The sequence below is a fragment of the Melanotaenia boesemani genome, chromosome 2, assembly GCF_017639745.1.
Source record: "Melanotaenia boesemani isolate fMelBoe1 chromosome 2, fMelBoe1.pri, whole genome shotgun sequence".
NCBI classification, from domain to species: Eukaryota; Metazoa; Chordata; class Actinopteri; order Atheriniformes; family Melanotaeniidae; genus Melanotaenia; species Melanotaenia boesemani.
Window position 1 is genome coordinate 11371084 of NC_055683.1, and position 71491 is coordinate 11442574.

Here is a 71491-nt window from a genome sequence, read left to right on the forward strand (position 1 = left end):
TCAGCAGCATCAACTCACCACACTTCTTCCACATCTGATCCAGTCTGCTGATTCATTTCCAGTTTGAAGTGCAGCCACATCACCAGCTTCTACTGACTCCAACATCTACACTGTTATTGAAGCTGATTGATCATCTGATGGATGATTGAATTAGTAATTACTGAATCAGCAGCATGGGATCATCAAAGCTCTAAAGTCCTGAGTGAAGAGGAGAGGTTAGACTGCCTCTGGTGGTCAGACATGGAGCTGCAGCTGCTGAAATACAGGATGTGACAGGATTCAGGAAAGTCTGTCTCATCTTTCCTCAACATCAGCTGTGAACATACTGAGTCCTTTCACGTTAACCAGGAAACCTGATGTAACATCATCATCTTCATCACAACACACACACACACACACACTGCCATCTCCATCACCTCCTCCAGCACCCGATCCAGCCGTTATCACATGACTGAAGCAGCATTATCAGTGGTTATCAGTCCATTCCAACGGGACAGTAGGGCTCTACTCCGCCTCCTAGTGGCTCCAGTAGGTCCTTATCATCTATTTACACCACTGATCAGCAGCACTGATACAGGAAGACTCCTGATCCAGTCCCACAGGAATCCAGTCCACCAACAGGTCTGAAATCTTTAGCATGATGCTACATTTTCTGGTAAAACAACCTACATTTAAGTCATGTGACTGCTGAGTGAATATTGAGTGTAAAGTGACAAAGTCTGGACAGAAATCCAGTGACTCTCTCAGTCATTTTCATTCATGTCCTCATTATGAGTCCAGATCATCAAACACTAAGCCAGACTTCAGGAGCATGAAGAAGTAAAGAACTTGTGTTTTCCTGTCTAACTCCTCTTTTCAGATCAGATCAGGGGGAGGGGCTCCACTGACTGTCTCCATCATTGTGATCAGCTGTGTGCAGCTAATTGAAGGAAACTGATAAAAACTACAACGACACTCATGTGTGACGTTGCACGGAGCACCGGCACCAACAGAAGACGACATGAATGAAAGAATCTAGAGGGAACGAGTCTTCAGGGACCAGAATACTTCCTGCTCTATATGTGTCTCATCTAAATTCATGTTGTGGGTCTGTTGCTGTGATTCAGCATCAGGAGCCTCCAGTAAGTGGGAGAATCACTGAGCATCATCATTCATGGGAAGCTTTTCATCCATCATGTGTTTAAATGTATCTATACAGAGGTAGGAATACAGGTCTGATCAACACGTGCACATTTCCACATGGACCGATTTCTAAAGAGAACTTTACAAGAACATGACTGTTCACACGCTTTTATAAATATCTGTGCTAAGCTAAGCTAAGCTAACATTTCCTGGAGCATCTCTGTGTCTGATCCAGGGTCAGAGGACAGAAAAGATGTTTCTATGACAGAATGTCCCTTTAACCTGCAGAGATGTTTCCAGACTGAAGAAACTCTGAGCAACAGACAGTTATCACTGTTGTTCCTGCAGATGTTCTCCTTGGAGACTCTCCTACTCACATATCTGCTGTGAGCAAAGAAAAAAGGCTCCTACATGTGTGATGGTTCATATAACACTCATATCCAGCATGAAGCAGGACTGAGTGAAGGACAGAGAAAATGTCTGCAGATCTTCCTCCTCTATCAGACATTGTGTGGCTGCAGCAGCCTCTCCATACCTGAGTCTGTGTGGATCCTTCAGTGCAGCCATCAGCAGCTTCACTCCTGAGTCTCCTGGATGGTTGTATCTCAGGTCCAGCTCTCTCAGATGGGAGGGGTTGGAGGTCAGAGCTGAGGCCAGAGAAGCACAGCCTTCCTCTGTGATCAGACATCCTGACAGGCTGCAGAAAACAACACGTATGACAGAAACTCTGAGAGAACTGCTGTGAAACTAAAGCTGAACGTCATCAGATGTTCAGAGAAACTGGACTTGTCTCACATTATTGGCTTTGTGTCTGCATTTGTTCCACGTTTATGACTTCATGACTCAGTTTGTTACAAATGTTACATTTCCAGGTTCCTACACCACCAATCATGTTTTCAAGGGTGTTACGGCCGCCTGCTTGCCGGCCTAATGACCAGACGAGACTGCAGCTTGTCTTGCCGATGACTGACCTGGAAACCTCATCTGGCGCTGCCCTACCCCCACCTGGATTGGTCCACCTGCTTCCGGGATGCCAGCTGCCGACCAATAACATTGTTGGTGCGCCTATTAAGCCCCGTCACCTGCTTCACTCGAGGCAGCTGTGGACCGAGGGACGCAGCTTGCCAGACTGGGAGTGTTGCGAATCTGTGGTTATGGAAGTTGCCCTGGGTGGGCTTGGCATTGTGAAGTTTTTTAATCTGTAAAGTCATTACATTGGAGTTTGAGTTACCTATACCTATAATTAGGTGAAGTCTTTTTGTTTGTTACTGAGCTAAATTCCGCCCATGTGCGTGTAACCCGTTTTGTTTGGGACATTTTCAGTTTGTTTATAGTAGCTATTGTAAACCCTTTTGGTGAGACTTTCTGTTTAGCATATTATAGTACTTGTTACCCTTCGTGGGACACTTCTAGTTGTTTATTGGTTTTGAGTTACCTGTTTATTGTTTGTTTTTAGTCGACACCGGACCTGTACCTGAACCCTTTGTTTTAGAATAAATTGTATTTTCATTTGAGATCCGGTTTCTGACTCACTTTGTGTTCCGTCCTCATCACCCCTAGCAAACGAAGGAGTTTGTATGTTTTTAAAGTCATCAATCCTCCTGGAGGCAGAGAGAGGCTGCATGCTGACCCTACTTATTCTGATTAAAACATCCATCCATCCATCCATCATGTATACCGTTTTGTCCCCTGATGGGTCTTGTGGAAGCTAGAGCCCAACCCAGCATTTAACATGTGAGAGGCAGGGTACACCCTGTGTGATCTAGCAGAAGTGGTGTGGTATTTACTTTTTATTTGTGTACTGTTTATTTTTTTTTCTGTTAATTGCTTATAGTTGCTGTGAATAATTTGTGACGCATGTAAACTGGCCACCCCTTGTGCTGTCATCTACCACCTGATTTGACACCTTTAGCATTTAATTTTAATTTGTAATAAATTTCTTGTTGCAAAATTGTGCTGCTTTTGTCCCCGTTGGCATTTCAAAATTTGCTCTCACCTGGTCATTTCACATCCCATCGCAAAAGTTTATCTGGTTCTCCTCAAACAGAACCCTAATGTACATCCATAGTCCCCACCATTACACCTAGACAGGTCACCAGTCCATCGCAGGGCCAACACAGAGACAATGATTAACACTCACTCCTTGGGAGAATTTGATCAAATAACCTAACATGAATGTCTTTGCACAGTGGGAGGAAGCAGGAGTACCTGGAAAGAACCCATACATACACGGGCAGAACATGCAAACTCTGCACAGAAAGGCCACCGTTAGAACATTGATTAAAACATATGGAACATAATATTAAAATTATAGTTTGACTGTGGATGAGAACAAAGTTGACCTGGAAGCTTGAGGCTCCAGTTCAGTATCTTAGCTGTTCCTAAGATTGATCTCTTCTGGATGGAGATGTCTGATGGTTTTCCAGGTATCTGTTGGAACCACTTTTCCAGTGTGAGGGGAAATAGCCCCTAGTGCTCAGATGTCTGCTGGTACTACTGTTGCCTTCACCTTCCAGGTTTTCTCTAGCTCTTCCTTGAGTCCTTGGTATGTGTCCAGTTTCTCGGGTTCCTTTTTCCTGATATTTCCATAGTTGGGGATGGCAATATCCATCACCACGGCTTTTCTTTGCTGCTTATCCATGATTACAATGTCCAGCTGGTTGGCCACCACCATTTTGTTGGATTGTATCTGGAACTCCCACAGGATCTTAGCCCTTTCATTCTCCACCATCTTGGAGGTGTTTCCCATTGTGATCTAGGAGTCTCCAGCCCACACTCTGCACAGATGTTTCTGTATACTACGCCGGCTATGTAGTTATGGCATTCCATGTATTCTTTTACTGCCAGTATCTGGCACCCTGCGGTCCTGCCTGGTGCAAATTTACTATCCTCATCCATGTATACGCTAGAAATCTGGAAAAGCTTTTAAATAGGCCCCACTGTAGTGAACTCTATGCATTGAACTGTTAACTATTAATTCAATTTAAATAAGGAAATGTTCATCATTTAGCTCTATTAAATTAAATTAGACTAGAAATGACTATGACTATTTCTTGTCAATGGCAGCATTTGAAAATGAGCAGAATTAATTTACTTAAACCTTCCAAAAATATTCAACCCACATTATTAAATAGAAAAAAAAAAACAGCCCTGGAATTAAACTGGGTTCATCCAATTATTTATTTGAGTGTATCTAAAAAGTTCTGTTTGTACAGCACCTTAAACAGAACCTGAACCAAGATTTTATATGTTCTGAGAGGTTTAGGATGTGGGACCGGTTACTGGTTCTGGTAAGATCATGTGGTGTAAAAGCCCTAAATCAGAGACAATCATACAAACACCTTCCACAGAATTTCTCTTAGTCATGAATAAAAACTCATTTTAAACTCTCAGTTTGATGAATGCTGACCTGAGAGTTTCCAGTTTGCAGTCTGGACTCTTCAGTCCACCACACAGCTTCTTCACTCCTGAGTCCTGCAGGTCGTTGTTACTCAGGTCCAGTTCTGTCAGACTGGAGGACTGGGAGCTGAGGACTGAGGACAGAGGTCCACAGCTTCTCTCTGAGAGACCACATGCACTCAGCCTGGAGATAAAGTTACAGAGAAAAACACGAATAATATATGTGACAAAATAATCAGCCCTCATGGTGGAATCAGACTGCAGGACCACCTGTAGAGAAAATCAGGTTTCTAACCTTGTTATCGTGTCCATGTGGTGGATTTTAATATTCAAAGACATCATGAGTGAACAATCATCAGGGTGATGGTGGGGCTGACTTCAGATCAGATCAGTGAGGAATAGAGTTTAGCATTTATCAGCACATCATGAGCTTTGTGATGTTGGAACTGTGTCACATCATCAATGAGTCTGTTTACATGCACACCAACAATCTGATCATGATCAGAGGTTCTGAACCTGGGGTCCAAGACCCCCCATGTGGGTCTCTCAAAGAGCACAGTGGGATCCCGAGGCCCCAAACATTCAGAGCCATTGTGATAATTGTCCACACATTGACCCTATTTTAAGAAAAAATAGCTGAATGCCATATGTTGTCAATTTAACTTTGGCTTTATGGAAGGACAGGACTCAACTAGAATACACGATTTACGGTGAGAATCTCATTTTTAAAAGCATAAAAACCAAGCATGGTGGGGCAAGAAGTCCATGACTTTTCAACATTGGCATGAAGCGGGTCCCCAATAAAAATAGGTTGGGAAGCACTGATGTAGACAGCATAATCTGAAATCATTTATCAGATAATCTGGTTATAAGAAATCACATTAACACACCTCCATTCATCCCTAATACTCTGATATCTTAGTGCATGTAGACACACACATATCTGATTTCTTTGTTTTTTACATCTTTGCATGTGCAACAAACTGTGTTTTATTAAAAGATGGAAGTCATGCAGTCACAACATGAGAGAAACACAAAAGAAAAATATGATGACATGCAGCAGTATGAAGCCAGAGTAGAAACAAAGTAAAGCATTCATGTAGTTTGTTTAGCAGGATTATTAGCTTTCACATTAGCATAATGCTAAGACTGTAGGTGCTGCCATGTTCAACAAAGACCAGATGTTCTAAAATATCTGGAAGTTTGAGTATTACATCATCAAGTACGTATGTAATCGGTTAGAAATCCAATAAAGGACAGGAAAATGTAGACCAGGGTTTTTCATAATATCACATATCAGAAGTGCATATAGATGTGTGAGATCTGATTATTACAACAGTCTGATTTCTCCCAGTTACTGAATTTTGATGGTCATGTATCTTGAAGCTGTTCTTGTCCACTGAAATGCTGAAAACCACAAACTGCAATCACTTCAATGTCCAGATTATCAGATGTAAATTCGAGAGATCTTGGAAGATCTAATTCAGAAGTCCTGCAGCTTTTTAAAATGTTCAAATCTCTATTTCATTATTTAGTAAAGGAACCCAACTTTGTGAAACCCAATCAGATCTCACAGTAGATAAAAATAAGTAACACCAGTTCAAAATGTTTAAATGTCTGCCGGAACAAACTTTAGAGTAATCAGTCTTCTTTTTAATCACTCAGGAAGATGAAGATCAGTGAAAATCAAACAACACAGTCTCTCTTTAAGAGAGTTGGAAAGAGACTCGCTCAACGTCTACAAACCCATATCTTTCTGACTTGTTCATATTTCTACGAGGCTGAGCTTTCACCTGTATTTATCACTGATCTCAGAACCAAACCTGCTCTGCAGTAAACTAGAGCAGCAAAAGTAAGACAAGTAGTTCTCTGTCACATTCTGTCCTATAAAACAGCAGCAGTATATTTCTCCACATCCTGCTATATATGTACTTACAGAGCTTTGCTGGAGGCTTTGACCACTGGCAGCAGCCTCAGAAGAACCTCCTCTGAAGGAGAGTATTTCTGCAGGTCAAACACCTCCAGATCTTCTTCTGATGACAGTAAGATGAAGGCCAGAGCTGACCACTGAGCAGGAGACAGTTTATCTGTGGAGAGACATCCTGATCTCAGGAACTGATGGATCTCCTTCTCTAGAGAACGATCATTCAGTTCATTCAGACAGTGGAACAGATTGATGCTTCTCTCTGCAGAAACATTCTCACTGATCTTCTTCTTGATGTACTGGACTGTTTCCTGATTGGTCTGTGAGCTACTTCCTGTCTGTGTCATCAAGCCTCGTAGGAGACTCTGATTGGTCTGCAGTGAAAGACCCAGGAGGAAGCGGAGGAACAAGTCCAGGTGTCCATTTGGACTCTGTAAGGCCTCGTCCACAGCTCTCTGATGGAGATGTTTTAAATAATTTTTTTCTTTGATTAATTTAAACCTTTTCTGTTTCATCAGGTTGATTCCAGACTTGATGAAGGTCAGACGGACATGAAGAGCAGCCAGAAACTCCTGAACACTCAGATGGACGAAGCTGAACACCTTCTCCTGGTACAGTCCTCTCTCCTCTTTAAAGATCTGTGTGAACACTCCTGAGTAAACTGAGGCTGCTGTGATATCGATGCCACACTCTGTCAGGTCTGATTCATAGAAGATCAGGTTTCCTTTCTGCAGCTGATCAAAAGCCAGTTTTCCCAGAGACTCAATCATCTTCCTGCTCTCTGGACTCCAGTGTGGATCTGTCTCAGCTCCTCCATCATACTTGACCTTCTTGACTTTGGTCTGGACCACCAGGAAGTGGATGTACATCTCAGTCAGGGTCTTGGGCAGCTCTCCTCCCTCTCTGGTTTCCAGCACATCCTCCAGAACTGTAGCAGTGATCCAGCAGAAGACTGGGATGTGGCACATGATGTGGAGGCTTCGTGATGTCTTCATGTGGGAGATGATCCTGCTGGCCTGCTCCTCATCTCTGAACCTCTTCCTGAAGTACTCCTCCTTCTGTGGGTCAGTGAACCCTCTGACCTCTGTCACCATGCCAACACAGTCAGGAGGGATCTGATTGGCTGCTGCAGGTCGTGTGGTTATCCAGAGGCGAGCAGAGGGAAGCAGTTTCCCCCTGATGAGGTTAGTCAGCAGCACATCCACTGAGGTGGACTCTGTAACATCAGTCAGGGTCTCATTGTTGTGGAAGTCCAGAGGAAGTCGACTCTCATCCAGACCGTCCAAGATGAAGACAACCTGGAACTCTTCAAAGCTGCAGATTCCTGCTTCTTTGGTTTCAGTAAAGAAGTGATGAACAAGTTCCACCAAGCTGAACTTTTTCTCTTTCAGCACATTCAGCTCTCTGAAAGTCAGTGGAAATGTCAACTGGATGTCCTGGTGGGCTTTGTCTTCAGCCCAGTCCAGAGTGAACTTCTGTGTTAAGACAGTTTTCCCAATGCCAGCCACTCCCTTTGTCATCACTGTTCTGATTGGTTCATCTCTTCCAGGTGGGAGTTTAAAGATGTCTTCTTGTCTGATGGTTGTTTCTGGTCTGTGTGGTTTCCTGGATGCTGTTTCAATCTGTCTGACCTCATGTTCATCATTGACCTCTGCAGTCCCTCCCTCTGTGATGTAGAGCTCTGTGTAGATCTGGTTCAGAAGGGTTGGGTTTCCTGCTTTAGCAATCCCCTCAAACACACACTGGAACTTCTTCTTCAGACCACATTTTAGTTTACGTTGACAAGCTGCAGCCAGAAGTTCTGAAAAAAAGAAGAAATAAGACGAGTCAGTAAAGATTTGAAGCCTCTGAGGAATGAGGATGTGAATATGTGATGTTCATGTGTTGAGACATCAGTAAATGTGTCATTTATCCAGCAGCTTCAATCTTCAGAGAAATCCTCTTACTGCTCTGCAGACGCTCAGCCAGCTCCTCCTGCTTCATCCTCCTCAGGAAGTCCACTGTGATCTTCACTAACGCCTCTCTGCTGCTCTTCCTCTGCTCCTCATCCTCACCCTCCAACACTGAGCATTCTGGGCAATCTGGACTCAGAAGCTTCTGGAACTTCTTCAGCTCCTTCTTCATGAAAGTGATCATGTTGTCCTCCAGCAGCTGGAAGAGAAACGATATGAAGGACACAATCAGACTGAAATCATGGAGCCAAACATCAGATCCATGTTGGACACACTGACAATCCACTGGTCTACAAAGGTCAGCATGGAGATGATGTGGACAGAAGAGATGGAAAAGTAGTTGTTGTACATGTACAGACCATAAATATGGAGTCCAGCTGTGTTTGATGCTGCTGGGCAGACTGACCACTGGGAAGCTCTGAGCTCTGCTGGTCCACTCTGTGGAGGAATCAGGAAGAATCACATCACATTCTGTCACATGGAGAAGCTGCTTTCAGCTTTTAGGAAGCTCTCACCAACACCTTCATGAAGCTCTGTGCTGAGGTGCCCTGGAGCAAGGCAGCCACAGCCAGTGTGTGCTTGGATGAGACTGACTGATGTCAGATGGAGAACCATGAGAGGAACTGTTAGAGTTTTAAAACCAGAAATAGTTTTGATTGTTTGTGAGTCAAAGGGAGTTTTAGGGAATATTCTTTCCATGTGGAACATGCAGGAATTCTGTTTACTGGAAGGTTTGAAAGTTTTCTAATATAAAATAAAAACTTAAATCTGCCTCTGAGTGTTCAAGTAAACCAACTCAACATCAAATTTAAACTATTATTTTCTCCATGTTCACAGAGCAGCTTTACTATGTTTAGGAAATGGAAACAAAGGTTTTATTGGAAGCAGCAACACATTCAACTAAAGTTGTTACAGAGACAAAGTCAGCCAGAAAAAGAAGCTCTACATGGAGCAGCATGTTATTTCCTAACAGTGTCAGGACTGGATATCATATGTAACACACAGCATGAACAGTAAGGAGGAGCTCGTTCACACTGGAAACATGAAGCTTTCTGAGTTCTTAGAGAAATCCAGCTGTCTGAGTTTGGAAAGAACTGGATCAGACTGGTCTGACTGGGTTTAGGATCAAACTGCAGCTGTTTGCTGGTTGAACCATCTGATCCAACTCGTCTTAACATTTGAGCCCATCTGAATGTCCTGATTCTCAGAAACTGTAGAAGCAAAAAGATTCACAACACAAAGTAAAACCTGATTCTGAGAGTTCAGCTTCGACTTTTCCATTTTAATACTGGCAAATACTTACTGTCTGTTAGATCCATGACTTTGATGGAAATTAATTACATGTCCCATCGATCGGTCGCTTTTCATGGACACACAGCTGGGTCCAGGTTCAGGTCCAGATCCATGTTCTAGCTTCTGAATGATCCTGATAGAAAAGCAGAGATGTTATTAATTCTCAGTGTTCAGTCTAAAACCCATCAGAGACCTGCTGAAGTCCAGAACAGATGTTTTCAGAGGGGCTCATGTCTGATGAAGAGGAGCTCAAGTTTGATGAAGAGGAGCTGTCAGAGAGACCAGATGGATGTTGATGACAGACTCAGAAGTTCTTCCAGCCTGATCAGAGATCCACATCCAGCTCAGCCTGCTGATGAAAAGCCTCTGAAAGGCCTCAGTTCAGTCTGGACCCATACTGACACACTCATTCTAATTCTCTGATAAAGTCTTTACTGGTTGGTTGATCAGATGAATTCTGCTCTTTAGGTGACAAACTACACTGGAAACAAGCAACACTGGAACATCTGATGTTTGCAGGTAAACAGTGGAATTGAAAAGAAAGAAAAGAACTTTAACAGGATGATGTGAACAGATCTATGTGGAGAGAATGAATCATTGGAAAGTGATTGAGCTCATTTTGATGGAAAGTTCTGCTGAACTAAAATAAATAGAAAACACAGATTTCTGACTTTGGACGTGAACTTTAATGCTGTTCAATGAAGCTGTTTTCACACATGAACTGCAGCCTTGAAATGTTCCAGAAATGTTCTGGATGCAGGTGAGAAGACAAATTCCTGCAACATTCCCTCCTGATTTCTTGCAGAGATTCTGCAGCCAGCTGTCTGATCAGAGATCCAGAAACCAGGTGCTGCAGCTGCTTATTGGAGGTGGAACCATGGAGGAGGAAAGTTAGGACTTCATCTAAGAAGCAGCTCACTCTGTTAGAAGTCATAGATGTTAGAAGCTCCAACAGAGTCAGACTGATGTCCCAGAATGTTCCAGAAAAGCAGCAGCAGCTCATTCAGACACCAACATGTTCTTCTTTCTTCATCCAGCCTGGTTTCATGTCCACATCTTCTCCTGAAAGCTGCAGCAGATCTCAGCTGATGAAGCTGATGTGTCTCCGCTTTGATCGTTGGCTTACGGACCAGGAGGAGACAAAACTGAAAGACTTTGGTGACACAGCTGATCTGAGGAAGCTGCTCAGCTGTTTTCAGGGAAGAGAGCCACCAGATGTGTGGCAGCTTCCACAGCTAATGATCTCTGAACTGACTGGACTTTCTCCAGCTGATGAAGACCTTGGATCTGAACTTTAATCTGCTGCATCACAGACAGCTGCAGCTGCAAAGACTGTGTGAAGAAAGTGTGTCAGCTCCACCTTCCATGTGATCAGTGGACTTCAGAGGAGACGGACTCGTATGTAACATCCAGTATGACCAGTAAGGAGGAGGCTCCCTCACACACTGGAAACACGAAGCTTTGAAACACAGCTGAGTTTGAAAGAACTGAACCAGATGAATTCAGACTGATGTGACTGGATTTAGGATCAAACTGCAGCTGTTTGTGCTTCTAGAGTTATTGGAGGATGCAGGATGTTCAGATGTGATGAATCAGATCAGATGATGCAGCAGCAAAGATTCACAGTAAAACCTGATCCTGAGAGTTCAGCTTCGACTTTTACATTTTAATACTGACAAATACTTACTGTCTGTTAGATCCACGACTTTGATGGAAATGAATTAAACGACCCATCGACCGGTCGCTCTTCATGGAGACACAGCTGGGTTCAGGTTCAGGTCTAACTTCATATCCAGGTCCAGATCCAGGTTTTAGCTTCTGAATTATCCTGATAGAAAAGCAGAAATGTTATTAAATCTCAGAATTCAGCCTAAAACCCATCAGAGATCTGCTGAAGTTCAGAACAGATGTTTTCAGAGGAGCTCATGTCTGATGAAGAGGAGGTCATGTCTGATGAAGAGGAGCTTATGTCTGATGAAGAGGAGATGTCAAAGAGACCAGATGGACGTTGATGACAGACTGAATGATGGAAATGTAAAGCTTTCTGAATTCTTAGAAAAATCCAACTGTCTGAGTTTGAAAGAACTGAACCAGATGAATTCAGACTGATGTGACTGGATTTAGGATCAAACTGCAGCTGTTTGTGCTTCTAGAGTTATTGGAGGATGCAGGATGTTCAGATGTGATGAAGCAGATCAGATGATGCAGCAGCAAAGATTCACAGTAAAACCTGATTCTGAGAGTTCAGCTTCCACTTTTACATTTTAATACTGACAACTACTTACTGTCTGTTAGATCCACGACTTTGATGCAAATCGATTAGACATCCTTTTGATAGGTCGCGGTTCATGGAGACACAACTGGGTTGAGGTCCAGGTGTAGGTCCAGATATGAGTCTAGGCTTAGGTTTAAGTGCGGGTCTTGGTCCAAGTCCAGATCCAGGTCCAGGTCCAGGTCTAACTTTATGTCCAGGTCCAGGCTGGTTCCTGTGAATCCAGATGTTTGGTGATGTGAGTTGTGATCTTTGACATGGAGAAGAGTCATGGACAGTTAGAGATGGACATCTCACCTCTGAGTGGTTTTAGAGGGAGGGACTCCCTCCTCTCTGACCTGATCCATGATGTTGGATTCACATCAGCTCACACACACTTTCTACCTTCACCTGCAGAGGAAACACACATCATTCATCTGAACAGCAACTGAAATCCTGCTTTCCATCAAAAGCAGCAGCAGCTCATTCAGACACCAACATGTTCTTCTTTCTTCATCCAGCCTGATTTCATGTCCATATCTTCTCCTGAAAGCTGCAGCAGATCCCAGCTGATGAAGCTGATGTGTCTCTGCTTTGATCGTTGGCTTACGGACCAGGAGGAGACAAAACTGAAAGACTTTGATGACACAGCTGATCTGAGGAAGCTGCTCAGCTGTTTTCAGGGAAGAGAGCCACCAGATGTGTGGCAGCTTCCACAGCTAATGATCTCTGAACTGACTGGACTTTCTCCAGCTGATGAAGACCTTGGAGCTGAACTTTAATCTGAACATTAACTGAAATCCTCCTTTCCATCATCTGCTGTACAAAGATCAGCTGCTATGTTCTTTCAGATAGAATTTATTAATAGTAGTTAAAATCAGTTCTTGTACTTTTCCAGCTGTGAGGGAATTTACCTCCAGAGATATTTGCAAGTTGTGTTTGTGTGTGAGTGTGTTCTTTAAGTTACTGTAGTATTTGTGGCTCATTGGCTAGCTTTAGTTATTAGTATAGACTGATAAGTATTGGACATTAAGACATTAGAAAGTGGTTAAACAATAACATGAAGAAAGGAACATGTATCAGCTGTCTCACTGCAAGAATAAACTGCTACCAGCAGCTCGGAAGATTCCAGCAATGAGACGACACCTAGACATTTACCCAGCAACCACCTAGCAACCGCTGCAGCAACCTTCCTCTCTCTGTCTCCGGAGGCATCATCTGCTGGATTAAACTCAGTCTGATAATTTTTGTAGAGAATCCTTTCATGCAAAAAGTGATTAAATATGAACTCTTTAACGCTCAAATTTATTTACAGTTATATAAAAACACCATAAATACAGGAAAATATAACACAAAGAAAAGGACTGGAATAAAATAAAATACTATGAAATATCACATGAATTGATAGCAATTCATAAAGGAAAATAATAAATGAATAAAAGCAAATAAAAAAATAAAGGCCAGAAGTGGTTTCTCATAAATTTACAACAACAGGCATCAAGGGGTTAATCTGTAATGATTTTAGTGCAGTTTTTAGTTCACACTACACATCTGGTTTTTACAAGTTTTTGTTCAGTTTGACATTATTAAAAAAGTAATAATGCAACTAAATGAATCTCCTCATGTATCTATCTGATGGGCCAGTTGGTGTTTCTGATACTGATGCAGGTCTAATTAGTTTTTACAATATTTAATTATAATGTGTTTTTCCATAAAGCTGCTAGTGGTGTTTGGTCAAAACTGGCATCTTAATTCTTTATGCTGATGCATTAATCATGATATAAATGAAAAGAAAATAAACTGAAAATATGATTCTTTCCTCATTTTATTGCAGCTTAAAGTTGAAACTAAAAGTTTAGTAGATAAGAGTCCCAACATAATTTATTCTAACAGAATATGAGGGTTACGTGTTGGTATGAAGGTTTTTTCTTTAGTAGAGGTGAAAACGTTTTATGGCATCTATATCTAATCTGCTTCATAAAAGCCACATAATGAATGATTAAACCGGGATTCATCCTCTTATAAACAAGTCAAAGTTCAATGATAGACAGGAGCCACGTATCCATGGCAACCACCAGCTGCTCGGCCTGTTAGCTTCTCCTGGTGCTGGGACTGGTTGCAGCCACTTCAGCTGATTACACATGAATTTAGATTAAAACTACATCCAAACTGCTTCATTATTCACCAGAATGTTGATCATCTTTCAGACATTTTACTGTTTTCTACAATGTGTGAATCATTTCTAGAGATGAAGGTGATGTTTTCCACCTTATTTAGCTGGAAATGCTTCAGATATTTAGTTTACTGTCATGTGTGAACTAGTGTAAAATATTCAGCTTTTTCTAGCTGAAAAAATGAGCTAAAGATGAATTTATTTCTACTGATCCACAGATAAATGGACGTGTTCTGGCAGCTCTAAGTAAAGTAGATGTAAAACATAGTGGAGGTGGAGGCCTTGCTGGCTGCTTGTGAGATGGAAGGAGATTTTTAAGAAGACATGAAACAGAAAAGACTAATGTTTCTGAAATAACATGAAGGTGAACGATGATGAAGGAAATGATGTTGCAACATGAAGCTTGTAAAACTTCTCTGACTCCTGTTACTGGAAACATAAAGAGAGGCTCAAAGTTCAAGTTGTTCTGCAGCAACATTTCTGCCTCATTATCTACTAAAGCAGTTTGATCCAAGGATCCATGTTTCACTGGAAGCAGCAGGAAGCTGATGGCTCCCACTTTAATATTCTGTTCTATTCTATTCTATTCTATTCTACAGTCATTTAACAGACACTTTTATCCAAAGCAACTTACATCTGAGAGTAAAAGCAACACAAGAAAGAATTCAACCAGGATGGGACGTCATAACTGCTGTGAGTCCAGTTGGACCCAGGTGCAAGAGGTGTAGGTGTAGTGCTAGAGGCAGTGTTATTTTTTTCTTCCTGGTTTTCCCTCCCTGCAACAGTCTATTGTTTAATTGCAATATCACAGTTCCATCAGACAATATCTGCTGCAGACCACAACTTTGATTCCAGGATCAATAATCAATAATCTGATCATCATGTAGATTTGTCTTCAAACAGCAGAGATCAAAGTTGGAGACTGAAATCAGAAGTGAAACACGTTCTCCAAAACAGTTCCCAGAAACAAAGAGGGAAAGTTCACACTTACAGTTTGTTCAGAGAAGAAGAAGAAGAAGAATCTCCACTGATACACAGGTGAGCTGCTTCCTGGAATGAGTCACATTTCTACCTGTGATGGAGGGAGGACAGGTAGGAGGAGGACAGGTAGGAGGGGTTACAGGTAGGAGGAGGACAGGTAGGAGGAGGATAGGTAGGAGGAGCACAAGTAGGAGGAGGACAGGTAGGAGGGGCAACATCAGACCTTCCTCCTCCTATAGATAGATAGATAGATAGATAGATAGATAGATAGATAGATAGATAGATAGATAGATAGATAGATAGATAGATAGATAGATAGATAGATAGATACTTTATTGATCCCGAGGGAAATTCAAGCATCCAGTAGCATATACATACATTAAAGGTTAATACTTAAGCATAACTAGACTAATTTAAAATTAAATAAAGGCAACGGTAGATAAAGGAGACAAAATGGTAAAAACTATTGTACACTTATTGTAATGTCTACTCAGCTGGAATGCGCTGTGACGCAAAAACACACTCCGAGTTTGGACCGAACAAGAGTCATTATTATGGTCTATGTACATATATACTGTACAGGTGATCAAGTATGTACATATATTGACAGTGGTAGTCAAACAAGGTGCATGAGTGAAAAAGTGCAGGATGTGCAAAAACTGCTGAAACAGTGTTTAGAAAAACAAATGTGCTTACAAATGAGAAAAAGGCACATGTCCATAAAAACTATTCAGACTATGGTTGTGGTTGTGACCCCTGGGCCCTCAGCGAGATGTTGTATAGCCGGATGGCCCGGGGTACGAAAGAGTTTCTGATGAAGGACTCATTAACAGACCTGCAAAGACCTGGACCAGGACTTCATTTCATCTGAATCTGAAGGGTCAGATTTTTCTCCATCAGTCTTGTTTTCATCTGGAAGCTGACCACACATCAGCTGTCTGTCCACGTCTACCTCACCTGTGTATGAGGGCCGTAGAGGCCAGGATTCATTCTCCTCTTACATATACACACATTTACCCTCTTACACAAATATATTGTCCTCACACACATATATATTCTCCTCTGACACACATACTGTGTATTTAACCCTTTTTGCAAGACTGTCCTCCCCAGAAGAACGCCCACACTGGTCGTTTTAACAGACACCTATAAACGGTCTATTGTTACATTTCAAAGTTAAGCGCCCCCTACTGGTCATGTAAAAAATGACTGTCAGCACGGCAGCAATGGTGCATTCCAGCTGTCTCGTAATTCCAACCACCTCAGAGTAGGTGACATCTTTACCAGGCATTTTACAATAGCTATATTGTATCTCCCCCAAATTTTAACTTTTTATTTTCTACCAGGGGGGGCACAGCATCGATCGCTCACAACTCAATTTTAACAAAGACAATCCTTTTATATAGTTACTCTTCTTTTGAGCATCATGCATTTGTTTTTAGCAACCCGTCCATTTTATGTGTTACAGTTTATCGACCACCAAAGCCTCCATCCTGTTTTATTCAAGAATTTTCTGACTTTTTTAACATTTATACACTCAAGTCATGACAAAATTTTAATAACTGGTGATTTTAATCTACATATTTTTAACAGCTCTGATCCTTATGGAAGAGAGTTTTTAAACCTTTTAGACAGCATGGATTTCAAACAACTCGTCACACAGCCAACTCATAACAGAGGACCGCACCCTGGACTTGGTCATTACGTATGGCCCTGTCCACGGGTGTGTCCTCTGTTGTTGACCTGGCTGTGTCTGACCACTACTGTGTGTTTTTTAACATCACCAGTTTTAGGCAGCGGGAGGCCCCAGTGAGAACTGTGAGGAAGCGATATATTACTTCTGAAGTGGCTGCAATTTTATTAACATTTTACATCATACCTCTGCTCAGTTTTTTACCTGCATCCAGTGATCTTATTGTTGATCATTTTAACTGCAAACTTAAATCCGCTATTGATGCTGCTGCTCCACTAAAAAACAAAATCTATAAAAGGTAAACCCAAATCACCATGGATAAATGAGAGCATCAAAGAAATAAAAAGGAAATGCAGGAGAGCCGAACGAAAATGGAGAAAAACTAAATTAAACATCCACTTTGAGATTTTTCATGAACAACAGTACATCTATAATAATGCAGTAAAACAAGCAAGAACCCTCCATTTTTCAGACCTTATTGCACAAAATAAAAATAACCCCAGTTTCCTTTTTAGAACAATAGATAATTTAATAAACACAGATTTTAATAAGTCCTCCATGCCAGCATCAGAGGCTGCATGTGAGGACTTTTCAGACCACTTCAGAGGTAAAATCAGTGCTATCAGATTGAATCTTTTATCTCAACAATATGTTGATTTTAACATATCTGAAGCATTTTTACCAGAGGAAACACTGGAGAGTTTTGTCCTGGTTGATGCAAAGATGCTTGGTCGGGTTTTCTCCCAGCTAAATCCAACTACCTGCCTTTTAGACCCAATTCCCACATCTCTTTTAAAAAGGTTTTATGGTTTCTTTGAGCCTGAGCTTTTAAACATAGTAAATTACTCTCTTCAGACGGGTGTCTTCCCATCTGCCTATAAAACAGCGGTGGTGAGGCCCCTTCTGAAGAAGAGTAATTTAGACCCCAACATTCTTGATAACTACAGACCTGTATCCAACTTACCGTTTTTAAGTAAAATGATTGAAAAAGTTGTTTTTAGCCAATTAAATGAGTTTTTAAATGAACAAAGTATTTCAGAAAGATATCAATCTGGTTTTAGGATGAACCACAGTACTGAGACGGCCCTCTTAAAGATTGTTAATGACCTTAGGTGTAACTTAGATGCACAGAAACTTTCTGTTCTGGTGCTGCTGGATCTTAGTGCCGCCTTCGACACAGTGGATCACCAGATTTTAATACACAGACTCAGAAGTATGGTGGGCCTCTCAGGCACTGTTCTTAAATGGTTTTACTCCTATCTCACGGATCGTAAATTTTTCGTAAGTATGGATACATGCTCCTCAGGAATCCATGAAATGCAGTGTGGGGTTCCCCAAGGATCAATTTTAGGCCCAATACTTTTTAACCTGTACATGTTGCCACTTGGGGACGTGATCAGGAGACAGGGTGTTGCTTTTCACAGCTATGCTGATGATACGCAGCTTTACATCGCTGTGTCTCCTGATGACCTAGAACCAGTTAACACCCTTTAAACTGTATTTTAGATATCAAGTCATGGATGGCAGAGAACTTCTTACAGCTCAACCAGGACAAGACTGAGGTTTAATTATCGGTCCTGAAGACAAGAGAGGGAGCATCTCATGCAAAACTACAAGACTTTAAACTTCTCAGTGTGTGAGAAATCTGGGTGTTCTTTTTGACTCTGAGCTGAACTTTACTCCACACATTAGAAATGTCACAAAGACAGGCTTTTATCATCTTAAAAACATCGCCAGAGTCCGCCCGTTCTCTCTCTTGCCAGCACGGAGGTGCTGATGCATGCTTTTATTTTTAGTAATTAGATTACTGTAATGCCCTGCTCTCTGGTCTTCCCAAAATGAGTACTTCTAGCTTGCAGTTACTCCAGAACTCAGCGGCACGAGTTTCTGACGAGGACCAGGGGGCGGGAACACAATTACACCAGTTTTAAAATCGCTGCATTGGCTCCCCGTGCGTTTCAGGATTGATTTTAAAGTTCTCTTACTTGTTTATAAATGTCTTAATGGTCTTGGGCCTTCTTATTTATCTGACCTGGTTTTAGACTATAAAACCCTCGCGGACCCTGAGGTCCTCTGGTACCGGCCTTTGGTCATTCCTAAGGCGAGGACCTAAACACATGGCGAGGCCACGTTCCAATATTGTGGCCCTCGCCTGTGGAACGGCCTGCCAGAGGGCCTCAGGTCTGCAGAGACTGTAGATGCTTTTAAAAGAGGCTCAAGACACATCTTTTTAGTTTAGCTTTTACTTGAACTTCTTAATCATTTAGTTATTTGACTAACAATATTATTAGTTTATTTATTCAGTTATTTTAATTAATCTATTTATCTATTTTGTCTATTTTTATCACTCATTTGTATCTTGGTCTTAAATTGACTTTTTAATATATATTAATTTTCTTTTATTGTTCTTATTACGTTGATTTATTTATGCTCTTTTAAGTATCTTATACTGTGTTTTATTTTCAGCTTTTATCCTCTAGCTCCGGTGTTCCCTCATGGGGATCCTCCACATCGTGGGCTGTCTCTCCGGCCTGCAGGGTTGTCGCTGCGGGGGTCGACCTGGACGGGATGGCTGACGGGCCCTGCATTGCAGTCCTGTGGCTGTGGTGGGGGCCCCCGCCTGCCCCGATCCTGGCGGCTCCTGTGGCGATGGCCTCTGTGGTTGCTGGTGGGGCGCTCATGGTGTGGATGGGTCCCCAAGGTATTGCTTCCTCACAGTGGTGTCAAGCCAATCGTCTTTTATCTTGTCTTTTAGATCTCTCTCTCAAACTTTGTTCTTAAACCGTTTCAGTTAAAGAGACAGGAACTAGAAGGAATAGTTTTAATTCTATGAAAGAAGAGTGGCATCATCTGTTTGTGTTGTGTGTTTGCGCTCTTGGGTGTGTGTGTGTGTGTGTGTGTGTGTGTGTGTGTGTGTGTGTGTGTGTGTGTGCGTGTGTGAATGTGTGTGATTCAAAATGTAAAGTAGATAGCATTTGTGTTATTCTACTCTTACATTTTTTAATATATGTTTTTACATTGTAAAGCACTTTGTATTGCATGATAATGTATGAAAAGGGCTACACAAATAAAGTTTGAATTTGAATTTGACTTTGAATATCCAAAGTAGCCAATTCTGAGTATGTACAAGTATGTCACAGCTAGAAAATCACAAATAAATTTAAATAAAAATTTAAACAAATAAATAAATAAATATTGTGTACCCCGAGAACTCAAGCAAATTTGGGTGATAATGATTAATTAACCACTCATATTTAACCTCAATATTTCACAAACAATTCCATCTTAACAACAAATTTATCAACAATATTATCAACAACTCTGTGATATTTACACTACAAACTTATTAAAAACAAAACATAGCCTATTAGAAAGAAATCTAATAAAGACAACAATGGACTACAGGCGGAACCAGGCCTCCTGTCTCTGAATCTGGAATGTCGGCATCTTCTAAAACCTATCAGTTAAAGGTCGCTTCGTCATTTCCGGCCAAAATACCTTCGGGTAACGCATTCCGAGGACGCAAAATAACGGTGCCCTCGTTTGACCCGGAAAAGGTTTGACGTAATTTCATTGCTGAACTTCGTGATACAGGTAAGACTAGCATGTTTGTGCATTTAGCTTTATTTGTCTATGTTATTATTATTGTGATGACTTCAAAAACCACCAAAAAAAAAGTCACCGAGAGGCTGAAGTTGGGCCTTTCCTCTTTGTCCGACGCGCACATTAAAAATCCGCTGAGATCCAAAATTATACGTTTTATAACTTTATTGAAAAAGAATAAATTTAACTTAATACAACGTATACTAACTTAATCCAAAACAAAGAAATAAATCACAGCGATTAACTAAGGTGGCGGTCAACAAAGAATACGGCGACCCACACACCCTCTCTCTACCAGACCAAACACACACACATCACAGGTGTCTTAATTAAACTAGAGAACCACCGCACATAACCATGTGACCAACCCAAACCATAATCACTGTAATAAACTAATACAAAACAATCCAATAAACAGAAAATACAACATTTAACATTCTTAATATTTATGGCTCCCACAATTATTACTGTTGCTGTTGTTGTTATTGAAGAGGTTGCATTTCGGGCGTCCACAAGTTAGTTAATTGTAAGGTTTTAACTTTTGCCAGGATCATTTGTGAATGCTGGCCTAAGGCATGCAACTTTAACAGGTGCTTTGCTAGCTTACAAGTATGAAGCTAAAAAAATAAAAATGAAAAAACTAAATAATCTAACTGCGAAATATGTCCGCACAATAAATAATACCTCAACCAGACACGAGTGTCACCTGTTTGCACTTTGAATGGTGACCACTAGTGTAAACAGATACCTGAAAGCACATTTTAGTAATTCTTTTCAGTGCTAACAAAAAAGTTTAGAAAAGGGTTAAAATATTACTTACAGTATGATTAAATATGTTTTTTTCCCTTATACCATCAAAATTCATTTGATGCATCAATACTCCTTAAATTCAGCTTTAATATTTTGTACCCATCACCCCTCAATGAAAACTGACCAAAAATAAATAAATAAAATAAATTCTGCAAGCTTTGTGCACCATTGGCAAGATTTACCAATCAAAACAGAAAGTTTCCTTTTATTGCTAATTTCAAATTGTACCTAGATGAAGTACACAACTTTCTTTATGGTTGAAAGATAAAAGTAAAAGACACAGTTTCAAAACTAATTTAAGGTCATCTGTTTTTTCTTTTTTATTTCGAGCACTTTAATTTCAATTTATAATTACTCAAGACTCATTGTCTTGAGATGGCTGAGTCCTTTAAACAGTGGTTGGAGGCAGGGAAAGACCTGGCAGACGAGTTGTCATCAAAAGTAGTAAGTTTTCATTTATTCTATTATTTTTTTATGTATATCATTCTCTTGTTTCATTTAACTGAACTTCTGTGCAAACCTGAAAAGAAAGTATGTACCAAGCAAAGGTAAATTAATGATCTTTGTTTTGTTTTTTTTGTTTCTGTTGTTGTTTTTTAGCCCCCAACGAAAAAAAAGCGCAAGACAGCAGGGGGCTCAAATGTTACCTGGAGGAAGCGGGAACAAGATGGGACGATTATACGTATGAGAAAAACTCAATCTGGTAAGACATGTCTGATATAGTCTTATGATGTCCAGTCACAGTTATTTCTCTTAATCCAGAACAGACTGATCATGATCCTCCAGAGCACCCAAATCTTGGTATGCATATTAAACTCTGATAGTTTAAATAAGCTTGTATCTTTAGAATTACCATTAAACTATGAATATCAATCTTGCTGCCTACTGTTATGATGCATACTCAGTGACAAAGCCATCTAAGAGATCATTTTTCTTTGTTCAAATACATTGCTATCTCTGTATTTTACATTATCATATTTCTTTAAATATTTTACTTTAGAGCAACATCTTCAGGAACTCAGGGATCTTGTGGACTCTGTCATGGTCCCTGCATCAGTCCAAGTGGAGGAGACACCTGCCATGTCTACATGGACTAAAAGACAGTCCACTTTTGAAAAAAAGTTCCAAACTGCAGTGCCAGAGCTGTTGGATAGCAAATTTGCCACTGAGACAGTAATAGAGCATTGCTGTCATTTATGCAAAACAGCTGGGGCAGTGATCCGGTGCCTGGGCTGCGTTGCTTCAGGAACTCAGTGTCTCTGTCCAGCATGCGATTCAGCAGTCCACCAGAAACATGTTGTCACTTTCTGTGACTGTTTTTAACCCATAAGAAGATTAAGTTTTAGGTCAAGCCTAACAGTGAATTATTATTATGATGATATATTATGTTAGCAGAATCTAATTATAGCGCAGTGTTCAACGTGATGAAAAAACACAGTACTTCGTCACACGCATGAGTTAGAGTGGGAGCCCGCACCTGTGGGCACACCCTGTTTTATTGATTGTTGCACGTGTGGAGGATTCCCTCATTAGCCGTGTCAGAAACCAAATACAGGGGTATCATTCATGATGTCAAAACAAACAAAATGAGAACATATTTCTTAACATGTCTTAACATATTATAATGAAGATCTTATTTAATTCTGATACTGACTGACTGAAAGTGTAATTTTTTTCCGGGCCATACAGCCTCTATCTGCCTGCTGTGTGCTGTCCCCTTTGTTCCTCCAAATGGACCCCAGGGATGAGTGATTTTCTTGGCCTCAAATATTGGCCAGAAACCCCAAGCTTCCAGTTGCTGTTCAAATCTGGTGTGTTCACATCATTTCAGCAGATGAAGTTAGACAGCCCAGCTTTATCACAGCAAGCGTTGATCAGAATGCTTGAACATCGAGCCCTTAGTACAGGACGGGTAGGTGCTCTGACATTCAGATGTTTTTAATTCCAAACGTCCACGTCTTAAACTGACCAAAATGCTACTATTCTTGTTTCCAGAGAGGCAGCATCTGCAGTGACACATTCCACAGAGTCTTTCGAGAATTTATCTTCTGCAATTACAAAAAAGAAGATCTGTGCCTGGTGGAGCCATTCAAGTGTCCAGCTTGTACTCCAGATATGCTGGCTATATCTGTGGATGGCAATAGAAAACATTATCGTTTCATAAAGTCCAAAGGGTCAGTCCAATAGTTTTTTTTTTAAGTTTAATATTTGATATATTAGCTATACTGAAACTTACCATGAACAAACAACTGTAATTGTTCTGGGAATCTCAAAAATGTGTCGTCAATTTGAAAATGTTGAATGAAGATTAGTTCATTAGTTCAGATTGACGAGGTGAAAACCAAATCATCCCACTCCTCATCCTTCAACGCTTACATTCATGTTTCAGATATTGTAGCTGTAGGTGAGATGGCTAAAGTGTTAATAATGCACATCAAGCATATATTGTCATTTATTTCACTATATTCTTTTCCTTTGATTGGTTACAGTGGTCATACTGGTGACATCCCTGGTCCTAGTATATCTTACAACAATACTAATACCTGTGGTAACACTTTACTTGAATGGGTGTGCATAAGACTGACATAACGCTGTCATAATCATGACATGACACCTTTCATGGACATGAATGAATGCTTATGACAGTTGTCATTAAGGGTCAATCGGTAAATTATGACACTTTTGATGCAGAGTTGACATTGTTTAAGATGTCTTTGTTATGACAACTTGACATTAACCAAGACTACATAACCTGTCATGAATATGACAAAGCAGACCTAGTTGTCAAGCTTAAAAAATATTTAGTTTTGTAACTTAACATGACACTAAACTATCATATATGGTTTGTTTTGACATTAGCTGTTATGACACAATTATAAACTGTCGTCACAGCTGATGTCAAAACAAAACATATATGATAGTTTCATAAATGTCTTTATTAAGATATTAAGCGTAACATTGCCAAATGAGTTTACTGTATATTCCCTCCAACAGCTATATAACCAAAACTATTCATGACTGTCAAATCAGTTTATAACAGTGTCATGACTGTTTTCTTTTAATTCAAGTAAAGTGGAGCAATCTAAAGTTTTCATTAAGATGCCATTAAGTATAACGTGACTGTCAAATCAGTTTATAACAGTGTCATGACTGTTTTCTTTTAATTCAAGTAAAGTGGAGCAATCTGACAGTATCATTAATACGCCATTAAGCATAATTACAAGGTCAAATTAGTTTATAACTGTTTCATGGCTATTTCTCTGTGAAGTGGAACACTCTTTATGTTTTATGAAGATGTCATTGATAGTTAGTGTCGAATCAGTTGAATTCAAGTAGACCAATTTGAACTTTTCATTAAGATTTCATTGAGCATAACTACATTAAAATCAGTTTATAACAGTTTAATGTCCATTTTCTTTGAATTCAAGTAAAGTGGAAAATTCTTTATCTTTCATAAAGATGCCATTAAGCATAATTACACTGTCAAATCAGTTATAACCATTTTATGACTATTTTCTCTTAATTCAAGTTAAGTGGAACACTCTTAGTTTCATGAAGATGTCATTAAGCATAGTTACAGTCAAATCAGTTTATAACAGTTTTATGACAGTTTTCTGTGAAGTAAAGTGGAACAATTTTAAGTTTTCATAAAAAGGTCATTAAGCATACTTGTAGTCAAATAATTTAAATGCCTTACAACATAGGCATATGACATAAAAGAAACACAAAGGAAAAGTTAACATTTGACAAAAGAAAATGTATTACTTCTTCAAGCAGGGGTTTCCAGAGCAGTTCATTTTATCTAAATTAACATACATTTCAGAGTTCATACAACTCAAACAAGGATCTTGTCAGGAGAGAACATGAATATAAGTGCCATGAGGCAATGTCTGAGTCAGTCCAATATTGATGCCATCAGACAGTGCATAGTTAGATTTGATGTTCACTTGACTTGTTTTTTTACATCATGGAAAAGCCTGCCCAAGACGCCATTGTAATGACGTACACCTAACCAGTGGTGCCACTCTATCATCTTGAGATGAAGCTTCAGTGACTCAAGAGTACGGTTACCTCTATGGCGCCATACTTCCAGCTTGTAGTTCTGCCATGCACGCTTAATATGTTGAGTATGAGCACCATTCTCATGATCAACAAAGTTTTTTTTATGGCAGACAGAATATTGATCATATCCATATTTAGCAAGCTGCCCCTTATAGGCACGCCATTCATCAGTGAGGATCGATGTTCTGGGTCTGATATGATGTCTTATTTTGCCAATGAGGGTTTTCCTTGTGCGATCCCTGACAAGTCTCAGGATAGGTCTTCTTGATTTCCCTTCAACCTCCAGCATCCCAAACACCCACTGCCGCTCACGACGCCAAGTGTTGCCACATCGACCACGATGGTACTGAAAGTAAATAAGAAAAGACAAACACTTTAAGGTTTAGGTTGTATTCAATTTTTTTCTGTGTTATTCTCACATGCACTGCTGCATCAATTGTTATCCTGTATTTAAAAAAGACATAAGAGGATGTGCTGCACAATCATCATGTAAGCCTATTGAGTAAGTAATACTGACTTCCTGATTCTTCATACTGATTCATGCTGCTTGAAAATAAAGCACTGCCAAATAACTGCACTAATATTAAAGTTAACCATCTTTATTGCACTACTGCACCTTGCCATAAAAATCCTGATCTAAATATACTACACATGCATACAAATATAAAATGTACCTTTCGCTTGTGGGCAAATTTGCTCTCGTCGATGACAACAAATCGATGACGACCACCGATCCTCATTCCTCTTTTCCTCAGCCGCTTGACGGCAGCAATGCAAACCTTCAAATGTAGAAATATAACAGTTGAGCAATTTCAAAGATGCATAGACAATTAGTCACTGCACTTGAAAAAGGGCAAATGGTCACAAATTGTTGAGCCATTTTTCTAAAGAAAATTAATTTACCATAATAGAAAAGGAGACAAATATTCTCACTGTGACCTAATAAAAGTTTTACGTGTATTTCATTTAATACTTCTTCCGAATTCTGCTGTAATGTTTATTTTATATTTTATGCAAAGCACATGGAATGTGCTAAATAAACTTCACTAGTGAATTGGGTTTATTTAATTATTTTCATAATTAAATCAATATGTAAACAAGCAAATTTCAAATTAGTGTATTTATTTTGTCTTTTACAAAATTGATTACAGTAATCATAGTTAGAAACTAGCATGTAATATGACAACCTTTCTGAGTACTTTTGCCATCCTTGTTAATGTCCTGGAACTTGCTGCTATCCCGTCAGTGATCATGGCAAGTTGTTTCAACTGCAAACCTTGTGCAAACCTGAAGAAAAAATAAAATAATTAAGGAACCTGAATAGCATGGTCACCATGATAACATTTTCATTGATTTACTGTACTACTACTACATTCAGCTGTGCTTTTATTCAAAGCAACTTACATCTGAGAACAACAAAGGCAAGAAATCAAATAGTGCGGTCCAGACTGCTGCAATTCCAGTTGGACACAGATGCTATCATGGTAGTGCAAGAGGATTTTTGTTTATTTTTATTTTTTGGGCTGACCTGAAACTAATATTAAAACCAACAATACAAATCTGTACACAGTCCATACTCTATTGCAAGTGTTCTTAAACCTGACAAGTACATCAGCACGCCCACAGTGTCCTCAATAAAGTAATTATTACTTTTCTTACATTGTCAACAAAAATCTAATTTGTGGAAGACCTGTTACATTGGAATGCATTTTTAATTCACAGATTTACCTGATGTAGTGACTGGTGAATGCAGGTGTTATTTCATACATTTATAGCTCAAGTGCGAAATGAGGAAGCTAATGGAGCAAAATTTCAATAAAGGGATACTACATCAACAATGAATCTATAAATCATACTGTTGAATGTGTTTTTTTTAGAAAGGAAAACTTTATTTCATTCTTAGTAATACTGTACCTGTGCATGAACTCAAGCCATTTTATCAAGGGGATGTGAGACTTCGTGAATATCGAGCCATTGCGTACAGACTGTGGAGAACTTCTATGATGCTTACAAACCCTGTGGGAAAAGAAGGCAAATGCTAAGAAGTAAGCTACCTCATTTAAAAGATATTTTAAAAAGTATGTTACAGGCAAGCTAGAGCATAACTAGTGATTTCCAACTTTTAATGTGACAGTAGACTAATGCTAATTTCAGACTTCTCTTTAACAAGACACAATCAAATTAGAACGTTACTACTTAATGCTATGCTGTCAACTTTCAAGGTTTTCTTAAATAACAAATAATAACTTAATTAGCAAGTTAGTTAGCTTGTGCTTACCACCACAGCCCATCTTTGACATGGCAGGTCACCAGATGCATGCGACGATTGCATTTTACACACTTTACGGTCCTCCTCAGTATCCCACGTTTCTGCATCCATCTAATTATTTTTCTTCTGTTCTTCTTTGTATCTGACAGCCTAATTATTTTCATCAGTTCTCTCACTTGTACCATTGCAAACAATGACCGCTGGCCCCTTTCCGCTCGCGCAGTCGGAGTTCCGCGCCGCTTTGCAAAAGCAGGAAGGTCAGGAAGTACGTCACTTCGATTTTGTGATTGCTTGATTAATAGACAATACATCTCATTACATTGCTACCAACACAAGCCTGGTTTTCGTGGGTTTACTATTCTTTATTATACTTTTTCATAATGTTTTTAATCATCCTCTTTTTTTGTTGTGGTAATTGTAATACCCGTGATGTTTGAATTTGAACTGAATGCGCGCTTTCACGTAACGTCAACGTCCCCCTGGCTAACGAGAGCTATCGATCCACACACAGGAGTGCTGCATCTGGCGTGAAAGCTTCATCGTATAAAGGTAACCGTACCAGGAAAGCAAAGTAGCTAGTACCACCAACGTTTGCCTTAGAGGTAAGCTCTTCAGAACTTTTGAGAGGAGTAGGCTACATAATATTGACGTCAGACCGTTTTATGTTAAACTGGTGTCCAGTAATTAATGCTAGTGGGTATTTCAAGGCAGTCAGCAAGTTTGCAGTAGCCTTTTCCAATATATTAAATTTTTTATCTCTGTAATTATAGACAAATACATTACATTACAAAGTTGCCTCTATGTAACATTTGCTGCCTTTGCATTGTGCATGTGTTCTTTGCCACACACAATTGTTCCCAGATGGAAACTCGTTTGACCAAAAGGGTGTGTGAGGCGATGAAGGCCGAGGAAGCTCAGGAAGAAGTTGTGGACGAGACAAACAAGGACAACCAGACAGATGTGGAAGAGGTCTCTGTTCAACTGAAGAAAAAGAAGCTAGTCAAATATTCCCCAAAGAAACTGAGTGAATATTGCTATTTTTCAAAATTTATTTCTTTTACTACTTTCCCCTAAAGGGAATATGAAATTCTAATTCCTCCCACCATTACAGTAAATAAGTTAATTCCTTAACAGCAGAAGTTTTGACTGTGGCTGTTATATGTATTTTGCTACTTTGGCAGCAGATTTCTAATCTGTGTTTGATCAGTGGGCTTTATGCACAGCTTCATGAACTTAAGCAGCTCCTTTGTTACTGTCACTCATCACTGGATGAAGTGATTATTCCATGTGTGTCTGACCACACTAAATGGCCCGGAGTAAGTTCAGGATATAGTTGAACTGTGCAAAAAACCCATTAGTTAATGCTATGGGTGACTTTGGCACATAGTATTACTTATCTTATTTGTGCATTTGTATGAAAGCATCAGAGGTATTGTGCTGGCATAATATCATGCAATGTATGTTATATACAGTATGTTAATGAGTTGAAAAGAATGAGGAACAAAACTCAATATAGTGCACTCCAGAAAACCACTAATATTTACTGACTTCAATAATAATATTAATAATAATAACGAATTGCCTTTGTTACAGTCTCTCCAACAGGGGCATTGGAGTTGGCCAAGCTGAAAGAACAAGCCAAGGTGGACCAACACAAGATTAAACACCTTGAGGACCACATTAAATACCTGGAAGAGGCCAACAGGGATCTAAAAAATGACAAGGACTTCCTCCTTTCTCAAATTAAGGGAGCCTCCAACATGCCTGGATCTACTGGGAAAGGTGCAAATGCTGTACAATTAATATTATTGATGCAGTATTAGAGGTTATGCAAATTGTGCAGGAGAAATTGAAATAGGGTTTTCAGGACCCGAGTGTAAGGATGGTGCACAGTAGGATAATGTGAGTTATTAATGATAATAATTACTACACCTAGAATGTCCAGTTCATTGGAAATATTTTTAAAGCATCTCCAGTACCAAGAGTGCTTTGAATTGCATTGAAAAAGTACTGTACAGTCTAAGTTTTTGAGCTTTGTTTCCTGACATTTTGTACTTGTCCATCTATCCCCAACCCACCTTCTCACAGGTTCCAGCAAGGCTGCTCTGGAACTTACTTCAACTTCGACATCTCCGTGCCCATCCTCAGAATCCAGTTTCTCATCATCCTCAGAGGAAGAGGAGCAGAAGAAGAAGAAAAAGAAGAAGGCCAAGAAGTCCAAGAAACACCTTGCTTCTCACAGCCGTTCAAGGAGTAAGCTCAGGCATTGATCATCTTTCTAATCAAATGCTTTCCACCCTAAAGTTGACCAGTACTTAACTATCTTCTATGGTTCATATTTGGAAGAAAAAAGAACTATTACTGTGGGCTTAGATAATAGTAATCAGATGGGATGTAAGCGTTGCTGTGTTATGTCCATATTTTTGACACTGTTTCATTCAATCCTTAATTTTCTGTACCGCTTAATTCAAATTGGGTCGTGGGTGGGCCGGAGTCAATTAACAGGTGGTACACCCTGTACAGGTCGCAAGTCTGTTGCAGGGCCAACATGGAGACACAGACAACCACTCACACACACTCACACTCCTACGGAGAATTTAGAGCATGTCTTTGGACAGTGGGAGGAAGCCGGAGTGCCCGGGGAGAATCCACACATACATGGGGAGAACATGCAAGTAGGGCCGTCGCGGTTAAGGAATTTCCTCTGCGGTGTCGCATGTTGTCTCAACAGCGCGGTATGCGCTGTCAACGCAATTTAAAAAAAGAGAGAGATGGATCTATTCATGAACATTACGCAATCCTAATTTCAGTAGGCTAAGTTTTAGTCCAGTTTTAGTCGACGAAAACTAAAAAGGTTTAAGTCTAGTTTTCGTCACTTTTAGGACATAAACAGGTAAAAAATTGTGTCACTTTTTAAATAATTGAAATCTTCACATTAATAAACAGATAAAATGATGGAGCTTTGCTGGTCCCTGGCTTTTTCTAAAACTACGTGGATTTTAGTTGTAGCTGTGTAAATATGAGAGAGAATATATGTATATATCCTATTTTGTTTATGTTTGCAGCCGCGGGTTGTGAGCGCTGCTTGCGCTGCTCTGGTTTCAGTTTCAGGACGTTCTCAGATCAGGTGGCGGGTTGCGCTGATACAGCAGCAGGAGATGACGTGCGCTGCGACTTCTAATGATAAACTGCATGGTAATTATGCGGATGACCATCATGAAAGTATAAATAGTCTGGCCCTTACATTACGTCACTTATGCCATGTTGCTTGCGTATTCTCTCTCCGTCCGTCACACTGATCAATTCGGTCGTGTTTTTTATTAGGAAACAAATATGCAGGCTGCGCAAATTAAGGTTCTGTTAGTTTGTTTCAGTGGTGAACCAGGCTAAAGATGCCGTTTAAGCCTTTTTCAATAAATATTTGATTATAATTGATTAACTAAACATTTAAGCTAATAAGCTCTTGCGGTAGCACCGGATGTAAATAGAAGTTTGAAGGGAGCAAGGACACTCTCCCGGTGGTGGCGGTTGTTGACAACGCCCTGCGATTAGGCTCGTCAATAGCGCGGTGTTGCGAACCACCTCCACATCTGCCCGGGGCTTAAACCAGTGACCTTGCTGTGAGGCTGCGGTGCTAACCACCACACCACTGTTCAGCCCCCTATTTTGGACACTGATGTTATAATGATTTGAAGAGTGAGTACTAAATTATAACATTATTTGGACACTAATGTTATAATTTAGTACTCGCTCTTAAAATCTGTAATTCCCTCTGCCAAGGAGGTTATGTTTTACCCGGGGTTTGTTTGTTTGTTTGTTAGTTAGCAACATACATCGAAAAGTAATGGTCAGATCTTGATAAAATGTTCAGAACTTGTTGGGAATGCCCTAAGGAAAAAGTGATAAAATTTTGGGGGTGATCCATGCAATGTTGGATGACAATCAGTAAGCTTCATGGAGGTCTGCGCTCTCCGAGTGCTTTACTAGTTCAGATCTTCACAGCCATGTGCTGAACAGCTTTCTCATTCTTCCCACGTTATTGTGTAGGCTTCTCTAATTTTGTTAGATATTTAGCCTCGGAAACGGATATGGAAAAAAATCTACTTTGTTAGGTACAGCCTCTGTGGCAGGTAAGAAAGGACATTACTTGCTGGTCATCCTCCTTCCATGCTGTTGATGGAAGGTTGTTGCTAGCCACAGTGGCAGGTAGAAAGGGAGCTAAATCTAATAGAACAAAGGAGGATGCAATGTAAATCAGAGGGATAATAGGTGGGATCATTTCTAATCTGATTATATTACAGTACCCATAGGGTGCTAAATTAACAACACCAATGCATGCCTTAATTAAGATGACTTTTTTTATTTGTTTCTGTGACCAGTGACCACAACGGATGGAGTTATCCGCCGCTACAAGAATGCCCTGCACATTTTCAACAAGTATGGATCCATGAAAAGGGCCTTTGCCAAAATCAACGTTGACCGCAACACAATTGCAAGAACAGCAGCAATTGCTGAACTAGCAATCACATTTCCAGACACATTCAAGGAGCTGCTTCCACAAGATGAAGAAAATGAGAAGATGTCTGTGTTTGCAGAGCGGTGCAGGGAGGCCATAACAGAGGAGATGGCTGGAATAATCACAGCAAAGAAAAAAATTGGAAAACTCCTCCCAATCATGTATAAATACACTTAATAATGTCATGATCATATTCATTCTGAATATTGTTGCCGATGTTAAGTTATTTTGTTCCTACACACAGACCATATGTTGTACCGACCTGCTTGAGGAGAAGTAATGCAACAGATTATTCTGTTTAAATTTTTGTGTTCAAATGCATTAGGAATAAAACTATCACAGCTAAGAGAAAAAGCAGAAAACTCCTCCCAGTAATGTAAACTTAAATTTCAAAATGTTGATCAATGTTAATATTCAGTTTTTCCATATTGACTGTTACAACACTGCTTGAGAAGTGAAGCAGCAGCTACTTTGTCAATGGTTTATGTTTAAATGCAGAAAGGAAAAATATCTTGTCTTTTGATATTGTTTAGACATCATTTGACAATGTAATTATCCTTAATTATGTTTCAATAAAAAGTCGCCCAATTCAAAGAAAAGAGTCATACAACTGAAAAACTGGAAAGTGTATGAATTAATGATTTTATTTTCGTGTCTGTGACGCACAAACCCATCCTCCATGGGATTACCAGTGTAATTATACTTAAAGACATCTTCATGAAACATTCAAGTGTCCCACTGTACTTGAATTTGAAGAATAGAGTTCAAATTCAAAGAAATGTAAGATGTTATAAACTGATTTGACTGTAATTATGATTAATGACATCTTCATGAAGCATAAAGTTTTCCATTTCACTTGAATTCACAGAGAAATATCCATAAAACGATTATAAAATGATTTGACTGTAATTATACTTAATGAAAACTTCAGATTGCTCCACTTTACTTGAATTAAAAGAAAACAGTCATGACACTGTTATAAACTGATTTGACAGTCATGAATAGTTTTGGTTATATAGCTGTTGGAGGGAATATACAGTAAACTCATTTGGCAATGTTACGCTTAATATCTTAATAAAGACATTTATGAAACTATCATATATGTTTTGTTTTGACATCAGCTGTGACGACAGTTTATAATTGTGTCATAACAGCTAATGTCAAAACAAACCATATATGATAGTTTAGTGTCATGTTAAGTTACAAAACTAAATATTTTTTAAGCTTGACAACTAGGTCTGCTTTGTCATATTCATGACAGGTTATGTAGTCTTGGTTAATGTCAAGTTGTCATAACAAAGACATCTTAAACAATGTCAACTCTGCATCAAAAGTGTCATAATTTACCGATTGACCCTTAATGACAACTGTCATAAGCATTCATTCATGTCCATGAAAGGTGTCATGTCATGATTATGACAGCGTTATGTCAGTCTTATGCACACCCATTCAAGTAAAGTGTTACCAAATAAATAAATGAGATAAATTGGATATGTAAGTAGTTATGCACATTTTTAAATTTTCTTTTTGTTAGTGCTGGACACGTTAACGCGTTAACCGCGTGTTAACGCAATGTTTTATTAACGCTGTTAATTTTTTTAATTGCGCGTTAAGTTTTGGCTTTGATGACAGAAACATGGCGTCCATGTCTCTCTTCTCTGCTGCAGCGGTGCGTCTGATGTAATCAGGAGAGAGCGGGTTTATTAAAATGAAGAGACGTTTTCTGTCTGGAACTTAAGAAAGAAGAAGAAGAACCGACTTTTCTCTTTGTCTAAACCCATACAGATGGCAGAACATTGTGATTTTTGGATGGAAAACGGCTCCCAAAAGACCATCCATCCATCCATCCATCCATCCATCCATCCATCCATCTATCCACCCATCCATCCATCTATGGGATCTGGTGGAAAATAGAAAAAACCTAAATAATAAAATAATATTTGAATACACATTAAAATAATTCCATGTAAAAATATACAAGTTATTAAATGAGTAATTATAGAAAATAAAATGGATTTTCTTTGGTCGGGGTTGATGTTGGAGGGTTGGGGCGCCCCCTAATATAATGATCAGGGAAACACTGGGTTTCATTTATTTATAAATGAATGAATGAATATTTTATTTAAGTGTCATACACCTGCGTTCCAGCTCATATTGGCTTATTAGACACTATTAACAGGGACCCCTTGTGCTCTTTGGGGGAGGTCCCAGATCCCAGATTGGGAACTACTGTTTTAGAGATTTAAAACATCAAGATATATATTATGTATCGCTAAAGCGAAAAAACAAATCTTGATATCAGTTGTAGGCCACATCGCCCAGCCCTACACATAGTCGGGCTTTTTGAAAAGACCCTTACAAACATGTAGACTTTGGGACACTTAATGTTTGAGGCAAACAGCCAGCAATCACCCAGCGAGCAGATGGAACCACCATGTTCATGAAGCAGTTAGTAAATGGACTGTGCCAGTGCTTGCAGGTGATTGGCTGCTGATCCTGTGTCTGCAGCTCCGCCCTCTTCCAGGATTGGTCGCCAGCAGCTCCGTTGTCTCTGTGATTGGCCAGTCAGGAAGACTCCTCTATATAAGCTCCTGATCTCCTTCATTCTGGGCAGCTGTGTCAGACTGGAGCAGTTCTCCACTGAGGACTGGGTTCTGGCTGTTTACTTCTGTCCCAGGACGCTCCAGTCCTCAATACACCTAAAAGTAAACACTAAAGAGCGAATGGATCAATAAACATGTTTGAGAGTAAAGGATTGTTAGCTTTTATTTCCATTTAAAATGTCCCTTCTGGCTGGTAAATAAATACATGTAGAGAATTATTTATTCCCAGTCAACATGACCAGGAAACGTCCAGATAGCAGATATTTTATGGCCAGTTAATGTACTTCATTAGTGTTCTGTGTATTTAATTAGGATCCGTGTTTATAATCAGGGTTTTCCAGGATTGGAACGACTTGTGGAAAAGTGTTCAGTTCTTTGTTTGCTGGACTTTTATTTGTGATTTATTTTTTCTAATTTCTTTCAAAGACACTGGAAGCCGAGCTGCTGTATTCTGCTTTACAGTCATGGTGGCCTGGAGCTTCCAGCTGCAGTTGGTAAAAACAGTTAAAAAGCAAACATGCCCACATTAAAACATCCATTCTGGAAGCAGCAAACCTACCATGCAGGTTTCTGGACTTTGGGAAGAAAGCAGAGATCCTGGGAAAAGCCCACATGAGCAAAGTGAAGAGGAAACTTCCACATAGCTGAGGTTTGACCACGGGGCCTTCTCTGGGAGACGATAGTACCTGCAGGGGATTTTATATCGGTGGGAATCTTTGACACAGTATTGAGGCCTTGAAGAAAAGTAGACTTGTATTTCCACTAAATAGACTCAGATGTGTGTGTGGGCAGCCTGAAGGAATACATGCTAACAAAGTAGCCTGAAGTGTTTGATTCACACATAAAAGCAGCTGCTGGAAAGTTGTCCACCTCCTCACGGCCTCAAACAGACGTCTCTGTTTTCTTTTAGCTCTGTGCTTCATTTGATGGAATTACAAGTGAGTTCGCTTTGAACATGTGATCAGAATGAAGCAGCACTAGACTGTCTGAAGGCGTATTTCCACCATTGTAAAGCTAAACTGAGCTGATGTCATTGGGACCAGGTCACAGATGCTTTAGAAATGACTTTGGAGGGAGAAATCATTGGTTTTTATCTTTTTATAAAGGTGGATTTTACACTGGAAATAAAAATGTAAAACTTCAGATTATCTGGTTTAAGGTGAAATTCTATGTCCAGCTACAATAAATATTTAGTGAAATCCCTGCAACGGCTCCTGGATGTGAAAGTAGAATTTAGAGCCTTTTTGGAAGCAGAAAGTAAACTGAGAAGTTTTTATTTTTCTTCATTTAGATCTTCACTTCCACTTTTTGGGCTTTTTGGCATCAAACTTGCATATTTACTGCTTCTGCCGTGTGTTTGCCTCCATATGTTGCTTTTATGTATTTATCCCTGGAAAGTTCCTCGTCTTCCTCCATCTGTTCCCGACTCTAGGACCAAAGTTTGGATTTGTAATCATGCTGATGTCCCACCTGTCCACTTCCAGGCCTCCCAGTGTTTATTTCTCCTCTAATGCTCCGTCAGGGACCAAGCAGTAAGGCAGCAGGATGCAGGTTTGCTTCAAAACTGCTTCATTTACCCCAAAACCTGAAACCTGTCACCACATCCAGGATTTAACTAAACAGCCTGACAAGAGGCCAAATAAATAGAAGTAGAGTGAAAATCCGAAGTAAAGAGAAGTGAAAGAAATGAAGGAATAAATGAACAGAAACAAACTTCCTGAACAATCAAACAGGAAGTTAAATACCAGTTTAGAAAAGCCAAAGTAAACACAAAGAGGGGAAATAAAATGGCTACTACATTTTCAACCAACCTCAAAATGAAGCCCAACCCCCCCCAATGACTCTGCAGTGTCATAGGGGGGTTGTGGTGGAATCCAATGAAGCTGCAGTAGTTTATCAGTCCTCAGACCTGGACCAGGCCTTTGCTGCACCAGGAAGGAGAGACTGAACCCAGGTACCTGAAAGAAAAGAAACACATGAATACGAACATAATCTGACCTCACAGCATGAAGGTGTGTTCAATATTGTAGGTATGAGGAATGAAAGGAAGGAAAGAGGTGTGTGAAATAGTGTGTATCGTGTTTAGACTTCTGCTTGCAGAGTCAATGAAAGTGGAAATCTACTGGGGGGGAGGTGGAGATATTAGCATGTGTGGCTGGCCGTCACGCTCATACACAGGAAGTGGAGGAGAATGAAATGTGTTTATTGTCACGTCTTTGTTCCAGTTTGAACACAAGAATCTTCATGATGCAGTTTCCAGAAGTGTCCAGTCTGAAACGACATCATCACAACACAAGCACCAACATGTTGATAGCAGGAAAGAATCTGATGGAAAGGCCAGAACGTTCCAGATGTTTTTCCTGCTGGGATTAATGCATCATCTGAGCATCATTAGAACTGTTCACACTGAACTCGGATTCAGGTTTAAGTCCAACTTTAGATCATGATGAGCCTTCAAACAGCCATGAGATGAACTCTGAACTCAGAGGATCAAAGCTTTTTCTCCTCTGAGTCTCCATCGTTCCCTCTAACATCTGCATCATCCAGCTGTGTGTGCATGGCTACAGCGGTCCAGTCTCATGAGTCCAGTCTCAGGTCCTGCTGGCTCTTCTTTCTATGATAAAATGGCAGCTAGAATCAGAACAAAGTGCAGGAAACTGTTGTTCCTGCTGCTGATGGAAACATCTTTTAATCCCATCAGTGATTCATGTTGAAGCTGATTTTAGAAGCTGAGTGTTTCTAAAAGGTTTCCTCAGACTTCCTCTGCTGGTTTAGTGTCGCTGCTTCTTTTCCGTGTAAAGGTTTGTCAGAAATGAGCTCTTCTGCTTCAGCATCACTGTTGGCTTGATTGTGTAGAAATGGCAGAAGTTTCTAGTTTAGCTCTGAAGTGTAAACTCTGGTTGAGGTGATGGCAGGATTAGCAGCTGCTCTCCCTGTTTGAGCCGCTACATGCATCAATACTTCACAAAGGCCTTAAAGGTCTGAATTATTTCAATGTGCACAAATGAGTTGCTTTTCCATCTTTAAATTCCCTGATGGTTCATGCAGGTTCAGCTTTTACTGCCAGGTGAGGTAGAAGCTCCAACCTTCAATTATCCCTGTAAGAAAGTCAGGAATGTTCAAATAAAAGCATCAAAATCTTCATTTAAAGAAACATGAAGCTGACTGAAGCTGATAAACTACATTTAAATGAAACAGTGAAAGTTTTCAGCTCAAACATTTAAAATTCACCTGCTGACTGAAAACAGATTCATGAAAGTTTATTTGAAATGTGGAGTTTGAAGAATTTAATCCAAAGTCAAACATCTGGAGACAGAATGGGAAAACTGAACATTCGACTTTTTGTTTCAGAAACTATTTCTGATGTGAAAAAATCTGTAATTCAACATGTGAAAGAGTGAAAAAGTCAAATGAAGACAGAATGAGGCAAACAGAGCGACACACTGGGAGGATTTTCATTTCCAGCATCATGAAGTGAAACTGACAAGAACTAAACACAAACCATGTCCAGTTGATCCTGGAAGAATCCCAGCTTCTATCTTTAAAGGAGGGAAAACAGGAAACATCCAAGGAATCATCTAGAAGAGTTTCATACGTGAATCTGAAAGGCTGTTTCTGAAGAAGACAGACGCTTCCAGACTGAACTCTGGTTAATAATGTCTGACAGGATCAAACTCTTTACACAACACAAACACTGAGGAAGAAAACAAGCTGAATTAAAGCCGCAAGCGGCATCCATCGGGTCCGAGCTGCCTGGACCCCGCCACCCGATGTCGCCATGACAACAGGTGGTGTAACGCGTTGAGGACCCAACAAGTATGAATCCTGTCAAGTTTGGTGCAGTTCCCATTTATTCCTGTGGAGATATAAGCAAACCGTGTTTCATGGCGAGAAGGCGTTTTCCGTCGTTAGCCACAGTAACACGCTTTTTCCTATTAGAGAGATTTGAGGAGCGTTTGGTCCCCAACTTGTCAGGAAGGACCCCACCAAGTTTGGAGTCAGTCGGACGATCCCCCCCAGACTAGTTCGTTCAAATGGCAGTGAAAGCCAAGATGGCGGGCACCCCGTTGCCATGGCAACAGGTGTTCAATTGACATCAATGCTGGACTTGGGGTGTCACAAGTATGAATCCTGTCAAGTTTGGTGCAGATCCCACGTATTCCTATGGAGATATAAGCAAACCGTGTTTCATGGCGAGGTCATTTTCCATCAGTTGCCACAGTTACATGCTTCCTGCTATTAGAAAGATTTGAGGAGCGTTTGGTCCCCAACTTGTCAGGAAGCTTCCCACCAAGTTTGGAGCCAGTCGCGCGAATCCCCTCAGACTAGTTCGTTCAAATGTCAGAGAAATCCAAGATGGCGGGCACCCCGTTGCCATGGCGACAGGTGTTACATTGAGTTTTTTGGTCAACACGGGGTGGTACACGTGTGTGCCGAGTTTCGTCTTCCTACGTTGAAGTAGACTTCCTGGGCCCCATTCATGTGGTGATTTTTGGTGACTCTAGGTGGCGCTGTTGAGCCAATTTTGCATAGAATAGTATGCGGACCTTATAATATCCGAGTTACGCGGGACTTGAGGTGTGTGCCAAGTTTCACAACTTTTCATGGGTGTTTAGGGGGTCAAATTTGGCGTCGAAATGCTTAGAAGGAGGAGAAGACTAAACATTTCAGGAACAATAGGGCCTTGCCATACTTTGTATGGCTCGGACCCTAATAATAAACATTTCAACTACAATAGGGTCTCGCCATACTTCGTATGGCTCGGACCCTAATAAAGCTGCAAGCAGCATCCATCGGGTCCGAGCGGCCTGGACCCCGCCACCCGATGTCGCCATGACAACAGGTGGTGTAATGCGTTAAGGACCCAAAGTGTATGAATCCTGTCAAGTTTGGTGCAGTTCCCATTTATTCCTGTGGAGATATTAGCAAACCGTGTTTCATGGCGAGAATGCTTTTTCCGTCGGTTGCCACGGTTACACGCTTTCTCCTATTAGAAAGATTTGAGGAGCGTTTGGTCCCACACTTGTCAGGAAGCTTCCCACCAAGTTTGGAGTCAGTCGCACGAATCCCCTCAGACTAGTTCGTTCAAATGGCAGTGAAATCCAAGATGGCGGCCACCCCGTTGCCATGGCAACAGGTGTTTGATAGACTTCTTTGCTGGACTTGGGGTGTCACAGGTATGAATACTGTCAAGTTCGGTGGAGATCCCATGTATTTCTGTAGAGATATGAGCAAACCGTGTTTCATGGCGAGGTCTTTTTCCGTCTGTTGCCACGGTAACATGCTTTCTGCTATTAGAAAGATTTGAGGAGCGTTTGGTCCCCAACTTGTCAGGAAGGTCCCCACCGAGTTTGGAGTCGGTGGGACCATTCCCCTCAGACTAGTTCGTTCAAATGGCAATGAGATCCAAGATGGCGGCCACCCCGTTGCCATGGCAACAGGTGTTTGATTGACTTCTTTGCTGGACTTGGGGTGTCACACGTATGAATACTGTCAAGTTCGGTGGAGATCCCATGTATTTCTGTGGAGATATGGGCAAACCGTGTTTCATGGCGAGAAGGCGTTTTTCCGTCTGTTGCCACGGTAACATGCTTTCTGCTATTAGAAAGATTTGAATAGCGTTTGGTCCCCAACTTGTCAGGAAGCTTCCCACCAAGTTTGGAGTCAATTGCACGAATCCCCTCAGACTAGTTCGTTCAAATACGATGTGTGTAAAGTGGAAAAAATGGCAAAAAAATGGCCGCACACGCCAAGATGGCGGGCACCCCGTTGTCATGGCAACAGGTGTTCGATGGAGTTTTTTGCTCGACGCGGGGTGTTAAACGTGTGTGCCAAGTTTCGTCTTCCTACGTCGAAGTAGACGTACCTGGACCCCATTCAATGGGGTATTTTTTTGACTTGTAGGTGGCGCTGTTGAGCCAATTTTGCATTGAAGTGTATGCAGACTTTTGAATATTGCGATTTTCACGGGGCTTGATGTGTGTGCCAAGTTTCACAACTTTTCATGGGTGTTTAGGGGGTCAAATTTGGGGTCAAAGCGCTTAGAAGAACGAGGAGAATAATTAAAGCCGCAAGCGGCATCCATCGGGTCCGAGCTGCTTGGACCCCGCCACCCGATGTTGCCATGACAACAGGTGGTGTAACGCGTTAAGGACCCAACAAGTATGAATCCTGTCAAGTTTGGTGCAGTTCCCATTTATTCCTGTGGAGATGTAAGCAAACCGTGTTTCATGGCGAGAAGGCGTTTTTCGTCGGTTGCCACGGCAACAGGCTTTCTCCTATTAGAAAGATTTTAATAGCGTTTGGTCCCCAACTTTTCAGCAAGCTTCCCACCAAGTGTGTAGTCAGTTGCACGAATCCCCTCAGAGTAGTTTGTTCAAATGGCAATGAAATCCAAGATGGCGGGCACCCCGTTGCCATGGCAACAGGTGTTTGATTGAATACGTTGCTGGACTTGGGGTGTCACAGGTATGAATACTGTCAAATTTGGTGCAGATCCCATCTATTTCTATGGAGATATGAGCAAACCGTGTTTCATGGCGAGAAGGCTTTTTCCGTCGGTTGCCACGGTTACAGGCTTTTTCCTATTAGAGAGATTTGAATAGCGTTTGGTCCCCAACTTGTCAGGAACGTTCTCACCAAGTTTGGAGTTGGTGGCCTGAATCCCCTCAGACTAGTTCGTTCAAATGGCAGTGAAATCCAAGATGGCGGGCACCCCGTTGCCATGGCAACAGGTGTTCGATTGAGTTATTTGGTGGACTTGGGGTGTCACCAGTATGAATCCTGTCAAGTTTGGTGCAGATCCCACGTATTTCTAAGGAGATATGAGCAAACCGTGTTTCATGGCGAGAAGGTCATTTTCCGTTGGTTGCCACGGTAACATGCTTTCTGCTATTAGAAAGTTTTGAATATCGTTTGGTCCCCAACTTGTCAGGAAGTTTCCTACCAAGTGTGGAGTCAATCGCACGAATCCCCTCAGACTAGTTCGTTCAATTACGATGTGTGTAAAGTGCAAAAAATGGCTAAAAAATGGCCGCACACGCCAAGATGGCGGGCACCCCGTTGCCATGGCAACATGTCTTCTATTGAGTTTTTTGGTCGACTTGGGGTGTTACACGTGTGTGCCGAGTTTCGTCTTCCTACGTCGAAGTAGACTTTGTTGACCCCATTCATTCAGGGATTTTATTTTTTTCTAGGTGGCGCTGTTGAGCCAATTTTGTAGTGAAGTGTATGCGGAACTTAGAGTATCGAAATTTTCGCCAGGCTTGAGGTGTGTGCAAAGTTTCACAACTTTTCATGGGTGTTTAGGGGGTCAAATTTGAGGTCGAAATGCTTAGAAAAATAATAATAATTAAAGCCGCAAGCGGCATCCATCGGGTCCGAGCGGCCTGGACCCCGCCACCCGATGTCGCCATGACAACAGGTGGTGTAATGCGTTAGGGACCCAACAAGTATGAATCCTGTCAAGTTTGATGCAGTTCCCACGTATTCCTATGGAGATAGAAGCAAACCGTATTTCATGGCGAGAAGGCTGTTTTCCAAGGGTTGCCATGGTTACCTGCTTTTTCCTATTAGAAAGATTTGAATAGCGTTTGGTCCCCAACTTGTCAGGAAGCTTCCCACCAAGTTTGGAGTCAGTCGCACGAATCCCCTCAGACTAGTTCGTTCAAATGGCAATGAAATCCAAGATGGCGGGCAGTGCGTTGCCATGGCAACAGTTGTTCTATTGACATCAATGCTGGACTTGGGTTGTCACAAGTATGAATCCTGTCAAGTTTGGTGCAGATCCCACGTATTCCTATGGAGATATAAGCAAACCGTGTTTCATGGCGAGGACATTTTTCCATCGGTTGCCACGGTTACACGCTTTTTCCTATTATAAAGATTTGAGGAGCGTTTGGTCCCCAACTTGTCAGGAAGCTTCCCACCAAGTTTGAAGTCAGTCGCACGAATCCCCTCAGACTAGTTCGTTAAAATGGCAGTGAAATCCAAGATGGCGGGCACCCCGTTGCCATGGCAACAGGTGTTCTATTGACTTCTTTGCTGGACTTGGGGTGTCACAAGTATGAATCCTATCAAGTTTGGTGCAGATCCCACGTATTTCTATGGAGATATGAGCAAACCGTGTTTCATGGCGAGAAGGTCATTTTCCGTCGGTTGCCACGGTAACACGTTTCCTGCTATTAGAAAGATTTGAACAATTTTTGGTCCCCAAGTTGTCAGGAAGCTTCCCACCAAGTTTGGAGTCAATCGCACGAATCCCCTCAGACTAGTTCGTTCAAATACGATGTGTGTAAAGTGCAAAAAATGGCAAAAAAATGGCCGCACACGCCAAGATGGCGGGCACCCTGTTGCCATGGCGACAGGTGTTACTTTGAGTTTTTTGGTCAACTCGGGGTGGTGCACGTGTGTGCCGAGTTTCGTCTTCCTACGTTGAAGTAGACTTCCGGGGCCCCATTCATGTGGTGATTTTTGGTGACTCTAGGTGGCGCTGTTGAGCCAATTTTGCATTGAAGTGTATGCGGACCTTATAATATCCGAGTTACGCCGGACGTGACGTCTGTGCCAAGTTTCACAACTTTTCATGGTTGTTTAGGGGGTCAAATTTGGGGTCAAAGCGCTTAGGAGAACGAGAATAATAAACATAGCAGAAACAATAGGGCCCCGCCATACTTTGTATGGCTCGGACCCTAATTAAAGCCGCAAGCGGCATCCATCGGGTCCGAGCGGCCTGGACCCCGCCACCCGATGTCGCCATGACAACAGGTGGTGTAATGCGTTAGGGACCCAACAAGTATGAATCCTGTCAAGTTTGATGCAGTTCCCACGTATTCCTATGGAGATAGAAGCAAACCGTATTTCATGGCGAGAAGGCTGTTTTCCAAGGGTTGCCATGGTTACCTGCTTTTTCCTATTAGAAAGATTTGAATAGCGTTTGGTCCCCAACTTGTCAGGAAGCTTCCCACCAAGTTTGGAGTCAGTCGCACGAATCCCCTCAGACTAGTTCGTTCAAATGGCAATGAAATCCAAGATGGCGGGCAGTGCGTTGCCATGGCAACAGTTGTTCTATTGACATCAATGCTGGACTTGGGTTGTCACAAGTATGAATCCTGTCAAGTTTGGTGCAGATCCCACGTATTCCTATGGAGATATAAGCAAACCGTGTTTCATGGCGAGGACATTTTTCCATCGGTTGCCACGGTTACACGCTTTTTCCTATTATAAAGATTTGAGGAGCGTTTGGTCCCCAACTTGTCAGGAAGCTTCCCACCAAGTTTGAAGTCAGTCGCACGAATCCCCTCAGACTAGTTCGTTAAAATGGCAGTGAAATCCAAGATGGCGGGCACCCCGTTGCCATGGCAACAGGTGTTCTATTGACTTCTTTGCTGGACTTGGGGTGTCACAAGTATGAATCCTATCAAGTTTGGTGCAGATCCCACGTATTTCTATGGAGATATGAGCAAACCGTGTTTCATGGCGAGAAGGTCATTTTCCGTCGGTTGCCACGGTAACACGTTTCCTGCTATTAGAAAGATTTGAACAATTTTTGGTCCCCAAGTTGTCAGGAAGCTTCCCACCAAGTTTGGAGTCAATCGCACGAATCCCCTCAGACTAGTTCGTTCAAATACGATGTGTGTAAAGTGCAAAAAATGGCAAAAAAATGGCCGCACACGCCAAGATGGCGGGCACCCTGTTGCCATGGCGACAGGTGTTACTTTGAGTTTTTTGGTCAACTCGGGGTGGTGCACGTGTGTGCCGAGTTTCGTCTTCCTACGTTGAAGTAGACTTCCGGGGCCCCATTCATGTGGTGATTTTTGGTGACTCTAGGTGGCGCTGTTGAGCCAATTTTGCATTGAAGTGTATGCGGACCTTATAATATCCGAGTTACGCCGGACGTGACGTCTGTGCCAAGTTTCACAACTTTTCATGGTTGTTTAGGGGGTCAAATTTGGGGTCAAAGCGCTTAGGAGAACGAGAATAATAAACATAGCAGAAACAATAGGGCCCCGCCATACTTTGTATGGCTCGGACCCTAATTAAAGCCGCAAGCGGCATCCATCGGGTCCGAGCTTCCTGGACCTCGCCACCCGATGTCGCCATGGCAACAGGTGGTGTAATGCGTTAAGGACCCAACCTGTATGAATCCTGTCAAGTTTGGTGCAGATCCCATGTATTCCTATGGAGATATGAGCAAACTGTGTTTCATGGCGAGAAGGCTTTTTCCATCGGTTGCCACGGTAACACGCTTTCTGCTATTAGAAAGATTTGAATAGCGTTTGGTCCCCAACTTGTCAGGAAGCTTCCCACCAAGTATGGAGTCGGTGGCACGAATCGCCTCCGACTAGTTCGTTCAAATAGAAGTGAAATGAAAGATGGCGGGCACCCCGTTGCCATGGCAACAGGTGTTGGATTGACTTCTTTGCTGGACTTGGGGTGTCACAGATATGAATACTGATAAGTTTGGTGCAGATCCCATGTTTTTCTATGGAGATATGAGAAAACCGTGTTTCATTGCGAGAAGGTCATTTTCCCTCGGTTGCCACGGTAACACGCTTTCTGCTATTAGAAAGATTTGAATAGCGTTTGGTCCCCAACTTGTCAGGAAGCTTCCCTCCAAGTTTGGAGTCAGTCGCACGAATCCCCTCAGACTAGTTCGTTCAAATACGATGTGTGTAAAGTGCCAAAAATGGCAAAAAAATGGCCGTACACGCCAAGATGGCGGGCACCACGTTGCCATGGCAACAGGTGTTAGATTGACTTTTTTGCTCGACTCGGGGTGTTACACGTGTGTGCCGAGTTTCGTGTGCCGAGTTTCGTGTTCCTACGTCGAAGTAGAGTTTTGGGACCCCATTCATTAGGGGAATTTTGGGGTGTCTAGGTGGCGCTGTTGAGCCAATTTTGCATTGAAGTGTATGCGGACCTTATAATATCCGAGTTACGCGGGACTTGACGTGTGTGCCAAGTTTCACAACTTTTCATGGGTGTTTAGGGGGTCAAATTTGGGGTCGAAACGCTTAGAAGGAGAATAAACATTTCAGGAACAATAGGGCCTTGCCATACTTTGTATGGCTCGGACCCTAATAAACATTTCAACCACAATAGGGTCCTTCCATACTTCGTATGGCTCGGACCCTAATAAACATTTCAACTACAATAGGGCCCCGCCATACTTCGTATGGCTCGGACCCTAATAAACATTTCAACTACAATAGGGCCCCGCCATACTTCGTATGGCTCGGACCCTAACAAGAAGCCAAACCCAGGAAGCAGAGGATGATGAAGGTGCTGATGAAGATGTGGAGGAAGATCAGAGTCAGAGGAGACTCTGTAGAAGGACAGAGTTCCAGCAGGACGCTCCACATACGCTGCTACTGCTGGAGACGGAGGAGGAGGACATGCTGTTCATCTGTTATTGTGAGAGACAGCGTAACCATGATGATGAGAGCAGCTCAGACTCCATGAGGATTCATTTCCTCCCAACACGCCGTCTTTACTGGTTCCTCTCCTTCTGGTTCCTCTGGAACTCACTGAGAAACGTCTCCTCTCCACTAACATCCCAGTAACAGCGAGCAGTCAGAACATTTCCACACAGAACCTGAAGAGGGCGCCATCACATCTGTCTGGATGATCAGGACATGACTGAGGGACGTCCACTAATGGAAACTTCCTGTTGTTGTCAGACAGGTGGAGCTTCCTGTTCACCGTGTTTGCTTCCATTGACTTTCCAGGAATCTGATGGAGAGAACAGAACCAATCCAGATTCAGGTGTTGATCTATTGACACTTTGATGCTGACTTTGAAAGTGATGAATGCAATGAAAACACACACACACACTTTCTCAGACCTGGTCTCAGCCATCGCTCTCCAATAGGCTCCACTCTGAAAGGAGGAGGGGGGTCAGGTTTGGCTTCTGTCTCCATCTAATCCCTTCTCCTCTACATCTGACTGTTTTTAAGCAGCTTCATCAAACATGAGGGAAATGAATGAAATGTCTGAGCTGCTTGTGTGTGAGAAGCTTTCACCCCCAGCCTCTAAGAGACCAATCACCACTTTGACCTGCTTCTACTTTAATATGAGACTCCTCAGTGAGGACATGATGGAGGAGATGAAAAGATGCTGCTGACAGGAGGAAACTAGACAGGTGAGGTAGAAGTGGACAGACAGGTATGAGGAGCTGTATAGGCCATAATTCATCCTCACACACACACAGTTTTATTCACACATACACACATTTTCTCTCTCACATACTGTACATATATTCTTACTCTCACATGCTCACATTTTCTTTCCCTCTTTCATTTATTTTCTCTAATTCAGTGGACGTAGTTAATACGGTAATATCTGCATGTAAGAATAGAACATGTATGTAGAAGAAGAGTGTGTGTGTGTGTGTGAGGAAAGATTTGGTGGAAACAGAAGGAGTTTGGTGGAAAAGGCAGGCAGTTTATGCTGCGCTGTGATTGGCTGAGAAGCAGGTGCAGGTCGTCTCTAGTTCCCGCCTGACATGGATGGAAGAAATGAGATGCAGTGGTTTCAGAAATCTTTCATCATGACATGGTTGTGTTGGTCTCTTGAGCAGCAGAGGACGGTTCATCCGTCCCTAATAAAACTCAGACCGGGTCCAGCATCAGATGAGAGAACTCTTCAGACCTAAAGCCTCAGCTACGGTGGCCCAGAGGTGTCACAGCAAATAAAAGCCGCAACACAACAAAATAAGTCACAACACTACAAAATAAACCGCAACACAACACAATAAACCACAACACTACAAAATAAACCGCAACACAACACAATTAGGCACAACACTACAAAATAAACCGCAACACAACACAATAAACCACAACACTACAAAATAAACCGCAACACAACACAATTAGGCACAACACTACAAAATAAACCGCAACACAACACAATAAGCCACAACACTACAAAATAAACCGCAACACAACACAATAAACCACAAGGGAAGTTGTCTTTTTTTTTTTTTTTTTTTTTTAAGATTTTACCACCGGACGTTAGCTACACCAAGTTTCAGTCCAAACAGATGGGAAGTTGGAGATTTTAGGAAGCAGCCGGAGAAGTAAGTAAAATACTGTTTGTTAATAACGTTTATTAATTTCGGCATGCGCTTTTATGAATGCTTTTAACTTTTTATGTGTAGATTAAGAGTCATTGCATGTTCGATATGCACACGGACGAGGTACAGTCCGTTGCGACAAAGCAAAGCTGCAAGACAGTGCTGGGGGCTCGCATCAGTCTGCATAAATACATATTTCTCTCTCTCTCTTTTTGGTGTGTTTTTGTTTTAAATATTTTTTTCACGTTAACGTGCTTTATAAATAGACAAACACCAAACGGAAAGGCACTGCAGCTGTACTTTATTAAATGTAATTGTTAGTAACTTAAACCTCTGTTTCTCTCCCTCTTTTACCAGATCATGTTTTGTCCATATTGTGGAATAAATCTACAGATTGTCCCGCTATACTGTGCCTCATGCGGCAGGAGTATTCAGTTTTTGAGAAGTCTTCAATCGGAAGGTATAGTTTTGTAATTTTCTTAAAGATTATGGATTTCTGTATTGTACTGTAAATGATTAGGTTTATGAGCTAAGCATGGTGGTGAAACTCAAAATAAAGTCTAAAATCTCATTTCATTTTGCAAGGGTTATTCTGGTAACTAGTGCATTTCACTAGAGTTAACAGGTTAACACTAAAACAACAAAAAATCTAAACGAGACATTAGCTTTTCAGTTTCTCATTTTGTTCATTAATCAGTCATGTAAAAGTGTGTAAATGGTAGTGTACTTTTTCCTTTTAACTGTTTTCACATATTTATCCTTCAGGTCCTGAAGCAACCATGGTGGATGAACTTATTCACAAGTATTTCGCAGAGGGCCATACCTCTGAAATAATATTGGACTTACTGGCAACCAAGCACAACATTTCAATGAGTCTCAGCACTTTAAAAAGAAGACTACGAGATGCAGACCTGACTAAGAGAACTAACTATACTCCTATTGCTACTGTACGGGAAGCCATTTCTGAGGAGCTTCAGGGATCAGGCAGGCTTTTAGGATACAGAGCAATGTGGCAGATTCTCAAACAAAAGTACTCATTAACAGTGAGAAGATGTGATGTGATGAACCTAATGAGAGAACTTGACCCATCTGGGATAGAGAACCGTTCTCAGAGAAGATTTGTCCGAAGAACGTACCACTCAACGGGACCAAATGAAGTCTGGCATGTTGATGGATATGACAAACTCAAACCCTTTGGAATTGCCATAAGTGGCTGTATTGATGGCTTCTCCAGAAAAATTATGTGGCTTGCATGTGGAAAGTCCAACAATGACCCAAGTGTCATTGCTCAAAATTATATTAAATGTGTAGCTGAATTTGGAGTTTTCCCAATGCGCCTCTGCACGGACTGTGGCACAGAAAATGGACTTATGGCAGCACTCCATTGTTCTTTGAGATCAGAGCAGAGCGATGAACTTGCAGGAACCAGAAGTCACATGTATGGCACTTCAACATCAAACCAGCGCATTGAAAGCTGGTGGTCATACTTTCGTAAACAAAGGTTTTTATCCCAAATATTTATATGTATCACACCATATTTTTGTATTTACTGTATGTGATTGATTCAAAAAGCAGCCAAGCCAAACTGAGCACGTCTTCAACACAGTTTACTTTCTAGTTTGAGACTGTTAATGGTTTTTACATGACAAACTCTACTTCTTAAAACACAACGGGTCACATGACAGACATTGTTGAGCCTTTTATTGGAGAAGGGTATTACTTTTATTATATTTCCTTATAATACAATTTGTGTTCCCAGGATACAATTTTGGATAGATCTGTTTGGTGACTTGAGGGAGAGGCATCTGTTCAATGGCAGCTATGAACACACAAGGTTGCTGCGACACTGCTTTCTGGATGTGCTACAGAAAGAACTGGATGAATACAAGCACCACTGGAACACTCACATTATTCGTCCTGTTCGGCAGTCAAATTGCCCATCTGGAAGACCAGAGGCAATGTACTTTTTGCCTCACAGGTGTGTATTGCAAACACGTAAAACAAGTACAATTGGATAACCTCATATTACATCTACATCATGCATTCATGGAAAAAACACTGATAGTGCAGTTGCATAAATTTAACATGTTTGAAATGGTAAAAGTTTGGAATAATGCATTAACAGCTTTAGACTATCAGTTTTTTTCTAAGATTTGATGGTGTATTTTAACCTTTATTATGTAGTCTTGTGGGGTTTCTGCATTTGTTTTTTAATATTAAGACATTTTGGCAAATTGTGGACTTGTCAATGAAAAAAAAAAGCATTCCATTTTAAACTTTTATTGGGATGGAGTGAAAAAACAAAGCTTGAAATTTAAGTAAAAACAAACCACTGTCAGTGTGATGTTTATCTTGCATATTTTCCCCCTGTATTCGTTACCAGATTCAATGGGATGAACTGTGGATTCCCAGCATCCCCACAAACTGTGAGCCAGCTTGAAAGACATGTGCCAGCACCAGCAGCGCCCGATGGGGACAGTGACCAGCATGACTTTGAAGAACTGCAAAGACAGAGTGGTTTGGCACCACCTCTTCAGTGGCAGCCTGCTGTAGAGAACTACATCACCCTGAAAAACATGACTGACATTTAATCTTAATTTCACATTCAGACTAATTCAGCTACCAAATGGAGAGAACATTATATTTCCAGACATAACCCTTTGACATATAGGAAAACTACAACTTTTAGAAACAGCTGACAGAACAAAATGAAGGAAAACAAAGTTTTGATCTTTTGACAAAATAAGAGTCTATAGCTGAGAATTTCACTTTTCTGTCCTGAACACAGAACCTTTTTTTTTTGGTACATTTACATAGTTCAGACTGTTTAAAAACAGCCAAAGCCAGGGGAATTCTTAATCCCAAAGTTCATGTTGGCTTTGAAGGTGTTGTAGTTATCCAAGAGAGGCAGCTTTAAAGTGTTGGCACATGTATTTGCCATGGGGAACTTGGAAGTGGTAAGGAATTGAAGGCGTGGCTGAGGATTCATGCCAGCAGGAGGTATGCATGGCACACCTGTGGCAAACATGAAGATCTCCTCCAGAGTCACTGCACTGTCATTGTCTAAAATTAGAAAGCATTTGAACATATTTACTCAATTGTAATTTGGGGGGATTACATCACTGAAAATTATATTAACTAACCTTCGCAGTCAAGAAGGTAATCTGCCCAGAAACTTCTTGCTTTGTTCTCCAGGACCCTCATGTTGCTTCCCACAGGACTGAGGTGGGGTTGGAATAGGTTTTCCATGTCTGTCGCAGTTAATTTGTGATTTGAATGACAGAGAACAGGAGTTAGGACAGCAGGATGCTGCTGCAGTGCTGTTAGAAACTTCAGACTGGCAAGTCCATCTTCAAATCTGCCTTCATCATCAGAGAACTTCACAAGGAGATCGTTTGTTTCAGCAAATGTTCCTCTTCTGAACCCTCTCACAGCTCCATCCCAGATGTCAGATCGGCAGATGTTAAATCTGTTGACAGCGCCGCGATCGATCTGGAGTGCCAGGTTTGCGATGACCTCTGACACAGAAGGCTGTTCCACCCTACCGACAGATCATGACCATGTTAGTTCTTTAACTTATCGAGCTATGTGATGGCATACATCTAACCAGAAAGAAACAACACCTTCAAAAAATACCCATGGTCTTACTCTGCATCATTTTGAACGTTACTACTCTCCTTATCACTGCCAGAGTCCTCCTGTTCCTCTTCTACAAGAGGTGCATAGAGTTGTGTGTATTTCCTGAGAAATGGTATACAAATATTTATAAATTGTTGATATTTCCAAATTAACATTACTCTTGAACTTTGCAGAGTAAGAAAAATACCTATAGCATGGAGTTTCCAGTGCAGATGTTGATGTTCCTGGGCCCTCTTCTGAGTCAGAAAGTAAAATCTGTGTCAGAAATCATGAAAAACAGATTGGTGAATCGTGGTACTGAAATATAAAGATTTAAAATATCCTATCTAGAAACAGATACGCATGTAAGGAAAGATGATGTGGATCTCAAAGTCATTGTGAAACACTGATTAAGCAAATTGTAGAACAAGTGTATGACAATATTTTTTTAAGAAAACTACATGTGAAGAATAAACATTCAAATTAGGGAGCCACATATTACCGTATCAGAGCCAATGTGCGATTCTCCGTCATTGCTGGTACTGTTCAAGGCAGGATCCCAAAGCTGGAAATGCATACATATCCAGTATACTGTACATCAATGTAACATTTAGGTTTGGTTTACAAAATTATTTTATGTTATGTTAATTATAATCAATGTTAGAATGATATAACATCTCTGCAGGACAATATATCTAAGTGGTATTTTGGCATTTAAAATATGTCATGCATCCTGTTATTTAAAAACTACAGTAGGTTAAGTGTAATTTTTGTGGCTTTGTTCAGTCTTTAGGCATAACCTATAGTACAGATCTGCATAATAGCAAATGTTACATTCACCAGTGTATCAGCTGAATTGAATTCTGCAGCACTTCTGCTTGTAATGATCACTTCTGAGTCAGATGTGTCGGAGCCTGAGGTGGATCGAGCTGTGAAATACAAGACCAGACATAAGATTTAAACTTAAATATTTTGACTTCAAATTTTACAGATAGTAAATCAGTTGAAGACAGTTCTTGTTTGTTTGGTTAGTACTTTCATTTACTTACAATAATTTTGGAAATCGGCAGCTGTACATATGTACACTGTGATGCGTTGGTATGTCTTTCCCACTGCGTCTTTGTACTGTTTCAGAGTGAATGGTGTTTCTGTTCCTGGTATGTTAATTATCCTTGTACCATCAGGGTAAAGTAGGAAGTAAGGTCCGCCTTGCAAATTGCTGTTGAAGTCCTTCAATTTTTGTACAGCTGCTATTTGCAAGTGCTCAGCATCCAGCTCTGGATTCACTACGAGTGGTAGAGCTGTTCCTCTTACAGGTTTTAGTGCTCCATCTTTCAGTTGCATCAGGGCAACTGAAATCTACAGATAAACAGATATTAAGGGTATTTGTAATCATATTCCTTGAGGCAGTACAAATACACAAAAAACAGGAAAAAGAAAAATCATTAACGCTGGCAAAAATTACCTTCACACTGCTCTCTTTCAGAGGTCTTTTTTTCTTTTTGAAGAATGACTGCCTCTCCTTCTCTTTTAAACTGCGGAACTTGTGGAATGACTCCACTGCACACTTTACTGTGCTACCTGGTTCAAAATGCAATCAGATCTTATTAAGAGAATAAGTGAAATATGAGAATATGTCTCTGATCATCTTGTTCAGACATGTTTTATAATTATACTGTACAGTACAGTGTCACTCCAATTTAAATAAAATGTTTTTTTAAGATACTACCTTCAGATGTTCCAGTCTTATCATGAGTCAAGAATTTGATATCCTTGCCACATGAACTGCAAAATGGAGTTAGTGACTCCAAGCTGAATCCACAAAAAGGGCAATACATTTTCCTCTGCAAGAAAAAAATATTCAGTATTATTGGGCAATTCCTCAGACAAGTAAACTTTTATAGATGTAGTTTGGCATCAATGTAATCACATGCAACAGTTCTACAGGCAAACCATGAGATGTAAAATAAATAAATACAAATAATAATTATGTTCATGCCATATGCTAAAAAGGTGAGTTCACTGCTTTTTGGGGCGATTTTGACCACATTAGACCAGGTCTTGCTTAAAAACAAGATCTAGACTTCAAACCTGGGCTGAAAGCATTTAGATTCATTATAATAGGTTCATATATATAAATGCTTTTTGTGTGAAAATGCAAAAATGGCTCATTTCGTGGATTTTAATGGTGGTTTTGTGAAACATTTTTTCTAAGTAAATTAATAAATAAATTAACAATGGTCATTTGTTGGATCCATTTACAGTTTTTCTCTATTGCCAAAACACAAAACCCAGTACTCTAAACCAAATGACCAGTTGCCTAAACACATTTAGTAAAACTCCCCCCCTTTTGCCACAACCACAAACACAATTCACCTGTAGACACTGTTCACAAAACCCATCCCCTTTTTCTCAAAACTCAAAACAAAATTTGCCGTGCTAAAACACATTTTGCATATAACTCTGCTCCAATATGCATTGTGAAGCTCATGTGATGCAAAATGCTACCCACAATCAGCAAAACTTGAACACAATGAACATACCTGGTGTCAATCAGTAAACACAACGACTCATAATTGAAAACACCTATTGCAAATGATGTGACCACACCTATATAAGTCAGTGCAGTTTGCTGAAAGTTCAAAAACAAAAATGGATGATGAAGACAGAAGAAGAGGAGTTTGTGTCAGAGGAGGGAGAGGAGTTTGTGTCAGAGGAGGCAGAGGAGTTCGTGTCAGAGGAGGCAGAGGAGCGGGCCGAGGAGGGAGAGGAGCAGGTCAAGGAGGGAGAGGAGCAGGTCAAGGAGGGAGAGGAGCGGGCCGAGGAGTGGGCCAAAGAGGGCGAGAAGCAGTCCAAAGAGGAGCAGGCCAAGGAGCGAGAGGAGAAGGAGGGCAAGCAAGACAACGCATTTTCATTACAGATGAAATGAGAGCAACAGTCATTGTCCACGGCATGACAATGACCGAAGCGGGACAACGAGTCCAACCAAAACATCACTCTCTGCGCTGCCATGAGTTCTAGAGGGCTTCTCCACCGGCATGCTGAACTTGGTGCCTACAACACTGAGCGTCTCCTCACCTTCCTAGGAGAGCTCAGAGATGTTTTGCATGACAATGACCACCTGAATGCTCGGCCAGCAGATCACCACGACCAGCAGATTCCTGGACCGGCTGATCTTCCCATATACGTCATCCTCTGGGACAATGTTAGCTCCCATCGCAGCATCCAGGTCAGAGAGTGGTTTAACATCAATCAGCAATTCATTAATGTGTGTCTGCCACCCTACTCTCCGTTCCTAAACCCAATAGAGGAGTTCTTCTCAGCATGGCGGTGGAAGGTCTATGACCGCCAACCTTACACTAGAGAGAACCTTCTCAGGGCTATGGACCTGGCCTGTGATGATGTGGCTGTGGAGGCGTTCCAAGGCTGGGTGCGGCATGCCAGGGCATTCTTCCCACGTTGTTTGGCTATGGACAATATTGCCTGTGACGTTGATGAGGTCCTGTGGCCCGACCCAGCCCGACGACGTGATGCCTCTCCATGATTTCGGTGTCAACATACAACATACTGTGTCAATTTTCAACGTACTGTAATAAAAGAAATCGCACCCTGAACATTGTGTTCTCAATTGTTACTGTACAGTATCTATTGTGTGTAATGGATCCTCCATGGAGTTTAGTACTCATTTTTGCATTGAGTTGTGATATTACTGCATTTTCTGCATTATGTAACTATTCCCATGAAATGCACAAATCTATAGAAAATGCCCAAAACATATTTGAGAATAAATAAGGGTTGCTCAAATGCATCCTGGCAGTTGTGAAACTGTAAAAAGAACAGTCTCACACTGTGAAAATTGTGCTTTCAATTTTTTTGGTAATGTGGTTAATGATGCTCAGTAGTGTTTACATTTTTGCAGGCCTTGAGTGGTATTTTGGTGTCAGAGTTTGCTTTTGAGCATATGAGCAACTGTTTTGGTGTGATGGGTTGGTTTTGAAAAGAAACTGTGAGGTTTAGTGTACGTAGCTTTAGAAAAGTGTTTTGTGTTTAGAGTTTTGTGAAAAGTGAGGGCAGTATCGTGAAATGTGTTTAAGCAATAGAGAAAAACTGTAATATCTAACCCAGATAAGCCTTTGTCCTGCTGAAAAACTACCAGACCTACACGGCAATCACTAACCTCGGACCTCCTGAGCCACTGCCCTCCAAATTTTACATATTTCCCTGTTGCCTGACACACACCCGATTCAAATCATTGCATCATTAAGAGGCTCGTGCAGAACTTCAAAAGCTGCTGGAGATCCATCTCATTTTGATCATTTGTATTGCAACCAGGAAATCACTAAAACCTGCAGGATACTGGCTCAAGAGATCCGTAGTTTGGGATCCCCTCTATGTCGACAGTTCACATTACTACCTCGAACAATGACTCTTAATTTACACATAAAAAGTTAAAAGCATTCATAAAAGCGCATGCTGAAATTAATAAACGTTATTAACAAACAGTATTTTACTTACTTCTCCGGCTGCTTCCTAAAATCTCCAACTTCCCATCTGTTTGGACTGAAACTTGGTGTAGCTAACTTCCGGTGGTAAAATCTTAAAAAAAAAAAAAAAAAAAAAAAAGACAACTTCCGTTGTGGCTTATTGTGTTGTGTTGCGGTTTATTTTGTAGTGTTGTGGTTTATTGTGTTGTGTTGCGGTTTATTTTGTTGTGTTGTGGCTTATTGTGTTGTGTTGCGGTTTATTTTGTAGTGTTGTGCCTAATTGTGTTGTGTTGCGGTTTATTTTGTAGTGTTGTGGTTTATTGTGTTGTGTTGCGGTTTATTTTGTAGTGTTGTGGTTTATTGTGTTGTGTTGCGGTTTATTTTGTAGTGTTGTGCCTAATTGTGTTGTGTTGCGGTTTATTTTGTAGTGTTGTGGTTTATTGTGTTGTGTTGCGGTTTATTTTGTAGTGATGTGACTTATTTTGTTGTGTTGCGGCTTTTATTTGCTGTGACACCTCTGGGCCACCGTACTCAGCAGTCCAGGCATGTACTCAAGACCTGGACCGGAGGGTCACCACGGTCTTTAAGACACAAGACTCACAAACACTTTGGCAGCTGGACGTCCCGACCGAGGAAAAGGTGAAAATAAAATGTGAATAGAATCTCCAAGTGTTAGTTCCAGTGGACTAAGTCCGTCCTGTAGTGTGTGTTTGCTCATGTAGCTGCAGGCTGTGCTGCTGCTCCCATTAAAGAGAAACACACTTCTGAGAGTCATAGAAGCATCAGCAGTGGCAGCTGGGGAATAACGTGTTGTATGACATGTTGTCAGAGGACAGAAAGTCTTTCTTTGCTGGAGGCTGCGTTCACACCTAATAACCTGCAGACTCTAGACCCGGTCCAGTTGGGGGTCTGCTCCATTCTTCCTGCCCCAGTTAATGGGACTATTTTATTAACACACTCTCCTCACCAGAGCAGCTGTTACAGTCGTCTTTCCACCACTTATCTGGATCACACATTACATAATTAGTTTATTCACAAGCTGATGGGATAAAAATAAAGCTGGTAAAATGAAGCTGCTCTTTTATTTTTAGTCTTTTAGTAAAACACAAAGAAAAGTGACTTTTCTTTTAGGCTGAGTTTTATCAAACATGTTTCTGTCAGTTCAGATAAAGAGTTCTGGAAACTGCTTCCATCAGTCCAGTCACATCACTGTTGGAGCTTAGTGTGTGTTTAACACAACTAGCGGCCGTTTGCTCTGTCCGTAACCACGGCAACATGAGGACGTCTCAAAGTATTTACACTGGCTAGAGTTTGATTTAGTTAGTGAAGGTTTGCATGATTCATTTAACATTTAACAACTGTGGGAACTTTCTACAAACATCAAATATTAACTATAAAATGAATGTGTTCTATTTTCAGGCTAAAATCAGGATCATGATACTGGAAACAAGGACGTCGTCCTTCTTCTGGGACATCCAGCTGTTCTCTCATCAAACGTGGCACAAAGTAGAAGCTGCTGAACGAGGGCATGAACTGAACGGATCTGAATTCCAGAAATCTGGGACCAACGGAGTTCCTGAACCAATAAGAGACGCCTTTGGAGGGAAGCTGTCAGCTGATGTCAGGTCTGCACTTATATGTCATTGTTCTTTCTATCAATGTGTAAACGTGCTGTACTGACTACTGACATGGATTTACCTTCATGATTCATGTAGTAATTAATAAAGTACACGTGGTAAATTCCTGTAAATTCCTGCTGACTCATGTTATTGACGGTAGACCTGCTGAGTCATGTCCTCATGAAGGATGGAAAACAAGCAGATGTGTCGCTGCTTTATTGGAGCTGCGTGTTGAGCGTTAATAAGTTTGTTGTTGTTGTGTTTTTTAAGGACTGTTTACTTGAAACTTTTCTACATTGTACTTGATGTTTTCCAGCCTAGAGTTTCTGACGGCATGTGGCAACAGACTGATTTCAGCCAAAGTGCAGCTGGACAGCAGCTGGATGCAGATCTGATACACAAAGTCTAGAAATGGAAAGTTCTGTCCATCAGACCAACACAGCGGATTCTGGGATGTTCTGCTCTCTTGGTGAAACAAGCTAAACATTGTCAGTCAGCACTAATCTTTGTAATGTCAGCTCTTCATGAACTTTCTTTAAACTTTGTGTCTATGAACAAACTGAAGACGTGTTAAATTTCTAGCGAGGAGTAAATGTGGGGCTTTGCTCTGGAATTTGACTGAGATCTAATAATGAGGGAATCTGGTTCTCTACAGAGATGCCGATCACCAAAGTCTGGACAACACAGCTTTTAAAGAAACCAACTGCTGACTTTTCACATACTTTTCAGTTTAACGTGTAAATGTCGTCTTTTTGTGCATTTTTACTGAATTTTATTTGAGCTTTTTTCTTTTTAAACCAATAAAAACCTCTTCAATCTGTCTGTCTCTGTCTTAGATTCAGAGATGGACTGAAAACACTTGGTGTGCTGGACTAAATCCAAGCTCAGCTCTTCTGTGCTGGTCTCCTGCAGCCTCTCAGCTGATGTGGCTGACAGTCTTTTCATTATCCGCCATCTCCAGCTGGCAGCAACAGAAGCTGCTGAGGAAGTTCTTCCTTTCTGGAGACACACGCAGAAGTAAATCCATGGAATTTGACCATTTCTTCTTCTAACTGAAATATTTAGCTGCATCTGGTCATTGTGTGTCAGTTTAGAATAGTAAGAGATGTTCTGCTTTCTGTTTATTGTCCAGTTTCTTTCTTCCTTTTCCACCAGATGAGGAAGGAGCAGAAACTGGGAACGATCCTCGCCTTTTCCACAGGAGTCAACACTCCTTCACCGACTGGGTTCTCTCCTCCACAAAGAGGAGGATTCAGGAAGCTGCAAAGCTGCCGCTGCAAACAGCTGCACTAACTGCTTGAAGCTACGCTGCAGACCTCATACGGAGACCTTCAGGAAAACAGGGGCTCTGCGGTGGGCGGGACCCTTGGTTTTAGCCCAGCATAATATGTGTACAGGTCTGGATCAAAGTATTCTGTGTTAAGGTCAAGTTCATGTTCAGTTAATTACACAAAGCAACGTGAAACTTTTCTTCTTTTCTCTTGTTTTTATGTGATTTTGTACAATAAATACAAACCTGCTGCATATTTGTCAAACTGAAGTTAATAGATGTGAAGAACACTTCACATTTTCAGCTGCTTTCTGCAAGTAATGTTGAAATCGAACTTCACTGCAGCTTTTTAGTCAGACACTATTCCACTTTTAAATTTATCTACAGCTCACTATTTTCCTCTTGATTTTATCGCCTGCTTTTCAAACGGATCAACCAACAAACACTTTGAAATACTTCTTCTTTTGTTTGTTTGCAGTTTTTATGTTTTGGGAAAAGTTTTAGGGTTCATTAAGTCTTACTGCCTTTATTTTTACTGTACAATGATGTAAAATCAACATGAGCCACTAAGTGAAAGAATCTTTGCAACAAACTGGAATGAAGTTTACAATAAGACGGGGTCTCCCAGGCTGCTCATCAGGGGCCACTATCCTGCAGGTTTTGGATGTTTCCGCTGCAGCACACCTGAATCAGGTTAATGGCTCAACATGCTTTGGCAGAACTTTAAAAACAAGCTGCTGAGAAAAGCCATTTAAAGTGAATTAGGTGTGCTGGTGAAGGAAATCTCTTAAAACCTGCACAAGTTCAGCCTTGGAGGACTGGAGCTGGACAGCCCGGCAATGACGAAGCAGAACTTTCAGTCTGATGAAACTCACATTTACATGAAACTTGTGTGCTTCTAAATGATCTGTATAATAACTGATTTCTGGATAACAATTAGAAGAAGTTCATGGATGTGATTTAATGTGATGTGCAATCCATTTCCTCTTACATGAACATCTTCATGAGCGTCTGAGTGCAGCTTCTATGAAATGTAGATGGACACATGTGGCATATTGTACAGTAAGAAGGGCAGCTCATCTGGTAAGTTCTACATATTTGTGCTGCTTTGTGAAGGATGTGAAACAAGCTTCTTCTAGCAGCCGAGCAGGGCTCTATTTTTCTCCTGCATAAAAGCTGAAGCTTTGTTTCTGCGGGTCGTTGCACATGTAATGTGAAATGTTTGTTTCTGCTTGACTCTTCAGCTGTTAGACGGTTTTTCTCCAAACTTCTAGTCTCACATCAGAGTCCACAAATTTAGCATCAATGATGTTTTTGTTTTAGTCTTTCTGTTCAACAAAGGATGTTAAATGTTAACGTGATTATTTCTTTATGGCAGTTTAGTGAGTTCTCCAGAGCCAGAAGCTTCAATAAAGTGTTTCCTGTGGGACTATTTTTCATACCAGGAACCTGTATAAAAGAAATATCTTTCAATGTCAACATGGAGGTTTGAGCTTGGAGTCACATTTAGAGACAAAGTTTCTGAACAGACCAATAAAAAACTTGAAATGGAGCCATTTCAAAGCTTGGCACAGTGTTATTTGACTGGAACTTTATAAACTGGATGATATTCGTTTTCTATTTGTCACATGATGGAAAACTGTTAAAAAGCTTCTCAGCATCAATCATATGGATAAAACCAGGAATTCCTCCTTCCAAGAAAATGCACAAGGCTGCAGAATAAATACACCATGATTTCCATCATTCCAGCATCAACACAGCCGTGAAACATCATCTTCAGTCTCACCAGCGTGTGCTTTCCATCTATGTGCCTGAGAGAAAGTCACATCAGTGATTTATTAGTGGGAAAAGCAGAACAAGGCCCAGATTATACATCACAACTTGAAGACAAAACTATTTTAATGGCATTTTTCTTTCAAAGCTTCATTTAGTTGTATTTTCCTAAAACTGTGAATCCAGTACTTGTACTGATAGATTTACATTTGTATGTATTTTATGTAGTTCTGTGTATTATTACTACACGTGGACACGCTTAGCGAGTCTTGTTAAAGGACTTCCTGGTTTGAGAGTCACTTCCTGTTCAGGGAAGAACTTCCTGTGTCAGTGAAAGTGAGAGACACCAAGCAAACAACAAAAAGGGTTAAATACACAATATGTGTGTCAGAGGAGAATTTATATGTGTGTGAGGACAATATATTTTTTGTAAGAGGGTGAATGTGTGTATATGTGAGAGGAGAATGAATCCTGGCCTCTACGGCCCTCATAGATAGATGAGGTAGACGTGGACAGACAGGTGATGTGTGGTCAGCTTCCAGATGAAAACAAGACTGATGGAGAAAAATCTGACCCTTCGGATTCAGATGAAATGAAGTCCTGGTCCAGGTCTTTGCAGGTCTGTTAATGAGTCCTTCATCTCAGCCTGGTGGGTTAAAGTGTGGAAACATGGAGACATGCAGGACGGGGTCCTGAGGACCAGGATGTTGAAACACTCCTGAAAAATGTCTCAATGGTGCAGGTGAGGCTGTTGAAGAGGAGGAGGAAAGTCTGATGTTGCTCCTCCTACCTGTCCTCCTCCTACCTGTAACCCCTCCTACCTGTCCTCCCTCCATCACAGGTAGAAATGTGACTCATTCCAGGAAGCAGCTCACCTGTGTATCAGTGGAGATTCTTCTTCTTCTTCTTCTCTGAACAAACTGTAAGTGTGAACTTTCCTCTTTGTTTCTGGAATGTTTGGAGAACGTGTTCACTTCTGATTTCAGCTCCAACTTTGATCTCTGCTGTTTGAAGACAAATCTACATGATGATCAGATTATTGATTATTGATCCTGGAATCAAAGTGTGGTCTGCAGCAGTAAAGTGGGAGCCATCAGCTTCCTGCTGCTTCCAGTGAAACATGGATCCTTGGATCAAACTGCTTTAGTAGATAATGAGGCAGAAATGTGGCTGCAGAACAACTTGAACTTTGAGCCTCTCTTTATGTTTCCAGTAACAGGAGTCAGAGAAGTTTTACAAGCTTCATGTTGCAACATCATTTCCTTCATCATCGTTCACCTTCATGTTATTTCAGAAACATCCGTCTTTTCTGTTTCATGTCTTCTTAAAAATCTCCTTCCATCTCACAAGCAGCCAGCAAGGCCTCCACCTCCACTATGTTTACATCTACTTTACTTAGAGCTGCCAGAACATGTCCATTTATCTGTGGATCAGTAGAAATAAATTCATCTTTAGTTCATTTTTTCAGCTAGAAAAAGCTGAATATTTTACACTAGTTCACACATGACAGTAAACTAAATATCTGAAGCATTTCCAGCTAAATAAGGTGGAAAACATCACCTTCATCTCTAGAAATGATCCACACATTGTAGAAAACAGTAAAATGTCTGAAAGATGATCAATATTCTGGTGTATAATGAAGCAGTTTGGATGTAGTTTTAATCTAAATTCATGTGTAACCAGCTGAAGTGGCTGCAACCAGTCCCAGCACCAGGAGAAGCTAACAGGCCGAGCAGCTGGTGGTTGCCATGGATACGTGGCTCCTGTCTATCAATGAACTTTGACTTGTTTATAAGAGGATGAATCCCGGTTTAATCATTCATTATGTGGCTTTTATGAAGCAGATTAGATATAGATGCCATAAAATGTTTTCTCCTCTACTAAAAAAAAAACCTTCATGTCGACACGTAACCCTCATATTCTGTTAGAATAAATTACGTTGGGACTCTTATCTACTAAACTTCCAGTTTGAACTTTAAGCTGCAATAAAATAATGAAAGATGAATATTTTTAGTTTATTTTCTTTTCATTTATATCATAATTAATGCATCAGCATACAGAGTTAAGATGCCAGTTTTGACCAAACTAACAGCTTTATGGAAAAACACATTATAATTAAATATTATAAAAACTAATTAGACCTGCATCAGTATCAGAAACACGAACTGGCCCATCTGATAGATACATGAGAAGATTCATTTAGTTTCATTTTTATTTTTTTAATAATGTCAGACTGAACAAAAACCTGTAAAAAGCAGATGTGTAGTGTGAACTAAAAACTGCACTAAAATGATGACAGATTAACACCTTGATTCCTGTTGATGTAAATTTACAGTAAACCACTTCTGGCCTTCATTTTATTCATAATTTGTTTTTATTCATTCATATTTATATATTTATTTATTTATATATGTATTTTTATTTATTAATTGCTATTAAGTTATGTAATTAACAGCATTTTGTTTGATACGTCTTCTTTTGGGTTATATTCCCTTTATTTATGGTATTTTTTATACAGTAATTCTAAATAAAATCAGGCCTTAAGGAGATAATATTTCCTCACATTTTTAATGAAAGGCTTCTCTATAAAAAAAATGACCATGATTTATTTGGTGAAAATAAAGATTGAACTTTATCAGACTGAGTTTAATCCAGCTGCAGACAATGCCTCTGGAGGCAGAGGAGGAGGAGGGTTGCTGCAGCGGTTTGTGGGTGGTTGCCAGGTAACGTCTCATTGCTGGAATCATCCGAGCTGCTGGAAGTGGTTTATTCTTGCAGTAAGACAGAAGATACATGGCCCTTTCTTCATGTTATTGTCTTATTGTCCAAAGGTATCAGTCTATACTAATAACCAAAGCTAGCCGATGACTGAGCCACAGCTACAATGGTAACTTAGAGAACACACACTCACACACAAACACAACTTGCAAATATCTCTAGAGGTAAATTTTCTCACAGCTGTACAAGAACTGATTCTAACTACCAGTATAACAATAATAATAATAAATTCTATATAACATAGCAGCTGATCTTTGTACAGCAGATGATGGAAAGGAGGATTTCAGTTGATGTTCAGATGAATGATGTGTGTTTCCTCTGCAGGTGAAGGTAGAAAGTGTGTGTGAGCTGATGTGAATCCAGCATCATGGATCAGGACAGAGAGGAGGGAGTCCCTCCCTCTAAAACCACTCAGAGGTGAGCTGTCCATCTCTAACTGTCCATGACTCTTCTTCATGTCAGAGATCACAACTCACATCACCAAACATCTGGATCCACAGGAACCAGCCTGGACCTGGACCTGAACATGAACCTAGATCCAGCTGTGTGTCCATGAACAACGACCAACCAAAAGAAGATTTGATTAATTTCCAACGAAGTCATGTATCTGTCAGACAGTAAGTAGTTGTCAGTCAACATTCTGCTCCTCTTCATCAGACATGAGCTCCTGTGAAAACATCTGTTCTGAACTTCAGCAGGTCTCTGATGGGTTTTAGGCTGAGATTTAATAACATTTCTGCTTTTCTTTCAGGATCGTTCAGAGGCTAAAACCTGGATCTAAACCTGAACCTGGACCTGGACCCAGCTGTGTGTCCATGAAGAGCGACCGGTCGATGGGACGCTTAATTGATTTCCATCAAAGTCGTGGATCTAACAGACAGTAAGTATTTGTCAGTATTAAAATGTAAAAGTCGAAGCTGAACTCTCAGAATCAGAGGGGTATTGCACGAAACCAAGATTAGCTATTAAGCCGGGATATGTTGGTTATCCTGGCTGAATTTAGCCCTAAGTCAGTTGCATGAAAGCAGCTCAAACTAATCCCGGCCAAGTTACTGTGGTGATTTAGCCGCTGCAGCTAGCCTGCTCCAGACCAGGCTAACTGCTCAGGCTAAGATTAATCCTAGCGAGTCACCTGCATGTCCAACGTCAATTCTATGAGGAATTAATGTGTTTTAGAGCATGTCCATGGTCTTCCTAAGTATGGCGCGTCATTTTAATCATCCAGTATTAAAATATTACATATACAGTCACTGTACATTTAATCGAAATCTGTTCGTAATCGCAACAGCCTTTTTATATGGATTCGAGTTGTAGTATTATTCTATTCTATTCTACAGTCATTTAGCAGACGCTTTTATCCAAAGCGACTTACATTTGAGAGTAAGAACAACACAAGCATGAATTCAAACAAGATGGGACGTCATAATTAAGTGTTAGTCAGACCGCTTTTGAGTCCAGTTAGACCCAGGTGCTGTCGTGTAGTGCTAGTGCAGTGCATATAATTTATTTTATTTTATTTTTTAGTCATTTTATTTAAATACAGGATCACGATTTCATCACACAATATCAACTTGGTCATTAGTGCATGATTTCATCAGGCCAAGTGTTATATTGCTATGCTAATGAAGACTGCTCGTCAAATTGCTGTCAGAGGTTTTATAAATATGTGTTTTATTGCATTAATTGAGATTACAAAACACAGCGGATGAGGTTACAAAGGTGTATTCAAAGAAATCCGTGACGAGGGCAATGTAGAATATTCAGGTCCAACTCCCCTTCACCTGTTCCCTCTTCATAATGGCTTGCCCTTTTTTGGAGGATGTGCTGGACGAGGAAACCCGCATCCTCAGAAGAGCATTCATCCGGGTCCTGCTACACATTTTCTATTAGCACCACATCACTGACTTCATATCCTTCATGGAATAAATAAGCAGGCCAATCCCATAAAACTGACATGCCTCAAACCTTCTGGACTCCACTGACACAGTCTCCTCATCTGCAGACGTGCATTCTGCAGCTGCAGATGTGCCTTCCCCCTGCCGTATACATGCAGCAAGTGGACTCGGATTAAGATTTCACAGAACATACCAAGCCTGTGATTTCGAGACACTGTACTAACCGGATCATCTTCTGGTGGCTCCAAAAGTGTAATTGTGTTCCCAGACACTGCAAGGTTATCCAAAGTCAGACACTATATTATGTTTGATTGTGTTCCATGTGCAGTAGAATTGCAGTAGGTGATGTACCTTGAATGAAGCGGACAGTTTCTGTGGCTGGGACAGAGTCAGTTATTGTCCCTCCCTGGATCCCCTCCATCACTGGCCTCCCTTTATTTAAATGGCGTGCCAGTTCCTCTGCTGGAGTCAGAAAGATTTGTCCAGCTTTTTGGCTCAACCAAGTACTGAAGAAGCTGTGTGCACTCATGCCCAAGTTGATATTATGTGATGAAATCGTGATCCTGTATTTAAAAAAAAAAAAAAAAAATTATATGCACTGCACTAGCACTACACGACAGCACCTGGGTCCAACTGGACTCAAAAGCGGTCTGACTATCACTTAATTATGACGTCCCATCTTGTTTGAATTCATGCTTGTGTTGTTCTTACTCTCAAATGTAAGTCGCTTTGGATAAAAGCGTCTGCTAAATGACTGTAGAATAGAATAGAATAGAACATCCTGGCTTGGTGGGCCGCCCCCATGCCAGTTCTATAGACCTTTTAACTGCTACAATCATACAGACATTGAACATGTCAGCAGACACCTCATCTATTCACCTCATTAGTTCACGGTTATCTACTTTGGAGTCACTTACCAGCCTGCAAAATGTTCTTATATTTCATTTTTTCTTGCTGCCAGGTCCTTTTATGGCCAGACAGGTTTGTCCTTTATGAAGGACAGAAAGATGAAATAGATAAAAACGTTACATGAGGAAAATAGATTAAATGACACATTGTGGATAATTGTTTGCACCTAATCATACTCTACATTTCCTGAGTAACATGCACCTGCTTGTCACTCTTAAAGTATACAACAGTTAGTGGATTTGAAAAGTAACTCCTTTAATTGTAGCCTAATTATGACAGTTCCAGTGGAGCACTGTTTATTAATTGTACAGTTTTTGACCACTTACGCATTGAGCCGGTCGGCTATTGTCTGCCAGGCTCTCTCGCGTTCTTTACTTATGGTATTGGTATTGCCTTTTTTCCTTATAATATCCTTAACTTCGTCAGAGAACTCCGTCAGGAGCTGTTGTTCAGCGGCCGTGACGTAGGACGCGCGACTTTTATCCATTTCCCCATCGGTGATTCTGTGAGCGATCGCGAGGTCTGCTTCAGTATGCAGTGCACACGCACTTATCCCAGCTATCTTCACCTGGCTTAACCAAGCCGCACCTTCTCATCCTGGCTCAGCAAACGTGCAACCAATTAAGCCAGGATAGGCCGCGCAAGCTAGGTCAAGCTGGGCTTGCTTAATTATCCTGGATTTCTTTATTCTGGTTTCGTGCAATACCCTTCAGGTTTTACTTTGTGTTGTGAATCTTTTTGCTTCTACAGTTTCTGAGAATCTGGACATTCAGATGGGCTCAAATGTTAAGACGAGTTGGATCAGATGGTTCAACCAGCAAACAGCTGCAGTTTGATCCCTAAACCCAGTCAGACCAGTCTGATCCAGTTCTTTCCAGCTGGATTTCTCTAAGAATTCAGAAAGCTTCATGTTTCCAGTGTGAACGAGCTCCTCCTTACTGTTCATGCTGTGTGTTACATATGATATCCAGTCCTGACACTGTTAGGAAATAACATGCTGCTCCATGTAGAGCTTCTTTTTCTGGCTGACTTTGTCACTTTAACAACTTTAGTTGAATGTGTTGCTGCTTCCAATAAAACCTTTGTTTCCATTTCCTAAACACAGTAAAGCTGCTCTGTGAACATGGAGAAAATAATAGTTTGAACTTGATGTTGAGTTGGTTTACTTAAACATTCAGAGGCAGATTTAAGTTTTTTTATTTTATTTTAGAAAACTTCCAAACCTTCCAGGAAACAGAATTACTGCATGTTCCACATGGAAAGAATATTCCCTAAAAGTCCCTTTGACTCACAAACAAACCAAAACTATTTCTGGTTTTAAACTCTAACAGTTCCTCTCATGGTTCTCCATCTGACATCAGTCAGTCTCATCCAAGCACACACTGGCTGTGGCTGCCTTGCTCCAGGGCACCTCAGCACAGAGCTTCATGAAGGTTTTGGTGAGAGCTTCCTAAAAGCTGAAAGCAGCTTCTCCATGTGACAGAATGTGATGTGATTCTTCCTGATTCCTCCACAGAGTGGACCAGCAGAGCTCAGAGCTTCCCAGTGGTCAGTCTGCCCAGCAGCATCAAACACAGCTGGACTCCATATTTATGGTCTGTACATGTACAACAACTACTTTTCCATCTCTTCTGTCCACATCATCTCCATGCTGACCTTTGTAGACCAGTGGATTGTCAGTGTGTCCAACATGGATCTGATGTTTGGCTCCATGATTTCAGTCTGATTGTGTCCTTCATATCGTTTCTCTTCCAGCTGCTGGAGGACAACATGATCACTTTCATGAAGAAGGAGCTGAAGACGATCCAGAAGCTTCTGAGTCCAGATTACCCAGAATGCTCAGTGTTGGAGGGTGATGATGAGGAGCAGAGAAAGAGCAGCAGAGAGGCGTTAGTGAAGATCACAGTGGACTTCCTGAGGAGGATGAAGCAGGAGGAGCTGGCTGAGCGTCTGCAGAGCAGTAAGAGGATTTCTCTAAAGATTGAAGCTGCTGGATAAATGACACATTTACTGATGTCTCAACACATGAACATCACATATTCACATCCTCATTCCTCAGAGGCTTCAAATCTTTACTGACTCTTCTTATTTCTTCTTTTCTTTCAGAACTTCTGGCTGCAGTTTGTCAACGTAAACTAAAATGTGGTCTGAAGAAAAAGTTCCAGTGTGTGTTTGAGGGGATTGCTAAAGCAGGAAACCCAACCCTTCTGAACCAGATCTACACAGAGCTCTACATCACAGAGGGAGGGACTGCAGAGGTCAATGATGAACATGAGGTCAGACAGATTGAAACAGCATCCAGGAAACCACACAGACCAGAAACAAGCATCAGACAAGAAGACATCTTTAAACTCCCACCTGGAAGAGATGAACCAATCAGAACAGTGATGACAAAGGGAGTGGCTGGCATTGGGAAAACTGTCTTAACACAGAAGTTCACTCTGGACTGGGCTGAAGACAAAGCCCACCAGGACATCCAGTTGACATTTCCACTGACTTTCAGAGAGCTGAATGTGCTGAAAGAGAAAAAGTTCAGCTTGGTGGAACTTGTTCATCACTTCTTTACTGAAACCAAAGAAGCAGGAATCTGCAGCTTTGAAGAGTTCCAGGTTGTCTTCATCTTGGACGGTCTGGATGAGAGTCGACTTCCTCTGGACTTCCACAACACTGAGACCCTGACTGATGTTACAGAGTCCACCTCAGTGGATGTGCTGCTGACTAACCTCATCAGGGGGAAACTGCTTCCCTCTGCTCGCCTCTGGATAACCACACGACCTGCAGCAGCCAATCAGATCCCTCCTGACTGTGTTGGCATGGTGACAGAGGTCAGAGGGTTCACTGACCCACAGAAGGAGGAGTACTTCAGGAAGAGGTTCAGAGATGAGGAGCAGGCCAGCAGGATCATCTCCCACATGAAGACATCACGAAGCCTCCACATCATGTGCCACATCCCAGTCTTCTGCTGGATCACTGCTACAGTTCTGGAGGATGTGCTGGAAACCAGAGAGGGAGGAGAGCTGCCCAAGACCCTGACTGAGATGTACATCCACTTCCTGGTGGTCCAGACCAAAGTCAAGAAGGTCAAGTATGATGGAGGAGCTGAGACAGATCCACACTGGAGTCCAGAGAGCAGAAAGATGATTGAGTCTCTGGGAAAACTGGCTTTTGATCAGCTGCAGAAAGGAAACCTGATCTTCTATGAATCAGACCTGACAGAGTGTGGCATCGATATCACAGCAGCCTCAGTTTACTCAGGAGTGTTCACACAGATCTTTAAAGAGGAGAGAGGACTGTACCAGGAGAAGGTGTTCAGCTTCGTCCATCTGAGTGTTCAGGAGTTTCTGGCTGCTCTTCATGTCCGTCTGACCTTCATCAAGTCTGGAATCAACCTGATGGAAGATGAACAAACATTTTCTGTTTATTTAAATAAACCAGATCTACGTCTCCATCAGAGAGCTGTGGATGAGGCCTTAAAGAGTTCAAATGGACACCTGGACTTGTTCCTCCACTTCCTCCTGGGTCTTTCACTGCAGACCAATCAGAGTCTCCTACGAGGCCTGATGACACAGACAGGAAGTAGCTCACAGACCAATCAGGAAACAGTCCAGTACATCAAGAAGAAGATCAGTGAGAATGTGTCTGCAGAGAGAAGCATCAATCTGTTCCACTGTCTGAATGAACTGAATGATCGTTCTCTAGAGGAGGAGATCCATCAGTTCCTGAGATCAGGACGTCTCTCCACAGATGAACTGTCTCCTGCTCAGTGGTCAGCTCTGGCCTTCATCTTACTGTCATCAGAAGACGATCTGGAGGTGTTTGACCTGCAGAAATACTCTCCTTCAGAGGAGGTTCTTCTGAGGCTGCTGCCAGTGGTCAAAGCCTCCAGCAAAGCTCTGTAAGTACATATATAGCAGGATGTGGAGAAATATACTGCTGCTGGTATAAGCGTACAGCATGGGACAGATTATTACTTGTCTTATTATTTCCTCTTCAGACTGAGCAGCTGTTCCCTCTCAGATGAAGGATGTTCAGCTCTGTCCTCAGCTCTCAGCTCTCCGTCCTCCAGACTGAAGGACCTGGACCTGAGAATCCAGGACTCAGGACTGAATGAGCTGTGTGATGGACTGGAAAACTGGAAACTGGAAACTCTCAGGTCAGGTTTCTCTGCTGCTCTCACATGTTTTTCCTCTGTTTCAGCTTCAAACATCTCTGTGATGGAATAATCTGCAACGTTTTCTAAACTACTTTGAAATATTGTGAATGAAATATGTCCAGAGTAACGCATCTTTTAAAATGAAGGAACATGTGTTTTATTTAGGACTTAAAGGTATAAATGAGCCTCTGGTTAAATAAAGATGCTCTACTTTGTCTCTCAGCTTTGGTTGAAACGTTGCTCGTCCTGCTTGTTTATCACGTTGTTTCCATCCAGTGGTTCAGTCACATAGTAAACAGAATCACCCCCAATGCTTTTTCCTGCCTAAATTCCTTTACCCTGATGGAAAACATCATGGAGTTTAGGAAAGGTGGTGGGATAAATTCAGAGGATCCAAGAAAAGATGACAGCGTTGCATTGAGAATCCGACCACAATGAGCCTCACCTGTGGTTTTATTCTGCAGCTCTGAAACTACAGATGTTCAATAAATATTCTACAGAAAGGGATTCAGATATTTCATCTAATGCAGTCTGATCACACTGACATGGAAACTATATGTCATGTGAACGTGTTCAGATATAACATATGACTTTATAATCAAGCTTGGTGATTAAAGGGAAGGAAAAGTAAAACATGTTGTCACAGCTGCTCACACTCACCCCACTGTCCTCATATATGTCCACACATTTACCAGTTAGTGCAACTGGATAAACACCAGCATTGCTTCCAAGGCTGCAGCCAGAATGAAGTGTGTTATGGATTTATCTCCTTTCATAAAGGAAGCTACGCTGTTCCTCAAAGAGGTCATAAAGAAAGCATTGGAGCAGCTTTCATTAGCATCTGATAGTTTCAGACAGCTCTTACCATGACTGCTGCTCACACACTTCCAGGTTCTTCACTCTGTAAGGAAGGTTCTGGAGCAGACTGGACACTTAGACCAGAACAGGGATGGTGTATCCATACTCTGGAGTCCATACTTTGATTTCAGCCAGTCAGATATCAGATCTGATACTGTGTGAATATGGAGATACCGCTCTGCTGAGACAAAGAAGCCATTTGTTTTCACTTCTGAGAGTTTTAGACACTAAAATTGTGTGTGAAGCCCAGCAACAGTTATTCCTTCTGTGTCACATGATCATGGCAGCTGATCGTGGCTTCAGATGTCAGGATGTCATGATGATGCTGCTTCTGTAAGTGATGATGAGGTTTAGATATTTTACTGCTTTAATGCAGGTTATTACACATTATATTTTATTATATTT

General features: G+C 41.1%; 3 protein-coding genes and 4 long non-coding RNA genes across 7 annotated transcripts; 4 read left to right on the top strand and 3 right to left on the bottom strand.

Annotated features, from left to right (window-relative positions):
* Positions 1–11665: 11665 nt before the first annotated feature.
* On the top strand, positions 11666–23309 carry LOC121655725. Its single transcript, XR_006013281.1, has 3 exons — positions 11666–11677; positions 17850–17860; positions 23197–23309. It is a non-coding gene; the product is annotated as an uncharacterized LOC121655725 (long non-coding RNA).
* On the top strand, positions 20304–21878 carry LOC121655455. Its single transcript, XR_006013211.1, has 3 exons — positions 20304–20382; positions 21532–21645; positions 21802–21878. It is a non-coding gene; the product is annotated as an uncharacterized LOC121655455 (long non-coding RNA).
* A 1653-nt stretch (positions 23310–24962) lies between the features above and the next one.
* On the bottom strand, positions 24963–27729 carry LOC121649095. Its single transcript, XM_041999654.1, has 6 exons — positions 27542–27729; positions 27178–27279; positions 26451–26550; positions 25938–26042; positions 25477–25609; positions 24963–25003 (listed from the first exon to the last, which is right to left on the bottom strand). Exons 1-6 carry the CDS (start codon positions 27715–27717, stop codon positions 24963–24965), a joined length of 657 nt encoding a protein of 218 aa, XP_041855588.1. The 5' UTR covers positions 27718–27729.
* An 823-nt stretch (positions 27730–28552) lies between these two features.
* Positions 28553–32908, top strand: LOC121654787 (coiled-coil domain-containing protein 106-like). The gene is made up of 4 exons (XM_042009091.1): positions 28553–28556; positions 29126–29314; positions 29621–29785; positions 31912–32908. Exons 2-4 carry the CDS (start codon positions 29293–29295, stop codon positions 32223–32225), a joined length of 501 nt encoding a protein of 166 aa, XP_041865025.1. The 5' UTR covers positions 28553–28556; positions 29126–29292; the 3' UTR covers positions 32226–32908.
* Positions 32909–48136: 15228 nt separating this feature from the next.
* LOC121654318 lies at positions 48137–50447 on the top strand. Its single transcript, XM_042008409.1, has 4 exons — positions 48137–48189; positions 48495–49230; positions 49489–49707; positions 50113–50447. Exons 2-4 carry the CDS (start codon positions 48509–48511, stop codon positions 50318–50320), a joined length of 1149 nt encoding a protein of 382 aa, XP_041864343.1. The 5' UTR covers positions 48137–48189; positions 48495–48508; the 3' UTR covers positions 50321–50447.
* Positions 50448–51396: 949 nt separating this feature from the next.
* Positions 51397–52439, bottom strand: LOC121655590. The gene is made up of 5 exons (XR_006013247.1): positions 52397–52439; positions 52188–52276; positions 51850–51912; positions 51556–51623; positions 51397–51470 (listed from the first exon to the last, which is right to left on the bottom strand). It is a non-coding gene; the product is annotated as an uncharacterized LOC121655590 (long non-coding RNA).
* Positions 52440–52507: 68 nt separating this feature from the next.
* Positions 52508–55910, bottom strand: LOC121655634. The gene is made up of 4 exons (XR_006013259.1): positions 55863–55910; positions 53077–53191; positions 52813–52928; positions 52508–52706 (listed from the first exon to the last, which is right to left on the bottom strand). It is a non-coding gene; the product is annotated as an uncharacterized LOC121655634 (long non-coding RNA).
* Between the last annotated feature and the right edge of the window lie 15581 nt (positions 55911–71491).

Excerpts from the sequence above, each read along its gene's own strand:
- LOC121649095 (XM_041999654.1), bottom strand. The coding sequence starts at position 27,717 with ATGGTACAAGTGAGAGAACTGATGAAAATAATTAGGCTGTCAGATACA. Across the intron at positions 26,043-26,450 it reads TGGCAAAAGTACTCAGAAAG|GTTTGCATTGCTGCCGTCAA; the intron begins GTTGTCATATTA and ends CTACATTTGAAG. Across the intron at positions 25,610-25,937 it reads AATTTGCCCACAAGCGAAAG|TACCATCGTGGTCGATGTGG; the intron begins GTACATTTTATA and ends ATTTACTTTCAG.
- LOC121654787 (XM_042009091.1), top strand. The coding sequence starts at position 29,293 with ATGCCTGGATCTACTGGGAAAG. Across the intron at positions 29,315-29,620 it reads GCCTGGATCTACTGGGAAAG|GTTCCAGCAAGGCTGCTCTG; the intron begins GTGCAAATGCTG and ends ACCTTCTCACAG. Across the intron at positions 29,786-31,911 it reads TTCTCACAGCCGTTCAAGGA|TGACCACAACGGATGGAGTT; the intron begins GTAAGCTCAGGC and ends TTCTGTGACCAG.
- LOC121654318 (XM_042008409.1), top strand. The coding sequence starts at position 48,509 with ATGGTGGATGAACTTATTCACAAGTATTTCGCAGAGGGCCATACCTCT. Across the intron at positions 49,231-49,488 it reads TCATACTTTCGTAAACAAAG|GATACAATTTTGGATAGATC; the intron begins GTTTTTATCCCA and ends TTGTGTTCCCAG. Across the intron at positions 49,708-50,112 it reads ATGTACTTTTTGCCTCACAG|ATTCAATGGGATGAACTGTG; the intron begins GTGTGTATTGCA and ends ATTCGTTACCAG.